Source organism: Phragmites australis, chromosome 1, assembly GCF_958298935.1.
Source record: "Phragmites australis chromosome 1, lpPhrAust1.1, whole genome shotgun sequence".
NCBI lineage: Eukaryota > Viridiplantae > Streptophyta > Magnoliopsida > Poales > Poaceae > Phragmites > Phragmites australis.
Window position 1 is genome coordinate 17,462,616 of NC_084921.1, and position 70,969 is coordinate 17,533,584.

Sequence of the window (70,969 nt, forward strand, 5' to 3'; positions counted from 1 at the left end):
GCACATGGCTGGTATACATGCCTTGCCAAGCTGCAGAGCAATTTTTCCACTTCCAATGCATGCAATCTATACTCCTAAGTATTTCAGAAATGCCTCTTTGCTCTCTAATTGCAAGTAATCTAGCTGTATCATTCTCATTTAGAGATCTCAGGTACTCATTTCTGAATACTTCAATAATAGCTTTGACAAACCTTATAAGGCTCTAGAATAGTACTTTCTCCAACACGAACATACTGATCAGTAGCATCCAATGGTACTCCATAAGCTAACATCATGAATGCTGCGGTAATCTTCTAAAAAGGAGATAACCCAAGACGTCCAACACTCTCTTTTTTTAACAAAATATTCATCATGTTGTTCTACAACTTGGACTATGCGGAGAAACAAAGAACGTGCCATTCTAAACCTAGACGATGAAAGAGAAATGAGCCATACCCAAAAGGATCAATAGAGAAGATGAATAAACAAAACAAAGGACTAATTGCAAACCTGCGTCGTAAGAAAGTTGGACCGTCTGTTGGATCATCTGAGAAGTAGTCGTTTGTATAGTCTCCAATGTCTAGCTTCTCTATTGCGACCAACATACTGACGTCTAGGCACAAAACCACCATGTCATGGAGCATCCATAAGCTAATATTGACAATGTGTTTAGTGTAATGTAGCAAGAATGAGTTTATCGTCATCATCATCTGAAAATGATGACGATGATTCTAACAGAGATCGGTGACTCATTTCGTGTAAAGAAGGAAATACAAGGCGAACGACTTGGTCTAGTAAGCAAGTGAATGGTCATGCATCTATAGAACCGTAAAATATAGCCGTTGGAAAAAAATGGTTAGAACTATTTGGTAGTTACAAAATATTAATAAAATATATGTGAGTGGATAATAGGAAGCTAAATTTAGAGAGTAGGTTGAAATACGCTAAGAAATAGAGAGGATATATATATATATATATATATATATATATATATATATATATATGAAGAAAATAGAGAGGTAAATTTATAGAGTGGGTTGGATATGCTCACAGGAGGTGAGAGCTCCAAGGGCGAAACAGAGGCGGCCAACCACAGGCCAGAACCGTCAAGGGCGCACCGCAAAATTCTGCCTACTCCTGCGGATGCCATTGACCAAACAGGGCTAAAAATAACCTGCGAAAACTGCAATTTACAAGTATCTACGTGGGGATATATAGAGGCCCATCCTTTCAATCCTCTTTGCTTTGGAGGAGAACCTTGCATTTCCAAGCCGAAGGCCTCGTGCCTTCCCTTCCTCCCTACCTCTGTTCTTCCTCCTCCCATGGAGGAAGTAACAGTTTTGCCTGTGGTCACCACCGTGGTGGACGAAAACAATGAGATCCCTAGCGTAAGCGTTGAGGAGGCTAAAGAACAGATCCACGGGGACGTTGCCAGGATCACCGCTGCCGTGAACAACGAGGAGTTGAGCGTAGAATCTACCAATGGCGCCGACGACAAGATGGCCGAGTGCAGCACTCCCATCACGAGGATTGCGTCCTGTCGGCCAGCCGGCAAGAAGCGCAGCGCGTTCGGCCTCTTCAGGGCGATGTTCCTGTCCTTCGGCGGGAGCGGGAGCGGCAGCATGAAGAAGAGGGACGACGCCACGTGCCAGCAGAAGAAGGCCAGCGTGGGCGACGACAACGACAGGCTGCCTGCGGCGTCGTGGAAGACCCTCGTGGACGGCATGCGCCCGCTCCGCCTCCGCGGGCAGGAGCTGGAGTACTACCCGCCGCCGCCGCCGCTGGGGCATGCCGACGTGTACCATGACGTACTCCTCGCTCCGCCGTCTCCGGCGCGGTCCGGCTCTGATGAGGGCGGCATGACCAGCCGCTACGCGTCCGCGCAGGACCTGTACCTGCTGGACAGCGGCGAGGAAGAGTCTGCTCCGGCTGTGGAGGGTGGCGACGGCGGCAGCTGCCCCCACGCGATCGACATGCAGGCGGAGGAGTTCATCGCCAAGTTCTACGAGCAGTTCAGGCTGCAGAAGTCGGAGTCCTTCAACGGGCGCGCCACCGAGTGATCCATCGATCCGCATGCATGCATGTAACCTTCTTGATCTTACATCACATTTGCATTTCTCCGAGATGAAGAGAATTCAATGTGGATCATGAAGAAATTGTTAGCGGAGATAATTCACGCAACCTCTACTTACGTACATTCAAACTAGACCGAGATAGATATAGGCAATCCCTTGATGAAGACGTACGTAAGCAATCTGGAACATCCCGCATCATTGTAGCATGAGCAACACAGACAGTCAGACTAGAGTGAAAGCTAAAGATTTGTTCAAGATGATGATCATAACCCTTTTGTCATCAAGATAGCCGAGAGCAAGGTGATCATGGTCAAACCATGGAAGATGGTGCATGCCTAAAGCACTAACATGAGCATACGCGTGCACAAAGTCAGGTTGATCTATCGGAGGACCTCGACTAGCGGCGACAGCCTAGAGGTGTCAGAGGAAGACGCTAACTCAGAGCAGTAACTAGCATGATGACGAGGACGAGCAACATAGGGTGGAGTCACTGCTTGGAGAGGCGGCAACCCCGATGATGATGGCGTGACCACAAGCGCTGGCGCTGTGTAGCCATGATGGGTGATGCAGCGACGACAGACTCGTTCTCTATGGTGTGACAGGCTCATGCTTATGAACGATGAGCCAGCAATGATAATCTATCACAACGATGGACGGGGCACTCGGAAGACCGTGGATGAGGGTATGTCGACGAGTGTGTACCATTAACAGGTCGGCGACAGTGACGACAACCGCGCAGCCAAGGCGGTGAAGTCCGAATGCGAGGAACATCAACAGGTCGGCAAGGTGATGCAAACCAATCTATGATCGGAAAAAATAGAGAAAACTCAATCTAAAGATGATCAGGTAAAACTCTAATTAGGGGTAGCCGATATATGAATGGGTGACCCGAACACTAAACTACGGATTACGCAGCACCCGATGGAGATCATGCGGATTGATCTCTCCGGAGATGGGGCAGTGGAAGCGATTTAGTGGCTCGGTTGAGGAACGAAACCCTCTGATATTATATTAGTAAAGATAATTCATGTAACTGATTGATTAATTTTCTAAAGTACACGGGTTACATATATATATAGTGGTCGAGACCGGTGTGAACACGATATCTGTCCAACATAGATGATGTATCAAAGCAATCGCATGGATAGTCACGTTCATCACGACTCCTACAATACGGTTTTTCCTTCTGTTTTTTGGCAGGCTCCAGATCTGTCAGCATGTATTTTCTTCCGTCCTTTTCTATTCGCATTGTGCGGTATTTGAGGTACACGTTTGACTATTCCCTTATGCCATTGTATGTGAATATGCACTAGTATTTATGCTTTTACTAAAGAATTTCAAATGATAAGTCTCGTACTAGATTTTCATATAATCAATCTTGAGATATTTCAATGTATCTAACTTTAGAATGTTCGATGACACATGTTGGAACTTAAGTCCCTAGACAAGCAAGGTCTTGTCTGAAGGAGAAGCCGAAGGTTTCAGAGTGTGATATGTGTTTAGAGGGTGAAATAATCTTAATTTTTTCATCACCTCAGTTACAGTACTATCCTATTTATAGCCTGTACTTAACCACTCTACGCTAGGATTTACAGTTTCACCCCCAACTACCACATTCCCAGCATATTTGGGGGTATTATGGTACCACCGAGTACATCTGCATAATTACAACTATACCCTGAGCGACTACGCGGGCTTCGACGCCCACCAAGAACTTTCGTCCAGTCCCGACGCTGTACCGCGGGTCACCCTTCGGTCTCCACCCGAAGGTTCACCAGAATCTTCGCCTATCCTAACCCCCGGAGCCGGGGGTCAACCTTCAGCCTCCAATCGAAGGCACGCCAGGGCCTTCGCCTATGCTGGCAGATGGCGTCGTGGATCGACCTTCGGCCTCCGACTGAAGGAACGCCAGAGCCTTCGCCTATGCTGGCAGATGGCGTCGCGGATCGACCTTCGGCCTCCGACCGAAGGCCCGCCAAAGACTTCGCTTGCACTTCCTGAAACACAACTACAATATTTATCAGTGCTCAACCACCGGCGGACTTCTACTTGCCATTCGATGGGGTACGGGAGATCATCCCCCAACAGTAGCCCCCTACAGGTAAGGTTCATCTTCGAGGGGCTGAGCCTATAAATCGAATGATATAGCTAAACGTCGTCCCCTTCGGCCTGTCAAAAGCCCCGGGGGCTAGGTTAACCTTTTAGCAGATTGCCCCCTCATGTTGTTCATTTTGACTATTGTTATTTTTATTTTTTGTTTGTATTTTTGTGTTGGTATGACTATCCTACCCCTGCACAACCATCGGATCGAGGACGTTAAATGTCGTCGCTGCATGCTGAAACGTCTTTTACGGCTACAGTTCAACTTCCGACACGTCTCGTTTTAACTGCCGTTACTCTCTAGTTTCACCACTATAAATATGCTCCACGCGGTGGTTTAATTTTTATCGTGTGAACTCGCTGAAGCTGTAGCTCTCATATGAAGTCTCTCACAATCTCTTAGCTTCCGAAGTCTCTCGTAGTCTCTTAGCTTCCGAAGCTCAGCGTGATGGCTCCGAAGGTCAAGGCAAACCGCCCAAAGACCTAGTTGATCGGACAATCTAAGGTGGACAACGAGGTACTGGTTGGGCTTGTAAGGGAGGGCTTGATTAGTGATATCTTGAAGGTTAGGCTCCCGGGGAGCCATGAGACGCCGAAGCCCAAAGATGACGAAGCTATCGTCTTCGTCGACTACTTCCGTGCGGGTCTCCTATTTCCATGCGATGAGATGGTCTCGAAAGTTTTGAAATTGTTTGAAGTCTACTTGCATCAGATCACGCCAAACGCTATTGTATGTCTTAGCCTGTTCGCCTGGGCGGCCCGTTCTGAAGGAGCAAAGGTGTCAGCCAGGGCCTTCATCGCCGCCCACCGGCTTCAACATTAGCCGAAGCCGGTCTTCGCCCAGAGCATGCAGAGCGAAGCCCATTATGGATGCTTGAACTTTACTTACCGCGCTAGCCTGACCACGCCAGCCGTGGTATACAAAAATAAGTGGCCGAAGGACTGGACATAGTGGTGGTTCTACCACAAAGTGGACTAGGAAGATTTTCTTGTATCCAAATGCGAAGAAGTGAAGGGGAACCGCATGCCCGATGTGCAATTGAAGGCCTCGCAAAGGCCAGCACTTGAGGCCTTCACCAGATGTGCAAAGTATCTGTCAACTCGCTATCTTGTAGAAGAGTTCATGGTAGCCGGAGTATGGCCCCTCAGCTGGGACTGGAGCATCCCTGAATTTGGAGACAAAGGGCCGAAGGGGCTCTGTCGTCCCCACCCTGCTCTGCAAGGTTTCACAGGTATTGTCTTTTATCATGTTCCTAAGTGCATCTTGGCTGTCATTTGCTTACACTTCTTGCTCTGTGGCAGACCTAACGGTGGCCGAAGTTGAGGCCAAGGCCATGATGCTGCTTGGGAAGTATACCCAGGACGAAGCCCAACTATGCGCTGGGCAAGGTCTTGGTCGACGGCTCAACCGAATTTTTGAGTTTCGAGGTCTTGCCTACAAGGACAGACCGAAAGTGAACGCGCCCTTACTGGGTCAAAGTGAAGAGGGCTCCCCAGTCACCGATATCGGCGGAGAACCATCCGCTGGCAGCCAGAGGAAGCGAAGAAATGCGAACCCCTCGCCGCAAGGGGGCAAAAAGAAGAAAGCACTCGCCCTAAGGAAGAGACCTCGTGAAGTGGCCTTCGATGACCTTCGCGAGGAATTGACCCCCGAGGGCTCACTGGCCCTTCGAGCTGTACCCATTCGACAGGAGCCCCCAGAGGACACACAAGACCCTCGCTCCTCTTCGCTGAAGTCGGCCTTTTGCACGCATGTGGACCTCCCCACACTAATCCTTAGTGATGATGAGGAGGAGCCTTCGGATCCACATACAATCGCTGAGCCAGCGGTACGGGAAACTGAGGTTGAAGGGGCCGAGAATATTGAGGCGGTAGCCGACTCATCATCGTCCTCTTCATCCTCTAGTTCCTCCTCTGACGACAGGTCGTCCGGTGGCCACAGAGCCACAGAGACGGAAGAGGAGACTTCGCCACCCATGCCCCGTCGTGGCGGGAAGGGACTTATGAGTCACGACGGCTTAATCGACGCGAAGGCTATGGAAGTTGAAGCCTTCAAGATTTCATCGTTTGAGCCAAGCTCGGGGGGAGGTCAGTGATGCGAAGAAGATTTTTAGCACCTTCGTTCTACCCGAGCATGAGATTTCCCTCGCGCGAAAGCCTACTGCCGAACTCATCGACACTTCCAACGTGGCCATTGCGAAGGTATTTGTATATATTTTATTATGTTTATTCATTTATTACCACCCTGCATTGTTTTCTTTGTTACTCATTTTCATACCCGCGCGCTATTGCAGGCTATGCTTATCTCGCGCGCTCAGCGCAAGAAAGCAGAGAATTTCGAGGCCCATGCAAGGAATGCAGAGGCGTAGAGGGACATGTTTCAAGCCCGGGCGGAAAAGGCCGAAGGCCAAAAATGTGAATTCACACTCCGAGCGAGGGAGGCTGAGCTACACCTGCAGCAGCTTGAAAAGGAAGTGAGCTCCCTTCGCTCAGGCAAACAGAGTGCTGAGGAAGAGGTCCTATGCCTCAGGAAAAATCTAACGACATCCAAAGCTCAAGTTGCAGAGCTGCAAGCCCTCTGCACCGCTGAAACAGCTAAAATGCAGTGGTTGTGTGAAGAGCTGGGTGAGGCAAAGGCGCTATCCGAAGATGCCCTCACTGTGCTTGGAGAGCTGGAGCTGAAGGCCATTGTAGCCTGTGAGGCCATTAGCAATACCTTTGATAGGGTCAGTGCTTTGGCTCTGCCTCCAACGCTTGATGTTGTCGGGCTGGGTGGACTTATTGGATGGATCAACAAAACCAGTGGAAGCCTTTTGCCTGCGGCCCAGTTGTACGGTGACTTCTGTGCCATGGTCTCATCCCGAAGTTTAGTGCAGTCAATTGAAATGACCGGCTGTGACCATCACATTGCACTTCAAAAATACACCTTTCGCTACCCAACGGATATGTCGACTTCGGCTATGTTGAGGGCATCAAAGGCCATTGCGCGGTCATTCACCACTAATTATTGGTGTAAACACGGCTGCGAGCTCACCCTCTGGGAAGTGGAAATCAACCGCCAGCAAGTACGTGTTTTGTCTTTTTTTTAGAGGGTCGGGATTTTCACCGTCTGCGCATTCATTGAACCTTTTTGCTGTAGGAGAAGGCAAAGGAGGACCCTTTGGCTAAGGCGAGGAACGCAACGGCCAAAGAACCCTGGAAGGTGTGATGAAAAAGTGCGAAGTGTCGTGTTGGGTTTTGAACATTTTGTTATCGACTGAGACATTCTGTAATATATACAATTTTTGTCTGTTGTTAAATGTTTTGACTATCTTCGCTCCCTGTGCAGGTCCTCCCCTCGGACACTGTGCTGGTAGCGAAGATGCTGTTCCCATCACTATGATGCGGGATAATTTTTTCATGTCTTGGTCTTACTGGGACTCCTTCCACCGCCGCCATCCAGCTATTGATTTCGAGAGGTACTGGAGGGCAAAGTGTAGGGCTTATGACGCGATGAATGCTAGATCCAAAGCATTTTGGAAGTCTTTTAGCCCTTCGGTTTTAGATACCCGTAGGGCTGAGTGTGAGTCCCGTCGGATTGCGCGCGGAGACGTTGAGCCTCCGCATATTCTCATCGACCCAAAGCCCGAGCCGGAAGATGATTACGGTGGGTTCCCGTTGCACCAGTTTCAATTTTGTTACCACCGGGGGCCTTCTACGCAAATAGTGCAACATATCGAAGGCGAGAGCACTCCACATGTATCTTCGTCCACCACTTCATCTTCTTACGTTGGATCCAACGTTGCCTTTTCATGCCAGTCAAGGCATAGCCTTTCAATTTGGCTCTAGCCGATGGTATAAGGATTTTTTTGATTCTGATGTTGATGATTTTGCGAAATAAAGGATGTTGAGATGATTACTATGTTTTGTTATTATACTTGTGCTTATCGAGTTGGATCTTCGGCAGCACTGCGCGCGAAGTGTGATCTTGGCAACACCGTCCCCCCCCCCCCCAATTTGAAGCCGTAGGGACCTTCGATAGCAACACAAACGAAGCATCATTCGGAGAATGCCATCCCCTCTGACTTTGAAGCCGTAGGGACCTTCGGCAGCAACGTAAGCGAGGCATCATTCGGAAAACACCGTCCCCCTGACTTTGAAGCTGTAGGGCCCTTTGGCAGTGGGGACTTTATGGCCCGATAGTGCATAACTTAGTTTCGCATTGTAATTGCTATTTTTCTTCCGAAGGTTTGTTTCTCCTTTGGTGTGGGGGCAGTCACTCTTAGCCCCCAACTTAACCGAGAGGTGCGACGCCATCTCCAAGGTCGAGCAGCACTTCGGGTTTTTTTTCTCTCGAAGGTATGTTTCTCCTTCGATGCAGGGGCAGGCATTCTTAGCCCCCGACTTAGCTGAGGTGCCCCCACCTTCTTTTAGGTTGAGTAGCACTTCGGTATATTTTTTTCTTCCGAAGGTTTGTTCCTTCTTTGGTGCGGGGGCAGGCACTCTTAGCCCCCGACTTAGCCGAGAGGTGCGCCACCTTCTTTTAGGTTGAGCAGCACTTCGGGTTTTTTTCTTCTGAAGGTTTATTTCTCCTTAGGTGTGGGAGCAGACACTCTTAGCCCCTGACTTAGTCGAGAGGTGCGCCACCTTCTTTTAGGTCGAGCAGCACTTCAGTTTTTTTTCTTCCGAAGGTTTCTTTCTCCTTCAGTGCGAGGGCAGACACTCTTAGCCCCCAACTTAGCCGAGAGGTGTGCCACCTTCTTTTAGGTCGAGCAGCACTTTGGCATTTTTCTTATTTTTTTAGGATTACAGACATTCATAACTCGATCGTAATTACTTTGCCATAGAGGCGAGGATGCTGTGGAAAGAAATTCTTTAAAATGTGGACAACTTCTAAGAAACCCATGATCGAAGTTTCTCCACGGGTTTATGCTCGTCCGAGGTCGAAGGGTAAGGTGTCTTTCTTTGACATTTCGCACCGCAAGTTTTATGGCGGGTTCTTGGCACGCTTCTCGTCGATTGGTGTGATTCCTTTTTCCGAAGGCCTGCAACACTTCGACGATGAATTATGCATACTCAACAAAAGTACATGCTTTCTTGGGGGTATTTCCATATATATTAGTGTTTACAAAGGTCGCTGCCTCGTTAAAAACCTCACGCCCTAACGAAGGGTTCCCCCCGTGAGGAAAAGAGTACAACACTCGTACACTGTTTTGATTACATGAAAGGAAAACAAAATTACATAAATATTGCATTGGTTCGTGTGCTTCACCCATTGATGCGAAGACTTCCTCGGTTACTACACATAGAACTTGCGAACGTTGTCCGCATTCCAAGTATACGGGAGCTCATCACCCTCTACAGTAGCCAAGTGATAAGAACCAGGCCTTAACGACCTCTTCACCAAAAAGGGGCCATCCCACTTGCTTTGCAGTTTTCCCATGGCTGAAGCATTGTTGAGTCTTCGCAGTACCAAATCTCCAGGGGCAAAGTCCTTTGGGGACACTTTCTTGTCTCTCCACCTTCTAGTCTCCTCCTGGTATTTAGTCAAGTTTTTGGCGGCCTGTATTCTCATTTCCTCCAGCACATCTTTTGATGTCAATTCTTTGCTTTGTGCTGATTCATTTGCGACTCGAAATGATCGATTTTTACACTCCTCTGGAGTAATTGCCTCTTTGCCGAAGAGCAGACAAAATGGTGTGAACCCAGTCGGTCTTGTTACCGTTGTTCTTACAGACCATAAGACCTTCGGCAACTCTTCCACCCATTTTCCTCACAGGAGGCGGGCTGAATCCTATGCAGACGACTTAACCCGTGCCACTGGCTCAGCCTGGTCAGCCGAAGAGCCACGGCAGGCCACCTCGAAGCTCCTTTTCCCATGGACGGCGCCAACTGTTAGAACCTAAGTCCCCAGACAAGGAAGGCCTTCGCCTGGAGGAGAAGCCGAAGGTTTCAGAGTGTGCACGTGTTTAGAGGGTGAAATAATCTTAATTCCTCCATCACCTCAGTTACAGTACTACCCTATTTATAGCCCGTACTCAACCACTCCATGCTAGGATTTACAGTTTCAACCCCCCAACTGCCACATTCCCGGCATATTCGGGGGCATTATGGTACTATCGAGTGCATCTGCATAATTACAACTATACCCTGAGAGACTACGCGGGCTTCAACGCCAACCAGGCACCTTCGGCCATTCCCGGCGCTGTACCGTGGGTCACCCTTCGGTCTCCACCCAAAGGATCACCGAGATCTTCGCCTGTCCTAACCCTCGGCGCCGCGGGTCGACCTTCGGCCTCCGACCAAAGGCACGCCAGAGCCTTCGCCTATGCTGGCAGATGGCGTCGCGGATCGACCTTCGGCCTCCGACCGAAGGCACGCCAGAGCCTTCGCCTATGCTGACAGATAGTGTCGCAAATTGACCTTCGGCCTCGGACTGAAGGCCTGCCAGAGCCTTGCCTGTACTTCCTAAAATACAACTGCAATATTTATCAGTGCACAACCACGGATGGACTTTGACTTGCCATCCGAAAGGGTACGGGGGATCATCCCCGAACAACACAGATCATTAAATGATAGATAAAAGGAATTGTTTAATTTATATCATTTTTTAGTAAATAGAATCACCCATGAGATAAGTGAACTATATTTCTAGACTTTTACCAGTTAAGTAACCGAATTGTTTCCTCAAGTTCGGCCAAATGGTAAAATTTTGAACCGTGCCTCAGTTTGCATTTTGGGTCAAAATAACACCCTCAATTTTGCATTTTGGGTCAAAACACTACTACAGAACATGTTAGTACGGACAACTAAAAATATACAAGTAGATGGTTACATGTCGTCTGCATGAAAGGGTCAGTAATAAACAAGATATTGCAAATGGTTTGACATCCAACTACCATGACAAACAAAGAAGATGCGGATTGGCCACAATCCTGGCATTATAATATAAGGTGCAACGATAGCATATCACTAATTCATCACAGTCCAACCCTTACATAATATTCATTGGTTTCACCTATTGCAATAAAATAAATAAAAATTATTTATTTTTACATCAATTGTGTGCCCCAAGATTTACCTAGTCCATTCATTGTGGTCTCATATTAACATCATTTCTACTCTAATTTCTAACTAAATTTCTAAACCTAAATAAAAATGTTCACTTTAATTTCTAACTATATTAACTAAAATTTCTAACAAAAATTACTAGTTCCGAGAACGAGGGCTCAACGGTGGTGGCAAATACGGCCAACGGTGGGTGGCAAGTACGATGGTGCTGGTATTGGCGTGGATGAGGCAGATGGCGGGTGGCGTTGAGGCGGCCTTGGCATTGACATTGTTGAAGTCAGTGGCATGGATGAGGCTAGGGACGTGGATGACTGCCGTTGTGGATGAGGATAGTGACATGTCATGGAGGGCCATGGTAGATCTAGGCACACGATGTATGAGGTTGGTGGTGGGGCGGCACGGTGAGGAGAATGTGGCCACAACGATGAGTGGTGGATGAGGTCGACATTAGGGCAATGTAGTGGAGGACGTCGGGGCCAGGACAGCATTGTGGAGGATGTCGGAGCCAAGGCAAATTGCTATGGATGATGTTGGGGATAGACATGGTTTGTGAAAATTGGGAGGGAAATTGGGCTATGGGAGATGAATGCATATGATTTTGCTCTAATAATTATCTGCCTTGACCAATATACCATACATTGTTAAACATGAAAACTGTTTGTAATATACATCATTGCAAACGGATTTCTCTGTAGAACCATCTGCAGTATCTTTGAAACTATGATTTTAAAAAACAAACAAAAAGAACATAGAAACATGGAAGTATCTTCACTGACTTATTCTTTACAAAGAAAAAAGAACACTTTTTAGAAAAATATAAGTTTATCATGACACACATATGCAATCATATGATAGGATAATAATTACACATATGATTACAATATAGATCCATTGATCAGATTACACATGTTTGCAATATAACTACATTCTAGAAAAAAAAAACTTCCTATGTTTCTTCTTGAACACATGCAGGATCGCCATCCTTGGTGTAGAAGGATTGCGGTTGGGGATGAGCTAGAGATGGACATCGGGGAGGAGGACGAGGCAATGGTATGGCTCTATTTCATGCTATCAGCTCGGTGGGCGTCGTTTCTTCCTCCTAGGTTGATAGTGTAAGGATGAGAAGAAGAGAGTAACTAGACACCTCGCTCGCATGTGAATACATAGCGTGAAGAGGCGTGCACACACCCTCTTGGCTTCCTAACTCTTCGTATTCCAGACAGTTCGTAACTAGAACCATTTATACTATACATCATCACATACGGTTCCCGGCTAAATTGTAGACGTATTGTTCCTTGCTAATAGATATATGCAGATGGTTGTTTACTATATTGCATGTGGATGCATATGTAACCGCTTGAACGATCAAACAGGAAAGGCAATGAATATTGTTCCCTATCTTTTTAGCTGGTAAGAGGGAGTCAATTGGTCAACGAGGACTTGGACTAGGTATGGTGGTGTATGCCGAATAACTTGGAGTGGGTATGGTGGACTATGTAGCAAAAGTGGACATTCAAGAATGCATCGTCATGTGGTCTGCCACTTATCACTATGAAGAAGTTGGAACCTCTGAAGAAATGGTGATACAAGTGCTGACCAATAAGGCAATGGTTGCCCTTCACGACGAGTTACTCGTACTCGAGGGGTGGCCAATCCTTTGCTTTCCCATTCATGAAGACGATCTCATAAAAATATTGAGTTTGTGCTGGACATGGCCTCTCTTTTTGAGCACCACATGGTAGATTTGGTTCACTCCTTGGACCGAGCTTACTGTTGTGTGATGTTTGAATTGTGAGAGAGAGACGTAGAGGCACTACAATCAGCTCTAACATAAGGTGGAAGTATATGTTCATAGTGGAGTGTTGAACTCCAGGGTGTTTTATAGGGGCAACCCTATGAAACCACATGAGTGGGTGACACTGTTCTACCATTTTCCTCCTGGCGTGCGGGTACCTCATGCCCATGACCAAAATGGAGAATGTTGGTCCGGCTGCACGGGCCATATCTTCCATGCACGAGTGCTACACAGGAGTCACTTTTGGGTAAGCCACAATGGATTTCACACACTAGTGACGTGAATGATACGGGCTCCCCCAAGTATCATCTTTTCGATGAGTTTCGCGAAGTATTTGTGAGGGCCCTCTATAATGACAACTACCCACTGCTATGTGTCTTTTGTTAGGTTTTAATTGGAACTCTATGTTGGAAATGACAATCATTTAAATGTAATAGGGAGTAGCTTATTGTCATCAAACCGTATGACAATTATTTAGCTATATTATGACTATATGTCATGACTTAAGACTTTTATGTTAATGTTTTAGTTTATTGATGAACATGTTGTAAGCTTAATCACTAGTACTTGAATCATGCTTAATAGTACTTGTTAATTAATTGTGTGTTTGCTGAAATTGTGGGGAATTGTCTAAATGTGAGCGACGTAATGACCACATTCATGTCTCACATTGTGCCTGTATATCTATTATGTGGGAATGATTCTTCCATAAGCATACATATTGTTATATTCATCCCCTCCCCCTCCCCCTTGCTGTCTAGAATTACTTTATCTACTCCATCTTCTTATCAAGTCCTCATCATCAATAACTTTGGTTTGATGATAGGATGAGAACTTGTAACAAACCTAAGAATGATGCCCCAGAAGGCTTGGGTGAGCAGGAAGTACCCTCACCATCGATCATGGTGGAGGTGTTGATGAGGATCGAGTAAACTGCCAAGATCAAACTCAACTCCTTCAAGTTCTTATCCAAAACATGGCTCCTTGTGGTGGAGGTGGAGCCAATCGTCATGACGACTACTTCGAATTTCTTCATATTCAACCTCCCACCTTCACTCGCGCTAAGGATCCTCTCGACATGGATTATTAGCTTCACACCATCAAGCAAAATCTCAATCTCATTCGGTGTGAGAATAATGTGAAGGCTCTTTTTGTTGCCCATCAACTTTAAGGCGCGACCGGTGTGTAGTGGATGAAATTTTTCATCATGCAACATGTCTGTCATCACGTCACTTGGGTAGAGTTTTGTGAAGTTTATTGTGCCTTCAACATCCCTAAGGATGTGATGGATATCAAGAAGCAAAAATTCCTTGATATCAAGCAAATGGGCAAGTCTATGATAGACTATGGGCTTGAAGTTAACTATTTAGCTTAATACGTGCCCAAAGAAATAACACCGATAAGAAAAAGGAAGAAAAGTTTATCAATAGGCTCTCAACAAGATGCAAGAGATGCATGCGACCCTAGACTTCATCATTTTAATAAGTTGATGAGCAATGCTATCACAGTGGAATAGATGAAGAACCACAAGGAGGAGAAGAAATGCAAGAGGGCTATACCACTATCGATGGGTGGTTGCTCGCAATGTCCTAGCACGAGATTTCCTCCTCGACTCTGTGAACTGACTTCAACTCCCCACAGCCCATGTGGGTGGTGCATCATCCTCCTTTCCTGTGGCAGCCTTAAAGGCCCTTCAGAAATTGAGGTAATCCACACTACTACAGAACCAACTATAAATAGTGGTTCATCACTACCGGTTATGTAAGAACCAACAATGAAAATGTATCACTACCGGTTCTTAGTCTTCCCCACTCGAACCATGATGAAACCGTTAAAAACTAACACTGATACAGACTATCAGTGCCAATTTTAAATAAGAACCGGCACTGATGGTATCACTGACGGTTTTAAATATGAACCAACACTGAAACTAGCTCAGACCCGAAGTTTCTATGCAATGGAATTTTGGCTCATGCTCTGGCGTCCGCTCGACTCGGTCACGTGCATCCATCTTATCCTCTCTCTCTCACCTCGCATCATCACTCCTCAGTCCTCACTCCCATCTATCTCTCCTCTTCCTCTCTCCTCACCTCGTGGACCACTCCACCACCATCGACCGACAGGCCATGGAGGTGGCCATCCTCGTGCCCCAATAGGCTATATTGTCGCCCACTACACCGGCGAAGAAGGTGCTGGTGGTGATGCCCAAGCCCAGATGGTGTGCCGCCGCTGCAGCAAGGAGGAGGATGCTCGGTGACATCACCAAACTAAGGAGGTGCACGTCAGTCGAGGAGGAGGACGAGTTGACATGCGCGGCGGTAGATGGCTCGGCTCTCTCTTATCTCTTAACGCGTCTCGGTGCCATCACATACCTCGGTGCCTAAGTCCCTATCTCTTATCTCTCTCTCATCCAAGCGTGGTGGTGGCAGTTGAGTGGTGCGATGGCGGCCGAGGGATCTAGATGCGTCGCACGTGCGGTGGCTGAGCGGTGGCCGAGGGATCCAAGAACGGTGGCTGAGCGACGGTGGGATCCAAGCGTCAATGCATGAGTTGTGGTGGCGGCCTTCGAGTCGTCATGTTATCCTATTTTGCAAGTGTGCCCAGCAGTGCCCGGTGGCAACGACGATGGGGGCAGTGGCGAGAGAAGCATCGGAGCCCCTAGATCCCACCGCCGCTCGGCCACTGCACCTGGATCCCTCGACCGCCACTCAGCCACCACACGTGTAACGCACCTGGATCCCTCAACCGCCACCACGCCCGCTCAGCTGCCGCCACCATGCCTGGACGTGAGAGAGAGATATATAAGAGAGAGGGACTTGGGCACCGAGGCACGTGAAGATATAAGAGAGAGTCGGGCCATTCGGCACCCCTCACGTCGACTCGTCCTCCCCCTCGACTGGTGCACACCTCCTCAGGTTGGTGATGTTGCCGAGCGTCCTCCTCTTCGCTGCGGCGATGGCACACCAGCTTTCTCCTTTTTTATTCTTTGGAAATGGTAACATTGCCTGGTGGTCAAGCGGCACTGATAATAGCCGACTATCAATGCCGAGTAAAAAGTGCCGGTTGAAAAACTACAGTGAAACCATTTTTTAACCGGCACTGATCTTCCTTTTTGCAGTAGTGCCAAGAAGTGGTGGAAAATGTTTGTGCTACAATGGTATCTGAGATAAGCACCTTGCTCGAGAATGTTGTATCCCAAGAAAGATGGTATGGTAAATGACACAAGGCAACCAACACCACCTCCCTCATATCAACCACATCAAGGGTCAAAGAACACACAACCTCCGAAGCGTGGTTGTGTCAACTACATCACCACTACACCGACTTTGACATACATGCATTAACGTTGCCGTTGAATCTGTGTATTCGTTTTATTCGACATTGAGCTATTCATCTTCTCTTATCAGTTTTATGTCATTGCAGGTGAAATTGCAGCTTGTCTTTGCTTTGAAAGGAGGCCATGAGAAAAGTAGGGAAGCATCGCCGGTTACCCAGATGTATATGATCCTCCAGTCACATCTGTGTCTCAGTGAAAAGCCACCAAGGTCTAGGAAGGACCAGGACAAGCAGAAACGGAAGCAGAAGGGGAAGTGCCGTAAAGGCAAGAAAAGCTGCCTTGATGACGATGACGTTCATCAAGCGCCTGCTCTCCAGGCCCCTCGGTAAGGATTAGTAACATGTTGTTACGGCCATTTCGTCCTTGAGGATTGTGTAGAACATACTCATGTGGACTTGTATCTGCAGGTTATCGCTGGGTGAATTAGGCGAAGTGGACAGCAGCTTCCTGCACGAGAGTGCTGCTGCTCAGGTGCGTTTCTCCGCCGCGTAGGCATCCTGAGATGGCAAACATATTTTATTTTATTTTTAAAAAGAACTTTATTAAATCTCATTATTATATCAACTCATGTTACGTCAAATTGATATAACTATAAAAAAAATTTACACCTGGCTTCTAACTAAGATCAAACTAAAAAACAGTAACCCCGTATATGAGACACAAAATAAGAAAAAATCTAACAAGAAGAAAATATATCTCCTCACCTGAAGTTATTCTGCTTAGATTTGGGTACAGAGTCTAGACTATTATCTAAATCGGGTAAAGACCTCCTTAGCTGCTCACTCCAACCACATACATGACATAGTAACTATATCGCGATGCTCCTGTCGATGTAGTACAAATCACGAATGGAGCCAATGTGTATAAGTAAAAATAGCATGTAAGGGAGAAACATATTTCTCCTTGTTAAAAATAATGTCACTCCTGTATAGTCACGGAGACCAATAAATCGTGGCCGCCACCGCCAATATATAGCTTTTCAATATTTTATTAAGATCCAAAGGTAATCTCCAAACATGTTTTGAATACTTCACGGTCCGTAAATATTCGATACTACCTGGTCTATTAGCTATGCACAATGTGCAAAAATGATAATAAAAATAGGTGTTTAATTGTCCCAAATTTGTGACAAAAGTAATACTTCTGATCTCGAAGGCAATATCTTTTGGTTAGATTATCCTTTGTTAATAGAACACCCCTATGTAAATATGAAAGTAAGATTTTAATTTTCAGTGGTAGTTTTAATTTCCATATTTAATTATTTTGGATTGGTTCATCCCATTACACCACGGCGTGCACATAGAGCTAATTGTAAACTTTCCAATTTGGTTTAAGCTCCAATTAAACTCGTCTTGGTTTCCAGATGGCAATCATATTGAACTCATATTTTTTTAATGACACTACTAAAGAAAGTGCCTTCACGGCTGGTTCTAAAATCCACTTCATTGTTAGTTTTGGAACCAACAGTGGGCAAGTGGCAGTGATAGTGTGATTATCACTGCTGTTTGCCCACTGTCGGTACAAAAACCAACAATGAAGGGGATTTTGGACTATCATTGTTGGGTCTCCAACCAGCAGTGAAACCACTTCCAGAAATTAAAAAACATGAGCCAGCTTGATTAAGTTCGAGCCAGAGCCGCCACGCGCGGCCGCTTGGCCGCCTTCATCGCGTGAGCTCTACCACCGCCGATGGCACAACAACCAATGATGGTGAACACACACACAAGAAGAAAATGCAGTGGCTTGAAGGCCATGGCCAGAGCACAATTCACGCCATCTCGAAGTCATCATCAACAACTCAGCCGAAGCCCAAGTGCCTACAGTTCCGCCTCAGGTCCTTGTCAGCATCGAGCTCGGCCTCAGCCTTGGCGGCAGCGAAGGGGAGGTACGGTGCACGAGGAATTCGGCGTCCCCAAGGCCGAGATCTTAAGCTGAGGGAGCACGCGCCTTCTCCTCCTCCGCTGCCACAGGCTTGTGAGATCCAAGAGGAACCTGAGGGCAAGTCGTCGTGGGCGGCCGAGCGGAGGGAGAGATGGGGCGGAGGAGGCTCATAGGATGGTGGCGGCTCCTCGAATCGAGGCAAGGAGTCGTGGCGAAGGAAGCCGGCGGGGTAGAGGAGGTCACCATGGTCCAGCCGATATGGTAGAGAGGGGTATGGATCTGGGGTGAGGAGAGAAGAAGACAGAGAGAGGGGACAGAAAAATGAAAGAGAGAGGAGGTGAGGAAGAGAGAGCCGGGAGAGACAGAAAAAATCTAGATTCAGACTGAGGCACCGAGCCAAAATTAGATTGCATAAAATATTTGTGCCCGTACATAGCTTCACTCACTACTATAGAAACTATTTACATAGGCGGTTCGTAATCCGTTTTTACAGACGTTTAGTGTACCCGCCAGTGATCGAAGGCCTATTGAAATGGATGATTTCATAGGCGCAAAATAGACCGTCTGTGAAACTCTATTTTCACAGGCAGTTCACTTAAGGAGCCGTAAATTATCTCCTTTTTTATATTCTCTGAAAATAGCAATACTACAGGGTGGTCAGCTGGTACTGATAATAGCCGACTATCAGTACCGAGTAAAGAGTACCGGTTAAAAAACGGTAGTGAAATTATTTTTCAACCTGCACTGATCTGCCTTTTGCAATAGTGCCAAAAAGTGGTGGAAAATATTTGTGCTATAATAGTGTCCGAGACAAGCACCTTATTCAAGAATGCTGCTATCCTAAGAAAGATGGTATGATAAATGCCACAAGACAACCACCACCACCTCCCGCACATCAACCACATTAAGGTCTTGTTTGTTTCAGATTGTAAAAGCTGGATTGTAATTAAAATCTAAAAATTAAAACAAACAGCTAGATTGTGATCATAATTCAAAAGCTGAAACAAACAGCTGGTTGGAAAAGCTAGACTGTTACAATCTAATATCTAAATTGTAACAATCTAGCAATCCATCTTTCACCAGATTGTAACAATCCACAATCTAACTTTTATAATCCAAATTTTACAATCCAGCTTCTTACAATTTACAATCTATAAACTGTTTTTCACAATCTACAACTCAAATAAACAGCTCTAAGGATCAAAGAACAAACAACCCCCAAAGCGTGTTGTGTCATCTACGTCACCACTATACAGACTTTGACTTACATGCATTAATATTGAATCAGTGTATTCGTTTTATTCGACATTGAGCTATTCATCTTCTCTGATCGGTTTTATGTCATTGCAGGCGAAATTTCAGCTTGTCTTTGCTTTGAAAGGAGGCCATGAGAAAAGTGGGGAAGCATCACCGGTTGCCCAGATGTATATGATCCTCCAGTCACATCTGTGTCTCAGTGGAAAGCCACCAAGGCCTAGGAAGAAAGACCAGAACAAGCAGAAACGGAAGCAGAAGGGGAGGTGCCGTAAAGGCAAGAAAAGCTGCCTTGATGACAATGATGTTCATCATGCGCCTGCTCTCCAGGCCCCTCGGTAAGGATCAGTAACATGTAACTGCCATTTCGTCCTTGGAGGATTGTGTAGAGCATACTCATGTGGACTTGCGAAGTGGACAGCAGCTTCCTGCACGAGAGTGCTGCTGCTCAGGTGCGTTTCTCCGCCGCTGAGGCATCCTGAGATGGCAAACATATTTTATGTTTTTTGAAAATAGAGTTTTATTAAGCCTCATCATTACATCAAATTAATATAAAAAAGTTACTCCTAGCTTCTAACTAAGATCAAACAAAAAACAGTAACCCGGTATATGAGATAGGAAAAATCTAATAAAAAGAAAATATATCTTATCGGCTGAGGTTATTTTGCTTAGGGTTGGATACAAAGTCTAGACTGTTATCTAAATCGGATAAAGACCTCCTTGGCTGCTCACTCTAGTCATGTACATGTCGTAGGAACTATATCACGATGCTCTTGCTGATGTGGTACAAATCACGAATGGAGCCAATATGTATAAGTAAAAATAATATGTAAGAGAGAAACATATTTCTCCTTAAAAATAATGTCACTCCTGTATAGTCATGGAGACCAACAAATCGTGGCCGCCGCCGACAATATATAGCTTTTCAATATTTTATTAAGACCCGAAGGCAATCTCCAAACATGTTTTGAATACTTCACGGTTAGTAAATATTCGATGCTACCTGGACTATTAGCTATGCAGAATGAGCGAAATGATAATAAAAAATAGGTGTTTAATTGTCTCAAATTTGTGACAAAAGTAACACTTCTGATCTCCAAGGCAATATCTTTTGCTTAGGTTATCCTTTGTTAATAGAACACCCCTGTGTAAATATGAAAAGAAGATTTTAATTTTCAATGGTAGTTTTAATTTCCTTGAATTGAGGCAAGGAGTCATGGCAGAGGAAGCCGGCGGGGTAGAGGAGGTCACCGTGGTCCAGTCGGTAGGGTAGAGAGGGTATGGATCTGGGGTGGGGAGAGAAGAAGCCAGAGAGAGGGGACTTAGAAAAACAAGAGAGAGAGGATATGAGGAGGAGAGAGCCAGGAGAGAGAGAAAAATCTAGAGTCAGACTCAAGGCACCGAGCCAAAATCAGATTGGATAAAACATTCGGGTCGATATATAGCTTCACTCGCTACTACAGAAACAACTTACATAGGTGGTTCGTAAACTGTTTTCACAGATATTTAGCGTATCCACTTGTGATCTAAGGAAATAGATTTTCACATGCGGTTCTTTTAAAGAACCGCCTATGAAAATAATTTTCGTAGGCGATTATCTTAAGTACCTGCCTATGGAAACTATTTTCACAAGTGGTTCCTTAAGTGAATCACCTGTGGAAATATATTTTCACAGGCGGCGCACTTTAGCATATGTTGTAGATAAATAGATTTCTACAGGAGGATGACACAAGGACCTGCCTATGATATGTATTTCATTCAAAAATTAATAAAGAGCATACATTATTCCCTCTAGATTTCAACATATTTTCAAAACAGATTTCAACAATATTTGAATCAACACAAAGTCCAATATTTAACAGTAGTACAATAATATTCAGAAGTACAATGTTTTTACATCACAAGTCAATTTATATTACAAGCCAAATATTCAACACAAATATTATTTCCTCTCCCACTCACAAAGTCTCGGATAGCTAACCAATTCACTTCTAAGGTCAAATAATCTGCCACTCTTATGAATGACTTTATGCATGATGAACCGACACATGTCACGTTGGACATTTTAGATATCTTCATCTTTAAGCGAGGTGTGGGTGCATTCAATCATCCGTGCTCGAAAGGAAACACAACTAAAAGAGTTAAAATATTACTGACAATGAAAACAGAACCAAATAAGAATATGCAAGCGCAATAATAACTGACGTCCTTGGGGTTCGTTGTGTACCTCCTGTTTACCCTAAAAACTAGCAAACATAGTATCCATAAAGAACAGTATCAAAACCTTACTTGTGGCACTTCAAATAAAAACGCAACGTATTTGTTAGTTCAACCTCTCCCTAACCACACGTAGCTACCATGTATCTACACATTTGGCAAATACATGAACAGAAAAGTAACTGTTCTCGAAATTATGTCAGCTATTTCCTTAAACGTCACAAATTTTGTATGTGGTTAGTGGTCTGCACTCTGCAGGACCATACCATGCAACCTCAGTCATCTATACAAAAGCTGATCCAAAAGACATATATCAAATTAGCAAACTATGCAATAAAAGGAAAGGTCCCAAGAACATTCATCAGATAGTACAATAATAAATGGAACCGAGTTGGATCAATAGAAAACACCATTTATAAATCGACAAGATTAACAACAGAAAAAGTCATCATAAAATCACTACTATAAATTATTCAAGAATCTACAACTAATATTGCTTACTAAGCTAGAAAACTACAAGTCCATGGATTCTACAACATCATCACATGAAACATGGTTGGCTTATGATTCCAGCAGCAAAGCTTGGGAGCTACGGGACATCCTAATGGCAAAATACCTCAGTGGCACAATGGTCAGGCAACACACAGAGAATGGCGGCAAGATGGCTGGGCATCACGTAGAGAAAGAAAGGTCCACGGGCTCGGCCGAAGCACCGGTTACAATGGCTCGAACGGGAGGGGATGGCTACTCACCACGGCGAACGGAGGAGGGCACCAGGAGTAGGGCCTTGGGCGTCGACGGCGCACGGAGGTGGGAGACTGGAGGGGGGCATCGGGCCTCAGGTGTCGGTGGCGCATGGAGGAGAGAGACCGGAGGGGGGCACTAGGCACCGGGTCCTTGGCGAAGAAGGCAACGGTGGTGTGGCAGTGCTCAGGGACAAGGAGGCCGGGCTCGGGCTTGTGATGGCGTGGATCTGCGTCGGGAGGAGGCCAGGCTTGGGGATGAGGAGGAGGTTGAGCTCAAGCTTGTGGCGGCATGGATCTACATCAGGAGGAGGTCGGGCTCGGGGATGAGGAGGAGGCCGAGCTCGGCTCATGGTGACGTGGATCTGCGTCGAGAGGAGACCCGGCTCGAGGACAAGGAGAAGGTCGAGCTTAGGAATGACTAGGAGGACGGGCTCATGGCGGTGTTGGAGAGGTGGCGCAATGGCTTGGAGGCAGCATGTCAGAGAGGCAGCCTGATAACGCGGAGGAGAGGCAGCCAATGGGGTCTAGGGTTCCAGGAGGCTCGACCGTGCTATATATGAAACTTCATTTTCACAGGCGGTTCACTTAGCAAACCTCCTGGGAAAATGTATTTACACAGGCGGTTGACATAACAAACATTTTCACAGGCGTTTTACTTTATAAACCGCCTATGCAAATGCATTTACTTTTTTTATTTTTATTGTTTCCCTAGAAATATACTTCTATTACAAATTCTATATGCATATATTTAAAACAATCTCATAAATTATATCATATTGTTGTATTGCATAATTTTGTTACATAAGGCACTGCACATACGATCGTTTTAAATATGTTTTTGACAAGTCTATTAGACATTATCATTTTTTGTCACTTTGAGGAATCAATAATGACATTGAAAATTAAGTTACATAACATGAATGTCACATTAGAAAATAAGTTGCATAACATGAAAACCATATTGGAAACTAAGTTACATAACATGGTACTATCTGCATTGAACTGTTGTTCCTATACCATCAAGGTGCATGTAAGGCATCAAAGATCTATCGAGGGTTGCTTTTACAAGTTTGATCTTTTCTGCATCTCCGAAAGACGGCACGTCATCGAACTGATTTTATTCTTCCTCGTCCTCCACATTCTCAACTTTGATAATTATTTGTTTTCTAGCAACAACTATTTGCTTTTTTTCATTCATGGGGTCATTTATATAGAAAACATATGTGACGTGATCAACGAGTACCCACGGGTCAGTTTTGTGGCCTACAATGCTGAGGTCGACAGTTGTGAACCCGTAGTTGTCCACTGTCATGCCATTTATGTGTTTGACCCATTTGCACCAAAAGATGTGGATCTGTAGATTCACTCCATAGTCGAGTTCTCAGGTTTCATCTATGAACCCATAGTAGGTGATCTTTTCCCTTGCTCTTCTTGTCCTTTGCTTTGGTATAAAACGTGTATCCATTAATGTCATATACTTGCCATGACGTAACTAAACTTGATGGACCACAAGCCAACGTTTTCATATTTTTTTATCTACGGATTCACCATCTGGAAGGTTTTGGTTCTTGAACTATGTGGTGAAGTGACGCTTGTGCTCTTTCAAGATCCAATCATCCTAGTGGCTTTGATTTTCTATGCGAAGCTCATTCAAGTATTGCTCGATGTATGGCTCCACTATCTTGAGCTGCTCAATCGTATTGTCAAAATATTTCTTCATCTTGTGGAACTTGTGAGTTTTGAGTAAGAACCATCGGTGTTGCATGTACACTACCTTCTGTGACTATGGAAGGTACACAGACGCAGTTTCATCTAAGCATACTACACATCCTTGATTCCCTTTAACCTATGCCGATAGGAGAAAAGGGTGGGATAATCACTAATGGTAACAAAAATCATGGCTTTCAATGTGAAGTACTCTCATCGGAACTCATCTCACACCTGGACCCCATCGTTCCATAGTTTCACCATATTTTCCATCAATGGTTCCAGAAACACATCTATATCGTTGCTAGGTTGTTTCGGTACTTAGATAAGAATGGACAGCATAAGGTACTTTCACTTCATGCATAGCTAGTTAGGAAGGTTGTAGATGGCCAGGACCACTGGTCAAGTGCTATGTGAGGTGCTCATGTCACCGAAAAGATTCATTCCATTGGTACTTAATGCGAACATTATATATTCCTTGGTTCTTCAGTGAAATATGGATACATATCATCGAACTTTCTCCATTGGCTAGCATCAGTGGGGTGTTGAAGCTTAGTTCCATCCTTCTTGCGCTTATCAAAATGCCAATACATTAGTTCAGAGTCCCTAGGTTCGAGTACAAACACTGCAAACGGAAGATCACTAACAAGTACCACATCACCATGGCAGGACTTCTTCTCTTCTTCTCCGCGTTGGAAGAAGTGTCTTCTTCGTCATGACCAGTAGTACTATTCTTCTTCTTCACGTTGGCAGAAGCATCTTCGTCCTCACAATCATCATTTCTCTTGTACTCACTCGTATTGCACACCGGGCATCTATCCAAGGCTTGGTACTCTTTACGGTAGGGGATACAGTATTTCAGACACACGTGTATTTTTTGCACATCCAACGATAATGGGCAGATAAGCTTCTTTTCGCTTGATAAGTGGTGGTGGGGAAGGAGTTAGACTTCAGAAGCATGTTTGCCAAGAGACTCAACATTTGCCAGAAACTCTTGTCAGACCATCAATTGTTAGCCTTCAACCATAGAAGTTCAAGCACCGAATGAAACACCGTAAACTCCCTATCATAGCCCTTCGATTCCTCATACAAAATTTTCTTTGATGCCTTCTGTAACGTCTCGAAATTATCTAAACCTCTTATGTCGCTTAAAACATATGGTTCTCTATGGTGCAATCTTTCCTCCAAATCGAAATCAGCATCATCCATCATAACATCAGTGTCTTCTTCAACTCCATCATCATCACTGTCCACTTGATCAGAAACGATGTCATCATTTTATTCGCATGTATGTTGTTCATCGTGTTTGGACCAACATGTGTAATCCTCGACAAAACCTCTCAAGATCAAGTGTGATTTGATTATGCTTGATTTGTCCCAGAATTTCTAGTTTTTGCAGTCAGAGCATGGACAATGTATTTCCTTTATCTTCTTAGTCAAAGAATCATTTTCAACGGCTTCAATAAAAGTAGACTCTTTTGACGTATATTTGTCCATGTCTTAGCGCATTGTACATTCATGCTCTATCCATCTTAAACTTCAACTACAAAATTAGATCCATAAATTAATTAATAAAAAAATCATAATAATTTTTTAAAAAAGGAAATTTTGGCTTATTATGATTATAATATGTCTACGCAATTAAATCTATATTAGCGCAAATTTATGACTCAAAATAATATGGTTTCATTACTCTCTCTCCCTCTACATCTCGATCTAGATCTAAATCTAGATGCATAAAAAAAATCATATTCATGATAAAACCTCATACAGACTAACAACATCAAATTTTAGCTATATTTTTGAAATATAATGCTAGAATCTTGTGAATCTACATTGGTCATAAATTTTAGCTAATTCAAGAATTTAAATGGCTAGAATTATGAGCATCTCTAGATTATATCTAGACCCTAATTAAATCTTAAATCTAAATCTAAACTTGAAAAAGATACTAGCTAGAGAGAAAATACTTTTACCTTAGATGGCTCCTCTAAAGAATTCAAAAACAAAACCTTCCCCATCTATTTTCAAAACTCAAGGCCGTCTTTGAGTTGTACTGTTCGGATACAGTGAGCTCTGGCTGAATGGAGCTCCCTACTGGGAGGGACTGTTTAAGAGTATCACAAAAGGTTCACATAAGGAATCACATGTGAAAATTAATTAATTAATTTTCACATATGGTTCCTTATGTTAACCGTCTGAGGAAATAGACAGTATTTCTATAGACGGTTCACATAAGGAATCACCTGTAGAAATAATTTATTTCATATTAACCACCTATAAAAATAGTGTTATTTCCATAAGCGGTTAAAATAGAAACCGTCTATGAAAATTAATTTCATAGACAGCCTGAAACCGCATGAGACTCCATCCTACTACTCAGACGATTTGTCACATAAACTGCCTATATAAATGAACACGGATGTCTTGAAAAATAATTTTTTAGTAATGACTATCGGTCTGTAATATCATTGTCAGTTCCTATTACAGACCGACAATGATAATTATTATCATTGCCAGTTCACACCCATATGAAGCTTCACTACCGGATTTTGCTGTGAAATGACAGTTATAGACCGACGTATAAATCTGTTAAGCATTAGTGTGAATGAATACGATCAATGTACATAAATAAATCCAATCTGAGTTCTGTTGTATTTGTATCTCGTGATAAATGACTCGTCCATCTGGCTGGGTGATTTGTAACTTGGCAGAACATATTGGACTGGTCTGGTATTGCGTATCTGCTATATCATATATATGTTGGGTGAACATTGGTAGTGATCTGATCCGGAGGGGAGTGTTGCATTGCTGCTGTTAGCTCGTATCACTACAAGAAAAATTATTGTATAAAAATAATATATAAAAGATACGTTCAAAACAAGTAGAACACTATTAGTACAAACGATTAGAAACTACAGCCGTCTATATTAATAGTACAGACGATTCAAAAAGACTGTTCTAATTTAGAACCATCTTAATGGTTCTTTTTAGTACAAACGGTTCTAATTTGGAACCGTCTATACTATTACTGTCTATAGTACAGACGGTTATAGTTTAGAACCGTCTGTACTATTAATATAAATGGTTATAGTTTGTAACCATCTGTACTGTAGTATCCTGCTTTGTTGAAACTACTTGTCGTTATTTTCTCAAACGGTTCTAGTTTGAAGCCGTCTGTGTTACCCTTTGTACAGATGGCTCCATATATTCGTCTGTAGAAAAGCGTCCTACTAAATGGATTCTATAGTAGTGTCTTGAGTATCGGAAAGTTAGGGCAATACAGTATCACTATTTCAAAATGGGTTATTACAGATGGATTTTAAATTCTATCACAAATGGTTATGTTTTGTCTCTACACAAGTGTCTGTGATATCGATCTTATTACAGACGGTTATAACTTTATTTTTACAAAGATACATATAAACATATTTTATGTAAAATTATTTGTGAGTAGTAAGGGTCACAAACCAATTTTCTAAAAATCTGTTCGTAAGTATTAAGAGTCATAAACTTTTTTTTGTTAGAACATGTCTATACAAAATGTCATTGATAGATTTTTTTGAAAACTGTTTGTGACCCTTTTCCCTGAGAAGCCAATTTCCTACCTAGCTACCCTAATGATATGAGATACACACTTTATAATTCACAAATTAAACAATATCATATGCATTATTTACATATCATACATTGAGACATTATTCAAAATATTGATCATGCATTATTTAGAAATTCATCATAGGTATTTACATATCACAAAGTTTAAGAACATCATATATTGTTCAGAACATATAAACCTAGCTAGCTATACATAATCCCTAACTAAACACATTTTGCTTCAAGAATAACGAGATGTTTGACATCAATGGACACATCGTCTTCCAAAAAGACGAGATGATTGACAAAATTGATCGATGCTGTCCTCCAGAAGGATGAAATGATTGACATCATCTTAGTGGTGTGCATTTTAGTACAATGTCAATCAAGCATCATCTTTAATGATCATCTCGCTGTCATCCAGATTAGGCTCTATCTTGACTAACCTAGTAATGTGTCAAAACCAAACTACATTGCTGCCAAATCACCAGCCATGGTTAAGCAAAAAATACATGTTCAAATCAGTCTTGCAATTCATGAAAATATCTCCATTGTGATGAACAACAATAGATAAATTTATATATATAAAAATAAAATGTAGAATTCGGTTCACAGCAAAAACATGATCCACATAGGAGCCCTTCACAGTAGCGAAGAACACGAAGTCCACACAACCGAAATCGACACCAAGCATCCGCACCGTGGAAGCAGACATATGGACAACCCCATCCTACCAGTACCTAACAGTAGTGAACAGAGTCATTGCAAATCTGCGGTGGAAACACCACATTACCCTTAGTTATACTGATTGAAGCAAACCCTAACAAATCCTAATAAAATCACGATGAAAACCCTACAATACTCACCTCAGTGCAGGGAAGAGGATTCAACGCCCAAATCTCGCTCATCTGATATGGAAAAAATCCTAACTAGCCGTCGTAGAATGGGCTCCCGGATGCCAACAATAAGAGCGAGGAAGATAAACACTCATCGTCACTTTATATTGAGTGAGCAAGAGGAGATGAGCGGTTATGTGTGTGGGAAGCTAAAGAGATTGGGAGGACAAGCATGTTGTGTGTGTGGGAAGCCAAAGAGTCACGAAAGACAAGCGATCAAATTTAAAATAGTACCTAGGTCTTTAAATACTGAGGGCTTTTAGAAAATTCGTATGTGTCCATCATACAGACACAGACGAATTTGTAAAAACCGTCTGTTATAGACACACCTAAATGGCGGTCTTGTTATAAACATATTTTTCTTAACAACCGTTTAAGCGTATTTTGTCAGTGACGGGTTTTAAAATAGTATTTATGGCACACCGCCTATTTTCATTGATTATGTGGTAGTATATGTAGCCTAGAATGCTTTGCTACCATCATGGATGCCGATTACAAAGTGTCGATGGGGCAATAGGCAATGTGGTTTGCTCTAACCCGTTTGTGTCTGTGCGTTGCTGCTGCTGCCATGATGACGATGATGTTCATCATGTGCTTAGGCCGAGATCTTCAATGGAGGGAGCCCGTGCCTGTAGAAATAAAGCTATTTCCACCCGCGCGCGATATCCAAGAGGAGCCCGAGGCCGAGTCATTATGGGTGGCTGAGCGGAGGGAGCCCACGCCTTCTCCTCCACCACCACCGGCGTGCGAGATCCAAGAAGAGCCCGAGGCCAAGTCATCGTGGTAGCCAAGAGGAGGGAGAGATGGGGTGGAGGAAGCTCATAAGGTGGTTGTGGCTCCTTGAATCGAGGTAAGGAGTCGGGGCAGAGGAGACCGGCGGGGTAGAGGAGGTTGTCGAGGTCCAGCCGGTGGGGTAGAGAGGAGTATGGATCTGGGGTGGGGAGAGAAGACAAAGAGAGGGGACTTATAAAAATGAGAGACAGAGAGGATGTGAGGAGGAGAGATCCGGGAGAGACTATAAAATCTGGAGCCGGACACGAGGCACTAAGCCAAAATTAGATTGCATAAAACATTTGGGTCCGTACATAGCTTCACTGCCAGTCTATAATATCACTGTCGGTTCATATTATAGACCAACAATGATAATTATTTTTATTGCCGGTTCACGCTCATATAAAGCTTCAATGTTGGATTTTGCTGTGAACCGGTAGTGATGGGCCGATATATAAAGTCTGTTATGTATTAGTGTGAATCAAGAAGTGGTTATACGTTTCGTCTCTGCAAAAGTGTCTATGATATAGATCTTTTTACAGATGGTTACAACTCCGTCTATAATAGAAATATATATAGACAAATTTTGTGTAAAATTATATGTGAGTAGTAAAGAGTCATGGATGGTTTTTGTTGAAACCTATCTGTACAAAATGTCATTGACAGATTCTTTTTGAAAACTGTATATGTGATTCTTTCCCCTAGAATCGATTTTGCTTTCTAGCTACCCTTATGATATAACATACACACTTTATGATTCATAAATTAAATAATATCACATGCATTATTTACATATCACATATTGATAAATTATTTAGAACATCGATCACACATTATTCAAAAATTCATCACATGAATTTACATATCACAAAAATTAAGAACATCACACATTGTTCAGTACACATAAACCTAGTTAGCTATACACAATCCCTAACTATGCACATTTTGCTTCAAGAATAACGAGAGGTTTCGCATCAATGGAGACGCCGTCTTCCAGAAAGACAAGATGATTGATATAACTGGTTGACGCCATCCTCCAGAAGGATGAAATGTTGACATCATCTCAGTTGTCTATATTTTAGTACAATGTCAATCCAAGCATCATCTTTAATGATCATCTCGTTGTCATCTGGATCATGCTCTATCGTAACTAACATTAAGCAAGAAATACGCGTTCAAATCAGTCTTACAGTTTATGAAAATGTCTCCATTATGATAAACAACAATGGAGACATTTCTATATATAAAAACATAATGTAGAACGCAATTCATAGTAAAAACATGATCTATGGAAGATCCCTTTACAGTAGCGAATAACACAAAGTCCACACAATCAAAATTGACACCAACCATCCACACCGTGGAAGCAGACATAGGGATAACCCCATCCTGCCAGTACCAGACAACAGTGAACAGAGACATTGCAAATCTGCGATGGAAACACAACATTACCCTCAGCTACACAGATTGAAGCCAACCCTAACAAATCCTAATAAAATCAACCGCAATGGAAACCCTACGATACTCACCTCAGTACAGGGAAGAGGATTCGGCACCCATATATCGCTCATCTGATGTGGAAAAAAAATCCTAACTAACCATTGTAGAATAGGCTCTTCGATGCCAACAAGAAGAGCGATGAAGATAAACACTCATCATCGCTTTATATTGAGTGAGCGATGGGAGATGAGCGGTTGTGTGTGGGGAAGCTAAAGAGATAGGAAAGACGAGCATGTTGTGTGTGTGGGAAGCTAGAGAGCCGAGAGAGACAATCGATCAAATTTAAACGTACCTAAGTCTTTAAGTAACGAGGGTTTTCAAAAAAATCCGTATGTGTCCATCATTCAGACATATATAGATATAGATGGATTTGTAAAAACGTCTATAAATTCAGACACACCCAGACGACGATCTTGTTACAGACATATTTATCTTAATAACTATCTAAAAGTATTTTATCAAGTGAAAGATTTAAAAAACTATAGGACAATTACAAAGAAACCATTACTTCCGATATTATTGCAAGCTTGCTACTAAAAAATTACAAAAATACCATTAAAACTATCATTCAAGTGACATCCTTGCAAAAAATAAAAAATCAGAAAGATATTTGCAAATACGCCAAAAACCATTTATGATATACCGTCTGATTTTATTAATTCTGTAGTAGTATAGGTAGCCCAGAATGCTTTGCTACCATCATGGATGCCGATTACGAGGTGTCGATGGGCAGTAGGCGATGTGGTTTGCTCTAACCCGTCTGCGTCTGTGCGCTGCTGCTGTTACAGCTGCAGGGACCCGGTACAACGACGCCTGAGCTAGGGCGTGTGCAGGTGACCAGTGGTACGACCGGTCAGCTGGTTGATCGTGCAGACTGCAGGGCTTAGTTCGTTCTCTTATCTTCCTCGGAATTACAATTTACAACTCTCGCTTGCTTGCCAATAACTTCCAAAATGGAATTGCGAAAGAAGCGTTTGGGAGTAGCATTCAGGCGAAAAATGGTACTCACTCTTATGTCTATGTGGTCAGTTTGGGTACTTCTCCTACTTATGAAAGAAAGCAGGCAACATCCTTTTTTAAATTTGACAAGGAAAGTAGGCAAGTTGCCAAGCGAAGTAATGGTAGATAGAGGAGTAGGTTGGTTGATGCTAGCAAGAACGGAAGGCGCTAAAGGAACAAACTAACAAACAATAAGCTAGCCAGGGACGCGAGCGACCAATACATGTCCGTTTCCAAGGAATGAACGAATAATACATTCAAGGGAGATGATGTGAAACCAACCTTTTGCTTGGCTTTCTCAGTTGAGTTTCCCTCGGGATGAAAGAGACAAGGAGAGTCTCGTCTCACCTGCATCGCCATGCATTTTCGTCCATCACGCGACGCGAGCGACAACGCAACCTCCCTGCTCAATTCCCTACGCTTGTACTCCAATCAACCTAGCTCCAATCATCATCCAATCCGATCCGATCCAGAAAAGCTAGTGCAAGTGTAGTGGATTAGAGCTAGCCCACTCCCGGTAATTAGCTAGTTTGTTTGTCGTCGTCCGCCACGGCGATGGCCACCGATCTCCTGTCGTCGCCGCTCCTCCCGCAGCGCCCACGGCGAATGAGCCCCGCGGCCGCCTGGGCACTCGCCATCGCGTCCACACTCGTGCTCCTCCTCCTGCTCGTGCCCGCCTTGCGCCCTTCCCGTACCCGCTGCTCCCGATCCTCACTGGACCTCGTCGAGCTCACCCTCGTCGCCGCCGCTCACGACAAGGGCGCGGGTACGCTACTTTCTTTCGATTCGATCGTGTATTTCTTTTTCTTTTTTTGCGAAGAATTCGTGTGTATCATCACGAGAATGGTACTGAGTGCCATGGCTATATGTATGTCATGGATTTTGCATTGAAATCGTATGCATGCTAGCTAAGAATTCGTGTATTTCATTTCCTCTTTTACCAGTGTGCTTGGATGGAAGCCCGCCGGGCTACCACCTGCAGACAGGCTCCGGCACCGGATCCCACAACTGGCTTATCCATCTTCAGGTGATCCGATCCATCGCTTTTCTTTTCTTTTCTCTTCCAGATCGCAAGTATCATTTGAAGACCATCTCTTTGGTGTACCTCGAACACTGTTAGCCATGTATGCATGGTTGCGGCTAAATGGATCAACCATATACCCACTTATACATAACATTCAGGGAGGAGGCTGGTGCGACACCATACAAAGCTGTTCCAACCGCAAAATGGATGCGCTTGGTTCATCCAACTTCATGAAAGCAATGGGCTTCGACGGTATTCTCAGCAACGACCAGCTACAAAATCCTGGTACGTGCATGCGTGCAAATCACAGATAGATCGATGCTCCTTGTGTCTTCTTCACTAATTTCATTTAGCACGCACGTGTTTAGATTTCTACAACTGGAACAGAGTCTACGTAAGGTATTGCGATGGGGCATCATTTGCTGGGGATTCCCAATACGAAGATCAGGTGGATTTCTGATTCTGAATTCTGAATTTCTGAGTCTACGAACGTCGTGCCGTGGGTGCATATCTTCTTCCTCCTATCCTACTGATTCTGATAATTCTGATTGCTGCCAATGAAGCAGAATGGAAACAAGCTGTTCTTCAGAGGCCTGCGCATCTGGGAAGCGGTCCTAGATGAACTCATGGAGAAAGGACTCGCCGATTCCAAACAGGTCGGCATAGTTTGTTTGTGAGGAAAAAATATTGCTTTTCTACTCCGATCAATTCAGAACCATTTGTGTTACTGTTGTACAGATTAATTAAAGAACCATGTCAATACTTCATTTTCCTTTTCAGGCCTTACTTACAGGTTGTTCTGCTGGTGGTCTGGCTACGCTACTGCATTGCGATGGTTTTCGAACACGGTTCCCGCAGGAAGTTTCAGTGAAATGCCTTCCCGATGCTGGGTTCTTTCTTGATGCGTAAGACCCTCAACGTAATATACTCCAGCTCAGTTGCATTCCGTTGCACTTGTACTGAATTGCCAGTTTTCTTCTACTGCAGAAAGGATTTATTGGGGAAAAGGTCCATGTGGTCCGTATACAATGGAGTTGTTCACCTTCAGGTCAGTTCTTTTAGCGTCGGTTCAGACTAGTTCATGCATCTGAAAAATTCTACATGAATATTTGTGCTAAAAGTTCGCTGGAATATTTGCAATTCCTTTTCCAGAATGTTACAAAAGTTCTGCCCAAGGACTGCCTCGCAAACAAGGATCCGGCAGAGGTATTAACTTAGTCTGTAATTCCATCTGCTTAATCAACATGGTAGTACAGAATACCTGTTTCACCACTATATATGTTGGTAAGTTGATACGTGGACATAATTCTGTTCCCAGTGTTACTTTCCTGCCGAACTTATCAAGAGCATCAGCACCCCCACGTTTATTGTAAACTCTGCTTACGATTCCTGGCAGGTAATTTCAGTCTTATTATTTCGACTTTTTTTGTGCTCATACATTTCTTTACAGAGCTCAAAAAAGAAAATCCTGATTTGCTTTAGCTAATTAGATATGCTATCTCTGGCTAGATTCAAAATGTTGTGGCGCCAGATGGATCGGATCCTGATAAGTCATGGCAGAGCTGCAAAGCCGACATTAGAAAGTGCAATTCCACGCAGATGGAAGTTCTGAATGGTCTGGCTGGCTGACTTCTCGATCTGGTGGCTATTCTTAGTTAGGTGTCTATGAAGCATATATGTCCTCGTCCGTTTTGTAGGATTCAAGAAGAAAATGGTGAATGACCTGAAGGCTGCCGACGATAAGATGGACTGGGGGTGGTTCATCGATTCATGCTTCACCCACTGTCAGACAGTATATGGAAGCTCGTGGAAATCACCAATCTCCCCAAGGCTTGGAAATAACAAGGTGAGTGGGATAGCTTCAGTCACTTACTTCACTGATGATTCATGCATCGTACTACTGTATGCTGTTTAGATACTAAATTGTTTTGATATTGGCATTGTACTCTCCCTCTCCTCGTTGTTTCATGGACATGGACTGGAGCAGACTATGTCTCAGACTGTTGGGGATTGGTACTTCGGAACAGGAACAAGGATAAGAGAGGTTGACTGCGACTATCCATGCAACCCCACATGCCCAGCTGCCAACTATTAAATAATTCAGAAAGGAAGATGGATCCAGAATAAAAGAAGAGGCAGGAGAAAAATCACAAAATCCAAGCCAGGTGGAACATTGATAATGGATCTTCAACTGAATTAATGGAGTGGAAATGCTAAGATATCGTTTAACTATGTTTCGGATTTTGTGATGGTAATTCTCTGAGATCATACATACAGGCATAATAATAGTAATCATCTCATGTCATCAGCATCACCATGTAAAAGACAAAAAGGAAAAAAAAAAACTTTGGCCTCCCACTCGAGCAAACTCTTGTACAGTAGTGTATGAGTACCTGCAAGGCCAAATTCAAGAAAATTGTTTTATGTCAGTAATTTAGCTACGCTTCAAAGATTTATCGTTCTAACGTACACGTTATTTATCTAGGTGGTTATGTGTTAATAAGAGAGATAGTATTTTATCGAAATAATAATATAAAAAGTAGGAATGACAACAGAGTCAATCCTTGTCGAGGAATGCTTCTTCATCTGGGTCCCTATTTAGCTATTTAGATGAAGTTTTCTCCCATCTTCATCCCCGCAGGAAATTTTGCAGGGATCAGATCCCCAATTAGAATGTAAAATTGAATAATAGTTGATTATTTTTATATATTAACAATATGTTTATAGTATAAATAAGTAATTTATTGGTGCACACGAAGGTAATTGATATAAGATGGATTAAATATCGTAGGTTAGACAAAAAAATATGAGTAATTTATTATTTTTCGTACGTAATGTAATATTTATAAATTTATATGCTAAGAAAAAGATGTATATACATGTGATATCGGAGACATACCGGGAGCGAAGACGAGAAGTGTCTTCTTATTCCTGTTCCTGTATGAATTCATGAAAATCAATTTTTTTTATATCAATCTCCTATTAAGGGAATTTTCCGCGGGTTATGGAACTCAGCCCCATTACCATCTCTTAAAAAAAAAGGGAACTATTGTGGTCCCCCCACCCCCCCTTCTGTTCCTTCCTCCTCCTCGGCGTTGGCGGCGACTGCAGCAACCGCACCGGGCGGAGGCGACCAACCACCGCTTCCGTCGCCATCGGACTGGATGGTGACAAGTTCGCCACTCCCGAGAATGACTAGAAGCAGCAGCACCACCAATATTGTATTGTATTGTAAGACTTGCGCCTCGGTTTCTTGTTTAAAAAAGATAGGAGGAAGATGAGAGTGTTGCCGACGCCTCGCCGATGCGGGCTCAGATCCAGCAGGCGCTTACCCACCACAGCAGCACCCTATGCCGTCGCTCTCCACCTCCTCCGCGCCGGCGACCCACCAGCTCCGTCTCTGGTGGCGCCGCCTCGGCCGCCGCGGGGCCGCTGGGGCGGCATTCGCCACCGCGCTCCTAGCCGCCGCGCTCTTCCTCACCCTCTCCCGCTACGCCGCGGTCCCTGCGGATTCCACCTCTTCTCCCCCATCCTACGGCCATCGGCTCCCCACCCTCGTCGAGCTCACCCTCGTCGACGGCGCGAAAGACAAGGGCGCCGGTGAGGTGGCCCCACCCTCCCGATTCAATTCAATTCATCTCACGCCGAATTACTTCCAATCCACCCCGATTCGGATTAGATTAGGGTTCTTACTTGTCTAGGGTTTTGCCACGCACAGTGTGCTTGGATGGGACGCCGCCTGGGTACCACTTCCTGCCAGGATTCGGGGACGGATCCGACAAATGGCTCCTCCACCTAGAGGTACCTTATCCTTCCTTGCATACACTTGCAGTAATAAATTTTTCGTTTATCTCTCTCTGGAATTTGATGCTCTTGCGCCTTCAACTGGTCTTGACCATATTTCACGGCTGCTTTTCCGGTCATCTTCAGGGTGGAAGCTGGTGTCGGAGTTTTGAGTCATGTGCTCGACGTAAGAAAACAAACCTCGGTTCCTCTGCCCACATGGATAGGCGTGTAGAGTTCGTCGGCATCCTCAGTGACGATGAATCTCAGAATCCAGGTATTTGCTCTATGCTCCTTGCCCCTCTAGTACCGTGTGGTTATATCTTCCAGGTAATTTAATGACTTTCAATGTAGTCTCAATTACTTCATCTCCAGCAAACAGCACTTACGGCTATGAGTGCATAATGGATGCTCAAGCCTGCTGTGTCATAGTATTCGATCCTTGAAATATTATTTTCTAACTTTTCAATTGTACATCTTAATTAGTCTGCACCATATCTTACTATAATAATGCATCGGTATATTCTTGTTTCAAAACTACACATATGTTGTTCCATCCAGCCCCCTTGTAGTTCATATCTTTATGGCCATTCGTTGGTAATATTTACATAATGAAAAAGATATGTAGGTACACATATAGATATCATTCACAACTCTTTGACAATTTGTTGAAAATTACACATGTTGTTCCATCATGCAGATTTTTACAATTGGAACAAAGTGAAAATAAGGTATTGTGACGGTGCATCATTCTCTGGAAATGTCGAAGATGAAGTCAAGGTATGCATGACCTTATACTGGCTTCTTGTTTCCTGTTTATGCACTTTAATTTCTTCCCAGGTATTTCTACTAATATTTCTGTGATCCTATCCAGAATGGCACAAGTTTCTTCTTCAGAGGCCAGCGTATCTGGGAAGCAGCCATGGCTGAACTTCTGTGGAAGGGGCTAGCCAGGGCTAAACAGGTTTCCCTTACAAATAAAATAGCAGTGGTTGCTGTACTCGGGCTTAGATACACACATTGTTTGGATGTATTCCAAAGTCTCGTGTTGCCACATTGATTATTGACAGACCAGCCTTGTGGCTCAAACAGCACATCAACAGATCATCCCCAGCCCGAAACAATGAACAATACAAAGATAACAATATAAATTTGTCCCATCATAAAATTTAGATGCTTCCCCTTAGTATTTAGCTATAGACAGAACATCTTCTGAAGGCATAAAAAGATTGCTGACTTGCATGATTATCTATCCATTTAAAACTTCAAATTCACGTCTGAATACTGGATATAGTTATGCTACGTACTGCCATATTCAAATCAGTTTGGTCTTTCTTCATCCGTATTCTAGGCAACTATTACCACTGTCACACTGCAACATGCTTTTGAACGAAATGCAATATGAAGTATACCTGACCTCATGGTAAAGAAGATGTTTCTGGCCTAGAATGAATCAACAACCGCTTTGTCTTTTTACTTTTTTCATTGAGCTACTTTTATCTCTTTTCATAGGAGTTATCTCAAAAAATTTGATGCCTTGTGACAATGGGATTTCCTGTCACATTTATTCTCTTATGTATTTTATATTGACTCAGTACCTATGTCCTAGCAAGTTAACAAAGTAAATTGCTAGACCAATAGATTTCTATTATATGTCATTGGTGACCAGTCAACTGTGCAATTATTACTTGACTATGAATTGAATTATTTTGATAACAGTGCGGTGCTAATATTTTCCCCACACGTAGGCTTTTCTTACTGGATGCTCGGCTGGTGGTCTTTCTACGTACATTCACTGTGATGATTTCCGAGCACTTCTACCAAAGACGTCTACTGTCAAGTGCCTCGCAGATGGTGGATTTTTTCTTGATGTGTATGCTACGATCTTTTTTAGCATTTCCGTCCCATACACAAATTCGCTTGCTCTGTGCCACTTAAGGTTGACTCGTTCGTTTTCTGGCTAGTTCAGTTGAAAACTGAGTCGAGTTTGAGCGTATCTAGCTCACTTAATTTTCACTCGGTACAGCTCGAATTATGGTATATAGTAATAGATAGAAACTAAATTACAGTACTTATTACCTTTTATAGTTGCGATTGCAGTTTTCTATCTTCTTATATGCAAGCTAGTTTTTTGTTACAACTATTGCCTTTGTACTTGAGGATGCATAAAGGATGTTCTATTAACAAAATATGCCATCATGGTGGAATTTTGAATGAGTTTTTGACATTCGTGCATTTCCTGCCACAATTATGGCCTAATTATATTGAAAATTTCTTGGCTAACTGATTTATCACTAAAACATTCATTAGTTTAATTTGGTGAGTGACTTGCTCAAGAGTTGAGATTTGGCTCAACTTCATTATAAGCTGAGTATACGCCTATTCGTTAGCTCAGTTTACTCTACTGAAATTGAGCTCGTCTTTTTTTTTTTTTTTTTCAAATGAACAGAGCTGAGTGTATTCCATCTTGCTTGAACTTGACTTGTTTCCAGACCTAGTTCTTTGTTCCTAGAAATGTTTAGCTTTATTTTTGATAGATAAGTGAGTTTACAGTGCTTTCATTTTGACTCCTTGTGATTGGTTCTTTCCCTTATATCACAGAGAAGACATTTCTGGAAGAAGGTATATGCGGAGCTTCTATAATGATGTTACTCGGCTACAGGTCTACCTTCCTCCCCACGACCAACCAACTCAAGCAATTACATTTTATATGGTATTTATTCTCTATTTTTCTTGCAGGATGTGCGTAAAAGGTTCCCTCATTGCAGTTCAGATATGGAACCAGGGCAGGTTGTTTGCTGATTTGTTTTAATTTATGATTTCCCATGTTTAGAATAATCACTCTCTTCAATATTCAAACCACTGCATGCTAATCAGTGCTCCTTAATTTTTACCAGTGCTTTTTTCCACGGGAAGTTGCAAAAAGCATCACCACACCAATGTTTATACTCAATCCGGCATACGATGTTTGGCAGGTGCCATTATCCATATCCATCTTCGTTGTCTGTTAGAGAATAAATATCGACATGATTCTTACTTCTCTTTTCTCCTTTTCCTTTCCAGGTGGAGCATGTCTTGTCTCCAGAAGGATCTGACCCTCAAAGTTTGTGGCAAAACTGCAGAATGGATATTACAAAATGTAGTTCGAAACAGCTTGAAATTCTCCAAGGTTGTAATAGAATCTTATATGGTTATGCCCTCTTCTGGATAGCTTTGTCTCACTTAAAGATCCTCCATCTTGCAAGTCACTGTATCAAGGATTATAAATTTTGCAGGTTTTAGGAAAGCACTGCTTGATGCTATAAGTGAGTTCAAGAATAGAATAGACTGGGGTATGTTCATTGACTCCTGCTTTATACACTGTCAGTCAATGAATGCTTTGACTTGGCATTCCCCATCAGCTGCTAGAATCAACAACAAGGTAACCTCATGTCTCTTTTTTTTCCCCTTCAGTTGAGCTCAAGGGAACTTGTAATATGTTAAAGAAATGTAGATTGACCTGGCTTAATTGGCTCTACAAATATGTCCTGGACTTTGGAGATTTCGGTAGTTGCCATTGTTTTAGATCGATTTTATAATTTTACATTATAAGAGTGATAACATCACAATGGACCACTGTGTCTGTCAGTAAGCTGCATGCATTCTGATTTCTGACTAGTCTCAGCAGAGCATATTTCAGTGGTTTGGCAAGTATTGCCTACCAATATCTTAAATGATCGCTTTGTAGTACATACATATGTTATTTCGGGGCTATAGATGATAAAATATCTTTCTGAGTCTGTTGTATATTTTTTGTGACATTTGGCATATTATTGCAATTTCAATTCTGGTGAACAGACCGTTGCTGAAGCGGTGGGAGACTGGTTCTTCAATCGGAGAGAGGTGAAGGAAATAGACTGCGAATATCCCTGCAACCCGTCATGCTACAATAAGGTTCTTGATGAGCCCTACAAGGAAGACTGACACTGTTGTCTGTTGTAGAATTTTGGTGATTTTAAGTGCAATTCATTCTCCATGAGTTCGTATTTGGTCAATTGAATGTGATCGTTAGCTCAGCTTTGATTCAGACCTGTACTTCAGACCTGTTCAAATATAAGAACATTTATTAGAAAAATACTCTTCTTTCCATGTTTGTCTTCACAAAATGAGTCTTGATATGGTATGTCTATGTAACGACCCAAAATCTTGTACTGAAAAATTTCTCAAGGAATTAATGGAATAAAGAAAATGCATGGAGGAGAGACAAGAAATAAAAGAAAAATCAAACGGGAAAAGAAAAAGAAAAGAAAACCTCTCTTTTTCCTGGGCCCAATCTTCCCCTCCTCTCTCTCTTAGCTCGTTCCCCCATCTGTTTCGCTCGGTTTGACCTGTCTTTCTGCATGTGGGTCCGCTCCTCTCTTGGCCTCTCTCTTGCGTCCTGGCCCAGCTTGCACTTACGCCCTGCTCTCCCTCCCGTCCGGTCCCACAGGTTGGCACCTTCTCCCACCTCCGTCGCCCCTTTCCTTTCCCCCCACGTGATAGTGAATCCGACCTGATCGACAAATCCATGCCCAAAGATGGAAGGTGATCCCCATGCAACTGCGTATTTGGAAACCATGATAGCAGAGAAGGAAAAGGGAGCAAGAATCGCGATGTGATCGAGCTTGGAGACTGGAATTAGCTTGCAGAGATCTCAACGGCCACCGAATCAAACTCGAGCGTGAACCCGCATCTCCAACCTATATAAGGACCCAAGACCCCCCTAGAGCATTGCCAGCCTCTTCGCAGTGTTTCCCCTCACAAATCATAGCTCGAGCACCACTCGAGAGCTCCCTTCGTGAGTTTCCACCGTTGTTGCCAACCCACAACACTAATCCCTGATGTCGACACGCCCGTCAAACGAGCTCACCGAGGTGCCAGGAAGCCTTTCTGCCGCTCGCAGTCAAAATCGGAGTACCGCGGCGAGGTTCTTGCCTTCTCCGACGAGCGCGCCACCGTGAAAGCTGTCGCCAGAGCTCAAGCAGGTTTGATCTCCACCACCCAATCTCGCGCCAATGGTCCAGATTAGAACACCCCCATACCCTTTCACCTCGGCCCAGTCAGCAATACATAATCCCTGTCAGCATCAACACATCAGCGCCATGTGGGCGATCGGATCCTATGTGACAGCCATGCCAGCAAACCCAAGCCTAGTTAGTGCCATGTTAGCTTTTCCTTTTTTTTCTTTTTCTTTTAGGGCCTGTTTGGTGGAGCTCCTCCTAATCCAAATTCTATGTGGGAATTGATTCTCTGGGGAAATGATTATGTGGCTGAAAATAATTCTTTAGGATAAACTCTATGAAGAAAATAATTCTGTGAGGGAAGTGAATCAGGGGAAGTTGATTTTTTCGGCTCGCAGCATCTAATTCATTTCAGGGAATCACTCCCACGGAATCACTCTGGGAGCTGAAAACTGTAAACTACCATTTGGCAGAGCTCCCACTAATTTCACTATAGGAGCTGGTCTGGGAGTTCTACCAAACAGAACCTTAACTCCTCTACTAATATCAGCTTGCGCAATAATTCCCTTTTTAGTAGAAAAATAATTCGTAAAATTGGGAAAATCTTTAATACTTATGTTAATTCATTATATAGGTTTCCCTTTAATAAATATAAATGTTTTTAATTATGAAAATAATTTAGATAAATATAGGATATGTTTTCTATAATGTTATTATTCTAGAAAATGTTTTAATAAAGTAGAATCATTTTTAATGTTAAATAAAGTTTTCTTTGATGTGTAAATAATTATTATAAACTTGAAAATGAGTTTTTCTTTACTAAAATAATTTTGAATAATCTATTTTAATTTTTTTGTGTTTCTTTAATTCTTAAAAATCCTTTTTAATTTCTAAAAATTGCTAGAAAATCCTAAAAAAAATACCCGGAGCGTCAGAAAATTCTAGGAAAATTCCTACACCTTTCTTTCACCCTTCCAAAGCCATATCTCCACCATTGTGACTTCGGTCTAATCGTTTCCTTCACCAATAATATTGACAGTATACATCCGCAAATATAACCAATGTTAAGATCGACGAACTATATTTCTGAGTATCGGAACTAAAAAATTTACCGACACCGATTCATGCCTAACAATAGGTTCTTTAGTAATACCCCTAACCAAACTAACCTACAAATATTATTCTATACAATCTACATTTAATAGCTATCCTGCCATATCGAAATTAATATTGACAGTATACTAGCATTTTCTAAACCCTAAACCCTAGGTCATACCGTTAAACCCTAGGTCATACAGTGTCAATTCCTATATCACACAATGCTACCCTACAATTATTACTCTGTACAATCTACATATTCAAAACTATCATACTACAAATAATATTTTATATTTAATTACTATCCTACTATGTCGTAATTAATATTGACAACATTCTACTAAATACAGCATTTTCTAAACCCTAGATCATATATGTCTAAACCCTACAGTACTACTATACTTATTAACAACAATAAAAGTATACAAGAAATTACCAAAAAATGCTCTTCAAATCCGGGGATCAAATGCAGCAGGGCTTCGCCGCGCTCTCTTCCTCTCCTCCTCTTCTTCTTCAGAGTTTACTCTTTTTTTCGGATTAAAATGAGGATTTCTCCTCAATTTTCAGACTTTTATAGAGAAGGGAGGAGCGGGGGGGGGGGGGGGGTGGGCATGCAGCCTCCTTACCGCCTCCTAAGAGGGCGTCAAGGGCCCTAACCATCCTATCAGGGGACGGTAAGGTGTAGGACGCAGGCGGGAAGGCCGTACCCACCCCTTGAGAGGGAGATTAGGCCTTTTTACCGCTCTTGAGAGGGCGGATGGCCTAACTGCTCTCTGAGAGGGCTGCATATTTTTGTAATTTTTGCGGCGAGAAATATATTTATTTAAATTTTAAATAAAAAATATAAAAATAAAAAACTCCTATGATGCCCGTGCTACGCTGAGCTTCGACGTAGCATGGCTCAACCCAACGCGCACCATTGATCAAGGCCCACCAAAGTCGCGGCCCAAAACGCACAAAGACTTTTTTCCCTTCATTTTTTCACATTTCCTCAGTGTAGCTGGGCCGCACGAGACTACAGGCTGTTTTTCGGCACATGTTGATTTTTTCTGTTCTCTTTCTTTTTTTCTAATTCTTTTGATTAATTTCATATATCTATGGTTTTGTGCATTCAACATTTCGGAAACTTGATTCAATATTTGGCAAAACCTAGATTGCAAATTTTGGACACTAGCTCAAAATTTTATATAAAAATGTTGAAACAATACATTTGAATTTTTTTAATCTAACATTTTGAAAGACCTGATTCAACATTTTCCAACACTGATTTCAATAATTTTTATATAATATTTCAACATTTAAAAAAAAATTGGACTAGTACATTCAAAATATTGAACTAGCACATTCCAAATGTTAGATTTAAAAAAATCAAAAAAGAAAAAATATTCATGTTGTATCTTATTTTATTGTATTAATTTAAAAAAGGATTCAAAAATAGACTTATGGTTTAAGAGAAAAATGAATTTAAAGTTTTGGTTTCAAGGAAATTTTTACGCTGTCCGACCCGCTCAGCGCTACGCACAGCCGTCTGTTTCCGCCACACACGAATCTCCAGGCTGAGCTATGCCGAAGCAAGTCTCGACATGAGAATAACCTTAGCTTCTTTAAGTCTTCCAAGAACCCATCATGGTGAAATTTGGTAGCTTTGTCTCATGTTCAGATGAGACGTAAGTACGGCTGTTTCTTTGGATTCTGAAACTGATGATAAATTGGTTTGGAGGTATATATACACATAATAGATGTCTTTCAGTTCACTCTCTTAAAATTAAGAAAACACGCCTCAATTTCATGGCTTCTCCGTCAACAGCGCCGAGGGATCGGCTTCAGGATGTTGCCGAGCTTAGAGGGAGCAAGGGCGGTGGCGGATGATCCCCTAAGTGGGCAGTGCTGGGGAGGGAGCGAGGGCGATGGCGGATGATCTGTTGGCGGGAGTGCCACCGGAGAGACGAAGCCACGCAAGCGGGATGGAGGTGGAATGACGCCAGCGTAAGACGGAGTGGAGAAAGAGAAAATGAGATGAGCTATAGGTAGTAGATGGTTGTGAGTCATCGGATGGGCATCCAATGGATTAACGGCCGTCGACTGATTTTTTTAAAGTGTAAATGAAGATGGGAGAGCATCCCCTAGGGCCAGGAATAACCTGTTGCCATCGTAGCTCATCTACTTATTGGGCTAAATAGCAACAAAGCAAGGGACCACGCTATGCGAGTTTTTTTTTTCAATTAAAATTTTAAATAAATAGATTTCTTATGAAAAAAATTACAAAACTAGACGTCTGAGGGGGCGGTTAGGCCACCCGCCCTCCCCTGAGAGGGCGGGTACGACTCCTTGCCACCCTCTCAAGGGCGGTAAGGGGGGCTGCCCTCCCGCACCCGTCGGCCTTCACCCCTCTACCCTCCTCTGTAAAAAGGGCTAAAAATAGCTAAAAATCACATTGTATTCAAAAAAAGAAAAAACTCTGAAGAGGGAGGAGAGGAGAGGAGGAGAGCCCGGCGAAGCTCTGCTGTATTTGATCAGCGGATTTGAATATCACTTTTCGGTAAGTCCTTTTTTTCTTTTTTATTGTTGTTAATTAGTGCAATAGTAGTATATGATATAAGTTTTAGACAAATATGATCTAGTGTTTAGAAAATACTATGTTTAGTAGGAAATTGTCAAATTTACTTAGGACATGGTAGGATAGCAGTGAAATATATAATATTATTTGTACTATGTTAGTTTTGAATATGTAGATTTTATAGAATAATAATTGTAGGGTTATATTGTGTGATATAGGAGCTAGTACTGTATGATAATAGGCGAATCTAGGATGTAGCGTTTAGAAAATGGTAGTATATTGTTAATATTAATTCTGATACGGTAGAATAGCTATTAAATGTAGATTGTATAGAGTAATATTTGTAGGTAAGTTTAGGTAGGACTATTATTGAAAATCTATTGTTATGTATGAATCAATGTTGGTAATTTTTTTTTCTGGATTATTGAAAACCCTTTCCACCCTCTGATGGGGTGGTTAGCAGGCCTAACCGTCCTCTCAGGGGCTGCAGGCTTCTAGTTTTACAATTTTTTTTACGAGGAATCTATTTATTTAAATTTTTAATCGAAAAAATATATAAAAAAACTCACGCTATGCCGAGCTTCGACGTAGCACGGCCTAACGCGATGCACACCATTGATCAAGGCCCACCAGAGTCACGGCCCAAAACGCACAGGGAGTTTTTTCCCTTCATTTTTTTCACATTTCCTCAGTCTAGCTGGGCCGCACCAGACTACAGGCCGTTTTTGAGCCCAGGTTGCCTTTTTCCGGTTCTCTTTCTTTTTTCTTCTAATTCTTTTGATTAATTTCATATATCTATGATTTTGTGCATTCAACATTTCGAAAACTTGATTCAATATTTGACAAAAACTAGATTAAAAATTTTGGAACACTAGTTCAAAATTTTATATAAAAATATTGAAACAATATATTTTAAAAAAATCCAACATTTTGAAAGACTTGATTCAATATTTTCCAAAAGTGATTTCAATAATTTTTATATACTATTTCAAAATTTTCACACAAATATATTGGACTAGTACATACAAAATGTTGAACTACTACATTCAAAGTGTTGAACTACTACATTCAAAATGCTGAACGTGTACATTCAAAATGCTGGACATGTACATTTAAAATGCTGAACTAGCACATTCGAAATGTTGCATTTAAAAAATCAAAAAATAAAAAATATGCATGTTGTATCTTATTTTAATGCATTAATTTAAAAAACACGGTGGTTTAAAAGAATTAAAAAATGGCCTTACGGTTTAAGATAAAAATGAGTTTAAAGTTTTGGATTCAAGGAAAATTTTACGCCCCCGCAGCGGCCGTCCGACCCGCTCAGCGCTGCCCACACCCGTCTGTTTCCGCCACGCACGAATCTCCAGGCTGAGCTATGCCGAAGCAAGTCTCGACATGAGCAGCCCAGAGGCCCATGACGTAGCCCAAACATAGCAGCCCACATGACCGGGGTCCCGTCCAAAATTAGGACGATGCATAGCCTTTTGCGCTCCAAACCAGCAAGGACTCGATGGAAGTCATGGAAGAAATCGCACAAGTTATCAACTTGATGTCTTCAAGTACTATGAATTCCATTGGGCCAGGGCTACGAGCGCATGCAGCTAAGAAATCATGTGTTCTAGTACTACTACTTGTTCTAGATCAACAATTCAACTCGGTTCAGTCCAATTCAACTAGCTCCTGTTATTTATTTGTTCCAAGCACGTACATACATGATGCCACAGCTGCTGCGACAACTGACCCTTCCAAATTCCAATAGCACGGTGCACAAACACACAACACATACCCACAGGTCACGGCGCCAAAAGAAGAAGCACCCAAGCCACAGGAAAAGATGAGCAAGCAATGTCACCGGCTTCAGGTGGCCTCGGCGGCGCCGGACATCTTGCTGAGCCTACTCGGCGCCTTACCGTTGCCGGCCGCCCTCCTCGGCGTGCCGCCGCGGCACCGGCCCGGCCCGAACAGGGCCCGCTGCGCCACCGCGCCGGCGTAGAGGTTCGCCCTCGGTGGCTTGCCGTTGCCCTCGGAACTGCCACTGTACGCTGCACCGGCGGTCTGCAAGTTCTTTTGGTGGCCGCCGTGGTCGCCCGAGGCCTCCATCGTTTCTCTCTAGCTTCCTCCTCGCGACCTCACAGATCGTACAGATTATTTAAAGCCTGGGAGTATGCAAGTGATCACAAGACACAGTGAGAGCCTGGGAACGTGAGACGCATCGCAACTGTGTGTGCAGCTGGAATTTATAGTGGCCGGGGATTGAAGCCCCCAGGGGAAAGGAATCTGACCGACCAGACGTGTGGTTTGCTTGGTAGGAGAGAGCTATAAGGTACCGGCCTTTTTTGGCTTTTCACAAACACCAATCTACCATGTATGTGCCAAGTGTTGACATTGACACTTACCGTTAATTCTAAGTTGCTGATTCAGCAAACCGCACCGGACGAAATCGTTTCTTTTTTCATCTGAAGTTGGGCCCATCTCTTAGTCCACTGGTGCTGCATATGTTTTACGAAAATTCGAAGTTCCCCAACAAGTAGGCAAGTTCAAACACAGATTTTGTAGTATATATGTAATTTATTCGGCCACCCACCTAGCAGTGATTGTACAGCGTAGCTGTCCTGAGGTCTACGCATAGCATTCTTTTCTGTGTCCTCAAAAAAAAAGAAAAGAAAAAACCATTCTCCTCTGTCCAGTAAGCAGGGCGGCTGGATTTGACTGAATGATGGATGCTTCTTGGGACCGCTTTATCAGTTGCAACGGAATCCAGCAGCAGAAGCCATACAGCAGGTCCTTTTATCTCCCCATGTTGAATCACTCCGAGAGGTTTATTCTTTGGAGATCTTTGGAGGATAAGAAAGTGTGGCCAGGGGCGGCGCAGGACGGAAGGAATTTCTCTACTTTCTCGGCTTGTAATGAATAGGATCATTCCTTGCCGATAGATAGACGGATAGGAAAAGGCCTCAATGATAAAAAAAGTGCTCGAGGCTTGCTGTGGAGTAGGATCTCCACGAATATTCAAAAGTTGCTATGCGGCTGTGGGCAGTCAGCAGTGGGTTAGAAAGGGGACAATGGAATATGGATTGTTTTTTTAAAGGATGGAATATATATTGTTGCTACGAGACTTGGCGAAGCGAATTCGCACTGGTAGTGGTGAAAGGTATCAGCATGATATTTTGTGCATCAGCCGTGCATGCAAGCCCTCAGACTTCAACTTTTCGTTTCTCTTTAATTATTGGGTTGCTGTGGTACTCAATTTTATTTTGGATTTCACTGTCTAGCAGGGAGAAGGTTAGCTTTGAGCTCACGAATCCGCATGGTTAATGAAATTTTAGTAGAGTAAATTCCTCAAAATGATCGGAGAGCTTGGCAAAACTATCTCGAAGCTACAGACTTGATATGTCTGTGTATCACAGAACTACATATTTAAGAAATTATATAACAAAACAACAAATTTCATGTGCCAATGTATCACAAAAGTACAGATTTAGTGTGTCAATTGTCTAAAAAAATAGATGGTAGCTGGTAAAACCTTTGATTTTGTGATACATTGAAAAAAATCTATAGTTTTTTAAACACAGTTTCTTAAACTGTGACACATTAACACATTAATTATGTATTTTACAATTTCTTAAATTTGTATTTTTTTGTGTGATGGTTTTGTCGATCTATATTTAGTTTTGCAGAAGTTACTCAATATACTATATGCCCTTCATCTTTTAGGCACATGATATAGAAACCTGGCAAGCATGCCTTTGGTCACATTTTCGGCACAATTTCTTTCTGAAATTCTTATTTGCAATAGCACATTGGATTGCTATCCAACAAATAGCTGTGATGAACGCCGGATGAGTTTAGAAAGTTAACAAACATGTAGATGTCCAATTTATGGGTTTTCCCCAAACTTCTGAGTCTGAATTGGAAGTCAAATTTGAAATTAGGAAAAATGAAAAACAAAAATAGGAAAAGGAAATTGGTCGGAAATCGCTAAGAGCCAACTTGGCCGATGAAAGGCCCATAAGGCTAAGCAACCTAGTATGGACCAGGTGTGATGTGTGAAATTCCTGTTTCACGGTTGCACGCGAACAGCCTAACTTGTGTGCAACTGAGCGAGCGGCCCACACAACTCGTGTGCAACCAGCAACTCACGTAAAACCTAAAGTCGCATTCTACAGAAAACTTTTTTTTTATAACTTTTCCTCGATAACTTTTCCTAAAAATTTTGGTAACTTTCCTCGACAACTTTTTCTTGAGAACTTTTCTCAAAACTTTGAGCCAGAAAAGTTTTTGTGGAAAACTTTCCAAAAAAAGACTTTCCAAAAAAGAAAAGTTTTTGAGCTATTTGGAGGAAGCGTAACTAACTCTGCTCACGTTCGCGCGGGATAGCACGCTCCTGTGATGTGATCATCTACTACCTTAGAACAGGTTATTACAGATGGATTTTAAACTCTATCATAGATGGTTATAAGTTTCATCTCTATAAAATGTAGATAATATCAACCTTCTTTTTTTTTTTAAACCGTCTATGTGACCCTTTCCTCCAATAAGCAAATTTGCTTCCTAACTGCCCTCATGATATGACATACACACTTCATGATTCACAAATTAAACAATATCACATGCATTATTTATATATCACACATTGACATATTTTTTAGAACTTCAACACAGACATTTACATATCACAAATGTTAAGAACATCACGCATTGTTTAGAACACATAAACCTAACTAGCTATACATCCTTAGCGACGATGTCTTCCAAAATGAGGAAATGACAGACGTTATTGGTGACGTCGTCTTCCAAAAGGATGAGATGCTTAACATCAGGCGACATCATCTTCCAGAAGGACGAAATGATCGACATTATTGGTCGACGCCATCTTTCAAAAAGATAAAATGATTGACACCATCTCAGCTCCTGCGTTTTAGCACAACGTCAAACCAGGCGTCATCTTCAATGAGTATCTCATTGTCATCCGGATCATGCTTCATCTTGACTATCTCACGCATGAGTCAAAACTGCCAAATTGTCAGCCATGGTTAATCAAGAAATACGCGTTCAAATTAGTCTTGCAGATCATGAAAACATCTTCATTGTGATGAACAACAATAGAGAAATTTCTATCTATAAGAACAAAATGGAGAACATGATTCACATCAAAAATAGATCTATGAAAGGGCCCTTCACAGTAGTGAAGAACGCGAAATCCACCCGACTGAAGTCGACACCAAGCATCCATACCATGTAAGCAGGTATAGGGACAACCCCATCCTACCACCACCTGATAGTAGTGAATTGAGCTATAGCAGATCTGCAATGAAAATAAGGCATTACCCTCAGTTACACAAATTGAAGCAAACCCTAAGAAACTCTAACAAAATCTTGATGGGAACCCTACGATACTCACCTCAGTGCAGTGAAAGGGATTTAGCGCCCAGATCTCACTCCTTCGATGAGGAAAAATCCGTAGCTGTGTGGGTATGTGGAAGATGAACACTTGGATGGCAACGAGTAGAGCGAAGAAGATGAACACTCTCCGTCGCTTTATATGGAGGGGAGACAAGCGGGTTGTGTGTGTGAAAAATCAAAGAGCCAGGAGAGATGAGTGTGTTGTGTGTGTGGGAAGACAAAAGAGCTCGGAGAGACAAGCAGTCAAATTTAAAACAACTCCTAAGTCTTTAACTACAGATGGGTTTTCATAAAATTCATATATGTCTATCATACATATACAAACGGATCTTACAAGAAACTATCTATAACAATATCATTAATGGGTTTTTCTAAACGTCGTCTGTGTTTTGTGTTCGAGTCGGACCTGAGGAGTTTGTGGTTGGATTGGTTTTTAGTTTGGCTTTCCTACGCGCTGCTTAAAGCTTAGGGATGAAAACGGATAGGAATGGTTGGGAAAACCCTCTAACTGTTTTCACTTTCACATTTTCTCTCGAAAACATAATCGAAAATGGGAAGCCAGAAATGGGTACGAACTCAGAAATGTCAGGATATCGAAAATGAGCCAATCCGAACGGGAACACACGGGTATGGATCGAGAACTGATAATTCAATTCGGGAACACCGACCTATAGAACTCTGAAGAACAAGCGCTTCTGATATATGATAGCTTGGCTGTACATGTTGGCTGAGTATACGCACTGACAACAATGGATTCTGCTTCATGTGTTCGAATAATGTGGTTGTGGGCCACTGTGGTTGAAATTTTTGTGAACTCTGGATGCCCATCCTCCATCGGTTTGTTGTACGTGATCAAGTATGGCTGAAATTTGCAGATATTGCAGCATTTGGATACCACAGAAGGGCTATCAGCATAAGCATGAACTTGGATTACATACAGTAGGATATCTCAATAGGCAATAGATGTATGTTTTCTTTGTTGTATTAAGTTAGTTGGATTCATTGTTCACAAATTGAGCTGTACAAAACCAAGAATAAGTTATGAAAAAAGTTCTGAAGTTTATAGACAAGAGAAAACGATTAGATTGCATCGGTGCCGCAAGTCCAGGCTTACCATTGGCACTCCTCTTCCTACGCAGGCCCTTCACCTCATCAGACTCGGTAGAGCTCGAGCTTTCGGAGACCTCATCTGCCTCAGTTCCATTATCTGTCTCTCCGTTAAGCTCTTGAACCTGGCCATTACCAAAGAATCTCACCTTCTTCTTGTTCACAGCCAGACAATCTGCCATGGACGCAGCATTGCAACCACCATTGTACTCGTCAGTGTCCAATGTATCACCCATCGCTATCTGCTCATGCTCTTTGACAAGCACCTTATCAACGAACTCCAAGATCCAAGTGAGCACCCTGCTCACCGCGCCCTTAACCTCACGGATCATCGGGTCCCCTTCCTGATCCAAAACCCAACACAAAACCCAGCACCAACGGCATATGGATCGAACCAATTGAGATCATGGTACGTTGTCCATCACCTGGATCGCGTCGAGCCGGTGGAGAAGGCCCATGGCGGCCTCAGAGACTACAGCGGATCGGCATCCCTTCAACGGTCGGAGAGAGAACCCTAGATCGTTTGTACTGTACCAACTATGACCTATTCAACCTTGATGCCTTGGACGTATCATTATTACGGATCTTCACATTGTAAGTCCCTTGAAACTGGACATTCATTAGTTAATACCACTAAGTCTTGGATGATATTTCTCTTGCCCGTTTTCATCCCTTTTAAAGCTAGGTCCACCACGTGAAAAAAGGGCATAGGTGATGGGTGATAACCATCATGGGTGATGGGTTCTGCATCGTCACCCTGAATACGTTACTAATGACTAATCATAAGTGACGAGTTAGGACCTGTCACCAATAAGGTCATAGATGACGGGTCGTAATAGTGACCCGTCACTGACGTGCATCTCCGATGTGCTAGGGAGAAAGACACAAGTAACTGTGACTTATGTTCAAGACATAAGTGACATGTTAATAGGTTACCCGTCACTTATATTAAAACACAAGTGACGGGTAACCTCTTCACCCGTCACTTATGTATAGGTTACCCTGCAGGATTGTCCTATTTTCTGGCTGCATCCTGGAGCATAGCCTGGATTTGGCAACCGTCTTCTCCCACAAACAACAGCAATGTATCTAAATCCATATCGACAAACACACTTATATAAGAACTCATTTCATCAATGATTGCAAAGGTCACAAAGTTCTAATCAATTCATCACAGAATCGCAAATGCTACAAAGTTCCAATCAATTCATATTACATAAGACCTCACAACCTATGATTTCTATAGTGCAACTCATTGTGTAGGTTGATGACTTCAGGCATTATGAACTCAACAATCCGTTGTCGAATCCCCGGGAATGCACCGTCGTCGAGAAAACAAGCTGAGAAATCTTGCATAATTTGATGCGTAACTAATGTCATGTTATCATGAAATTAAACTAATTACTGAAATTAGTTACGAATAATCTTGCACTGAACTTACATGTGAGGATTTCATATCCTTTGCTTGCATCGTGAGGAGCATGTTCCACGCAAACATAGAATCCACAGGCGTTGCCTAGTGATTGTTGGTGGCACTGCTAATAAATTTTTTATTGTTGGATCAAAAGAAAAAAAACAGCAACAAGGAGCATTTGGTAATCTGTTTGGTAGGATTTACTATGAATCTGGTCTTGTTTGCCAGTCTGCGACCGTCTTTCGCGTTGAAGTCAGAATCAGCTCGAAGATACTTGTCAAAAGCTCTACATAAAGAGCGACCAATTATGGAACATTTGAATATTAGAAAAGTTAAGTATGAAAACTAAGCCAGACAGAACTTTTATAGCGTTGTAATCATGCTCTCCGGGTTTGTCTTTTGGTCCTACTGGTCTTGATAAGTCAAGGTACCACACCATGTTCCACTTGAGGCAAAATGACTAGTAAGATCTAATGACCACCGGTGTTGTGGGCACCCAATAGGTAGTCCATTTTGGAATATTGTTGCATTACTCTGGCCACATAGTCCATAGCGTAGTCACTATGAAGTTGGATGACTAAGATTGCAATGGCCTCAGGGTCAAGAAATTTGACGAGCTCCTTGTTCTTCTTTGTTTCTTTGATTAAGTGTCTACAGATAAGAATATAGTTATCCAAGACTTAGTGCTATTAATTAATAAATGTATAGTTTCAAGGAACTTACAATGTGAAGATCCGTAATAACGATACGTCAAATGCATCAAGGTTGAATAGGTCATATAAGTCATTGAAATCCACAAGGAAGTAACCGTATTTAATTAAGAAGTGTTATCGTTTGTACTATACCAACTATGGATTGAGCTTTGGTATCTCTAGAACTCTGCATGTAGTAATTATACAGGTCAACACATGCTTGTCCCGCCCTTGTTAGGTCATCTACCATCATCAAGAGTTTCCCATATTGGAATTTCATGTTGGCACTAGTCCACACTACTCTAATGTCTGTGGACTTCTTCGCCGGTACAATAGCCTTTGATCTCTCCGGCATGTGCTTCTTAGAGCCTTTCTTCTCGACTCCCTTTTCCTTCTTCTTTGGGCTCTTTGGAGGAGATAGAATTGGAGCTAGAAGCAAGGCTGCCGAATGTGGAGGAGAAGGCAGTGAAGCCAGATGCGGAGGAGAAGGCAGTGAAGCCGGCTTCTCTAGAGGAGAAGAGGGTAGTGAAGCTTCCTTCATTAGAGGAGAAGAATGCAGTGAAGCCAGCTTCTCTGAAGGAGGAGAAGACAGTGAAGCTGCCTTCTTTAGAAGTGAAGGGCGTGACGACGGTGCACTTAAAGCTCATCTAGACTGGGATGCACTGGAGACTACGATGTCGTCTCTCTTCCACTGGATCCTTTGACAAAGAGCTTCACCCAGAGTTGTGACTTCATATTCAGAGGGGAGCTCCAACACGTGATCGGTGGCATTGTTATGTACCATGTCCACCGTAACCATAGCCTAGCCAGCACGTATCGAGACCATATGTAAAATATGGCCATCTCGAAGCACCTGGCCCCTTAATACCTTGATGTAACAACCGTTAGGCCTGATTACAAGGCTGTAGGGCATGGGTCCTTCTACCAGATCAATCGTATCTGGCTCAGTCATAGCGGCTACTGGTTCATCGATCTCCTTGGAGGTGCAGCTACTCTCCCGTGCATTTCCGGGGCTAGCTTCCTTGAGATGGAAATCTCTATTCCATGTACTGCAAGCATTTGCATGATGTTTGCATAAACTTCCTGGGTGATGCCCCGCATCAATGAATCCACGTCCACTGAACCCGACCTCTTCCTCTTCTTGTACATTCTGAGTTCTTCGGGAAAGCCATATTTCCAGCCTTGGGAACTGGATACACCTCGCACTCGACTTGGGTACTCTAGGTTTTCCAGCGTCGTTGAGAGAACATCATGTTCCCTGACCCCGGTGAAAGAGCCTTAACTATCTTCGGCTGCCTTTTCTTTTACTTTTTCTATAAATTGATTAGGTTTCGCTGTTTCTAAATGCGATTTCTCCACTTTCGAACAACTCACCCATTGCACATATATATGACTACGATCGTCCCAGAAATTGCAACCAAGGATTCTCGCGACCTTCTTTGGCTAACTTTTCATCCTTTGTTTGTCATTTTGCCCTTTTTCCCCACGTACCCAATTCCACTGGTCTTGTGGTTGTGCTTGTGCTTGTTCCTAGCCTGAAGCTGCAACTTCTTCTCCTTACTCTCCTTTTTGAACAACTCTGAGCTCTTTATCTGCACAAAAGCATCCTAATCTTTCTCTTTCAAGTGCTTGTAGTTGTCGAAGGGTGCCACCCCTTTAGCCAAGTACCAATTAACAAGCTTGCTCTTAAAGCTTTGGTGAAATTTCACGATTGCTTTCATTGCTGCATTAACCGTGGTGATCATTTGACTCTCACTCATGTTTCCAGGGTACTCTAGATATTCCTTGACGTCATTATCAAACAAGTCCCTTTTCGCTTCGTCACTAAGGTCATCGAACTTAATCGTTATTGGCACCCTCTCCCGAGCAATGAGCCCTACTGTTAGAGCAAGAGTTCGCCTTGCCCGAACAAATACGGCGAGAGTTTCTTCTAAGGAGGAGACTCAAGCTTAGAGACGAAGTTTGAGAGGAAGGAACACCACAAATGTATTGATAGTAGAAAAATAGATCGATCTGGGGGAGTATCACAACATGGTTTAACACTTGGGCACCTTTGTGTACTGTGTGTTGCTTTGAGCGTTCTCCTTGACCTTCCTTTCTAGATGACTACTACCCCCTATTTATAGGGTGGTACGTAGCTTAGGTGGCAGCCTCACCTGTCGGTGGCCTCCTCCTTGCTCGCTACCTTCTCATGGAACATGGACCTCTCGATGTTGTCTCCGTAGTAGGATCCAGGCACAAATTGGGTGTCCATCAACAAAATCATGCTTTTTTTACACCGGCGAATTACGCAGAGAAACATGTCCTATGGTAATTTGTTTTTTATGGACAATGTACTTGTGGTATATGAGGTGGCACATTTTTTGCGGAACCAAAGTAGTCGAAAGGACGGTTATTTGGCTCTCAAACTTGATATGAGAAAAGCATATGATAGAGTTGAATGGGATTTCTTGGAAGCCATGTTGTCACGGCAAGACTTTAATCAAGATCTAGTTGAATTGTTAAAGAAATGTGTATGTACAGTCCGCTATCATATCAAGGTTAATGGCGAGTTATCTGAAGAGATCATGCGTCACAGAGGATTAAGAAAAGGAGATCCCTTGTCCACATATTTGTTTCTTTTTTTTGCACTGAGGGGTTCTCTTCTTTATTACATCATGCTGAAGCCATAATATGATCCAATGAATTAGTATCTGCCAAGGGGTTCTCTTCTCTTTTTCGTAGATGACTCATTGCTATTGAATATTGATGAAGGCCAATGCTGACAATGCATCACGGTTGTGGTACATCTTGGATGTGTATGAGGAGTGTTCGGGCAGAAAATTAATAAAGAGAAATCACCCATCATGTTTAGTAAGAATGTCAGTGAAACAGGTGCTACAATTAAACTCAGAAGCTCCAAATGAGAAGTATTATATGAGCCATTCAAAGTCCAAGGCATTTCGTGAAAGCGAGAGATAATACACGCAATGATTGAATTGATTAACCAGGGGTTACATATATAGGCACGAGCCCTTCCATATCCCAACAACCAGTTTATAGAAATAGATATCCGGGAGAATAGGAAGGTGAGCCTAAAACGGGTAATGCGTGATATACGCCTAAATAAAGGACATGCATATTCATATGTCTAACACTCCCCCGCAGTCGGAACGGCAGTAGAACGGACGTTCAAACTGGACCGAAATTCGATAAAGATGGAGGAAGGCAATCCTTTGGTGAAGATGTCAGCATACTGAAACATGGTAGGCACATGAAGAATCCGTATTGAACCAGCAGCAACCTTGTCCCGAACAAAATGCAGATCGATCTCAATGTGTTTGGTGCGCTGATGCTGTACTAGATTGGTTGAGAGATAGACTACACTCACATTGTCACAGTAGACAAGAGTAGCTCGCTGAACTAGGCAATGGAATTCCTCTAATAGTTGGCGTAACCAGCAAGTTTCAGCCACATCATTAGCAACTGCACAATATTCAGCCTCTGCACTGGAGCGGGAGACAGTATGCTGACGTTTGGAGGACCAGGAAACAAGATTGTTGCCTAGAAATACAACATAACCAGATGTAGAACGGCGAGTATCCGGACAGCCAGCCCAATCAGCATTAGAGTATGCCATAAGATCAGCAATGGAGATACTATGCAACTGGAGCCCATAATCAAGAGTGCTCTTAAGATAGCGAAGAATGCGCTTGACCAATGCATAGTGAGGCTCCCGAGAATCATGCATAAACAGATAAACCTGTTGTACATCATAGGCAATATCGGGTCAAGTGAAAGTGAGATACTGCAAGGCACTAGCGAGACAACGATAATGAGTGGCATCGGCCATAGGCACACCATCTGAGGAGAGCTTGACCTTGGTGTCCACTGGAGTAGAACATGGCTTGCAATCAGTCATGCCAGCACGTTCAAGGATATCCAACATATACTGTTGCTGGGAGAGGAAAAGACCATTATCGTGATGAGTCACCGTGATACCCAGAAATTGGTGAAGAGGACCCAAGTCCTTCATCGAAAACTCACATTGTAATGCATCAATTACTTGCCGCAGCAGAATAGGGGAAGATGCTGTGAGCACAATGTCATCAACATAAAGGAGCAGATAGACTGTGTCGGAACCCCACCGCTAGATGAAGAGAGATGTATCTGAACGTGCACCAACAAAACCAAGTGAAATAATATGAGAGGCGAAGCGACTGTACCAAGCACGTGGAGCCTGCTTCAGACCATATAATGATTTGTTGAGGCGACAGACATAATCAGGGCGAGAGGGATCCACAAATCCAGAGGGCTGCACACAGTATACTGTCTCAGATAACGTGCCATGGAGGAAAGCATTTTTCACATCTAGCTAATGAATAGGCCATTGCTAAGAAAGGGCAATAGTGAGGATTGTCCGTATTGTCGCAGGTTTCACCACGGGACTGAAGGTTTCATCAAAATCAATGCCAGGGCGCAGAGTGAAGCCACGAAGTACCCAACGTGCCTTATAGCGATCAAGGGCACCAGTGGGAAGAAATTTTTGACGATAAACCCACTTTCCTATCACAATGTTCACACCAGGAGGTCGAGGCACAAGATCCCATGTGTTATTGGCCTGAAGAGCAAAAATTTCCTCAGTCATTGTATCACGCCATTAGGATCAGTAAGAGCGCCACGGTAGGTCTTCAATATAGGTGAAAGAGGAGTGGCTTGAAGATTCAAGGGCTCCTTGGGCTGTCGAAAACCAGACATCCCTCGGGTGACCATGGGATGGTCATTAGTCACCGAAGGAATAGGTACTGCGGTGGGAGGCTGAGGTGGCAGAGCCATAGCCGCAGCAGGCACCAGAGATGGGAGTGTTGGTGACATGGTGGGAGATCCTGGCAGGGCCGGTGAGCCAGGAGGTGCCAACAGGGGCCCGTCGGTCGGCGAGCCAGGAGAGACCGGTAGAGGCACAGGGGCCAGTTGACGGTGCACAGGGGAGGTGGGCGCGGTGACACGCACGCATGAAGAGCCACTTGAGGACCCGGCTGCCGGCGCTGCGGCTCGAGCCAGGTCGCTGACAGGTGCGCCGGTCGGCCCGCTGGCAACAGCCCAAGACAAAGTGCCAATGGGGGCAGCGGGATGTGGTGGCGATGTGCAGTCGAAGACGGGCAGGGAGCCGTTTGCCAAGGGGACAGTGCTGGTGCCGCAAGCATCAGCCTGCAGTGAAAAACCGTGTGAAGATCTAGCGGTGAGGGTACCTGCACCAGCACAATCAATAGCACGAGGACCAATAGGCATCGGCACACTATCGAACTCCGACAAGAAATCAAAGTTAGATGAAGGGGGTGGTGAGTATATCTCAGCAAAAGGAAACGACGACTCATAAAAAATAACGTGCCGAGAAAGAATAATGCGATTGGAAGTTAAATCAAGGCACCTAACCTTTGTGATTCGGGGAATAACCAAGAAAGACACATAAGGTGGAACGGGGTGAGAGCTTTTGTGCAGCTGTAGCAGACAAATTGGGGTAGCATTTGCACCCAAAGACATGTAGGTGGGAGTATGTTGGTGGAACACCATATAGTGCATAAAATGGTGTAGTGAAATCTAGTGTTTTTGTAGGGTGATGATTTAGAAGGTAAGTGGCAGTGTGGAGTGCTTCGACCCAAAAAGAAGGAGGGAGGCTTGCCTGAAACAGAAGGGAGCGAATGATATTGTTTGTGGTACGGATGAGGCGTTCACCTTTACCATTTTGTTGAGATGTCTATGGGCACGACATACGGAGGTCTACACCATGTGTGAGGAAGAAGGTGCGGGCAGAAGAATTATCAAATTATCGGCCGTTGTCACATTGAATGCTTTCGATGGTGCGACCGAACTGGGTGGAAACAAAAGAGAAAAAGTTAGAAAGAGTGGGAAACGTGTTCGACTTAAGACGAAGTGGGAACGTCCATAAAAAATGCGAGCAATCATCAAGAACAACAAGATAATACTTGTAACCCGAGACACTAGCGATAGGAGAGGTCTACAAATCATAATGTATTAAATCAAAATTCTGAGTAGCACGGGAACTAGATGAAGAGAAAGGTAAACGAACATGTCGACCAAGCTGACAAGCATGACAAAGGGATGAGTGATGATCATGTTTATTACAAGAAATAGCAGCACTACTGGCTAACTGAGAAAAGGCTTCAAACCGAGATGACCGAGACGACGATGCTAAACGGTGGAGGACTGGGTGTCGGCGATCAGGGCATGTGGAGGAGTGAATGCCAACGTCAGGAAGAGGGGATAAAGCTGCCCGAAGCTATTGCACCTGATGATCACATTCCTGGTTTGAAGGTCCTTCACAGAAAGGCCATATGGGTCAAACTCAACAGAATAGTTATTATCAGTGGTGCAACGACGAACAGAAATCAAATTCTTAATGATATTTGGAGAGACCAAAACATTATGAAGATGTAAAGGACCTTGTGCTGCAGGAAAAGACATGAAACCGGTTGAGGTAACGGGTAGCAATGACACGTTGCCAACAATAATATTAGATGGAGTGGAATAAGAAGGAGGAGAAACTGATGTGAGTATACCGGAGTTTGATGTCATGTGTGAAGAGGCCCCTGAGTCCATGTACCAGTTTGTCGCGGGTGGAGGCGTCAACGTCATCGTGTTGAAGTTGTTGGCGAGGACGGTATGATCCCACTGACCGAAGGCGGGCGGCGGCAAACCCGGCAGCCCTGCTGGCGCATGCGGCACAGGAGACTGCATGACGGGCTATGGTGCGTACTATTGTAGCACGGGAGGTGGGAGCCAGTTGGGCTGGGCCGGCATGCCTGGTAGGGAAGGTGCGCCAAGCACGTCGAACCTGCTAGCATGACCCGCCAGGAAGGCATGCTACTGGGAAGATCCGCGCGGTTGCTAGGGCGCGTTGGGCCGATGACCCAGGGCAGGCGTACGAGACTGGGATGGGCCGGGCCACATTTGAATGGTCCCGGTGTAGGAATAATCCTTGTGCGCCAATTTAGCATTTGCTTTCCTTAGGTGATTAGCTAGAATTAGCAACAGCTGATTGTGTGGCTGTCAATCTTGACGCCTAATTGTAGGCCTTTATTAAGTTTCCTTGTAAACTCTTATTTAAGCAATGGAATAGCATCAGAAAATGGCAGCCAATTCTGCAGCACCAAACAAGATCGTGTTCCAGCGTGTACGCGTGAGTTGTGTGTGTGTTGGCCGTGGTCCTCTCCGACGACGTGCGCGTCGTCTCTCCGGCGAGGTTCCAGCAAGTGGCATCAGAGCAAGGTTGCGAGCCTAGGCGATGGCTGGTGACGGGAAGGGCGATGGCAAGTCCAGCGCCAAGGGCGACAAGGCCGAAGCCTCCGGTGAGGGCGTAGTGATCCAGCGGGTGATTCGTGAGGTGGGAGGCGGGACTAGCTACCCCGTCCTCACCAAGGCCAATTACTCTGATTGGGCGCTCTTGATGAAGGTGAAGCTCAAGGCCCGGGCGCTGTGGAACGTCATCGAGAAAGGCGGCGCCGATGCGCAAGAGGAGATGATGGCGCTCGACGCCTTGTGAGGCGCGGTGCCACCGGAGATGGTGCCGACGCTCGCCAAGAAGGAGACGGCAAAGGAAGCCTGGGACGCGATCGCGACCATGAGGGTCGGGGCCGACCGCGTGAAGAAGGCGACGGCGCAGCTGCTGCGCCGAAAATTCGACCTCGCCACGTTCAACGACGGTGAGACCGTCGAAGATTTTGGGCTGCGCCTGGAAGGCATGGCGGCGCATCTCATCACGCTAGGTGAGGAAGTGAAGGACGCGGACATCGTCGCGAAGATACTTCGCAGCGTGCCGCCTCGCTTCAAGCAGATCGCGATCGCCATCAAGACGCTGCTGGACGTGTCGACGATGACGGTCGCCGAGCTGACGGGCCAGCTCAAGGAGGCGGAGGAGTCATTCGAGGAAGCGCCAGCGTCCCTGCAGCATGAGGGCAAGCTGTACCTCACGGAGGAGGAGTGGGACGCGCGGCGGAAAAGGCGCGAGGCGGAGTACGGCGGCGGCGCGAGCAGTGGCTCGGCGCGTCGCGGCGGTGGCGGCGGCAGACGCGGGCACGGCCGTGGGCGCGCTGGCGGCTCGTCGAATGGGCCGGCAAATTCGAACAAGCCCAAGGGCGACGAGTGCCACTGATGCGGCAAGACGGGCCATTGGGCCCGGGATTGCCGGTCGAAACCCAAGAGGGAGCAGGCCCATGCGGTCCAAGATGAGGAGGAGGCCTCACTCTGTTTTGCGAGCTGCTCCACCATTCTTCCCTCACCAACGCCACCGCAATCATCAGCGACCCAGCCGACGCCACCGGCGGTCGCGTCGCTCGTCGGGGCCGATTCAGCGCCGCTGGGAGCACTGCATCGCCATGGAGATGGCGGATCTGGGCAGATGCCGCCTGTGGCCCAGATCGAGATCCGCAAAGAGAAGGTCTTCGCGCAGCTCGGAGAAGAAGAGGAGCGGGAGGCGGAAACGTGGGTCCTGGACTCCGGGGCAACCAACCATATGTCCGGGTCCAGGGCCGCCTTCTCGAAGCTGGATCCGGAGGTGCGTGGCACCGTGCGCTTCGGTGATGACTCGATGGCGCGGATCGAGGGGCGGGGCACCATCGTCTTCGAGTGCAAGAACGGCGAGCTCCGGTCGTTTGCCGGGGTCTACTTCATTCCCCGGCTGACGACGAACATCGTGAGCCTGGGCCAGCTCGACGAGGTCCGCTTCAAGATCGAGATCGACGCCGGTGTGATGAGGATTCGGGAGCCCGGCGGTCAGCTGCTGGCTAGGGTGACGCGCGAGGCGAATCGCCTGTACCTGCTCCGAATCAGGATAGCACAGCCGATGTGCTTGGCGGCGCGCGGGCGCGGCGACGAGGTGGCGTGGCGCTGGCACGAGCGTTTCGGCCATGTCAACATGGCGGCGCTCCGGAAGCTGGCTCGGGAGGAGCTGGTGCGCGTCTTGCCGAAAATTGGGAAGATGGACCAGCTGTGCGAGGCCTGCCTGGCGGGGAAGCAGAGGCGCACCCCATTTCTGGCAAAAGTAGAGTACCGCGCAAGGAGGCGGCTGGAGCTCGTGCACGGTGATCTGTGCGGGCCGATCACGCCGGTGACCCCAAGCGGCAACAAGTACTTCTTGTTGCTCATCGACGACCTCAGCCGTTTCATGTGGGTAGCCGCGATTCCTTCAAAGGATCGTGCCGCGGCTGCCATCAAGGAGCTCCAAGCTCGGGCAGAGGGACAATCCGGCTTGAAGCTGGGAGGGCTTCGGACTGATCGTGGTGGTGAATTCACCTCGATCGAGTTCGCGGAGTACTGCGCGGGAGAAGGGATACATCGCCAACACACCGCGCCATATAGCCCACAGCAGAACGGAGTGGTCGAGCGGCGGAACGGGACAGTGGTGGCGACGGCGAGGAGCATGCTCAAGGCGAAAGGGCTGCCGGGGTGGTTCTGGGGTGAGGCCGTGACCACCGCGGTGTACATCCTCAACCGATGCCCGACGAAGAGCGTGGACGACATGACGCCGTTCGAGGCATGGCATGGGAAGAAGCCGGCGGTGCACCACCTGAGGACATTCGGCTGCATCGTCTACGTCCGGAACACGTCGCCGCACTTGAAGAAGTTGGAGGATCGTGGTCGCAAGATGATCTTCATCGGCTACGAGCGCGGCTCCAAGGCGTACCGCGCGTACGACCCCGTCACGAAGCGCGTCCACGTGACGCGCGACGTGGTGTTCGACGAGGGAGCCCAGTGGGACTGGGGCTCGGATGAGGTCGGCGGCGAGACGATTGGCGACAACGACGTGTTCACGGTGGAGTACTCCATCTCCACCCAGGGACCTCCAGTGGCCGAGGGCATCGAGGAGGTACCTGGAGCTGCGGCCGAGGAAGGCGAGCTGACGCCGCCAGCATCGCCTCATGCCGGCGGAGGCGCGATACCAGCAGGACACGGCGAGGTGGAGTTCTCCTCACCACCGAGTGAGGCCGACGAGCTGCTGGACGCCGACCACGACGACGACGCCCCACTACGGTTCCGGAGGATCGACAACATCATCGGCCCGGCCTCGCCGCTCGGCTTCGCGCCGCGGGCGCTGGTCGCGGAGGAGCTCAACGCCGTGAGCTCTAACGAACCTGCGTCGTTCGCAGAGGCGGAGCGCAGCCCCAGCTGGAGGAAGGCGATGATGGAGGAGATGGAGTCCATCGAGGACAACAAGACCTGGGCGCTCGCGGACCTCCCGCCGGGTCGGCGCGTGATCGGCCTGAAATGGGTCTTCAAGGTGAAGCGCGACGAGCACGGGGCGGTGTCCAAGCACAAGGCGCGCCTCGTGGTGAAGGGGTACGCGCAGCGGCACGGCATCGACTACGACGAAGTGTTCGCGCCGGTGACGCGGCTCGACTCGGTGCGCCTGCTCATCGCCCTCGCGGCGCACGAGGGGTGGGAGGTGCACCATATGGACATCAAATCGGCGTTCCTGAACGGTGACCTAGAGGAAGAGGTCTACGTCGAGCAGCCGACCGGGTTCGTGGTCGCCGGCAAGGAGCACAAGGTGCTCAAGCTGCAGAAGGCCCTGTACAGGTTGCATCAAGCACCGCGCGCATGGAATGCGAAGCTGGACGACACGCTGCTGTCTTTCGGTTTCAGGAGGAACCCGTCGGAACACGCCATCTACCTCAGGCAGAACGACGGCAAGCAGCTGGTGATCGGGGTCTATGTCGACGACCTTGTGATCACCGGCTCGAACAGCGGCGACATCAAGTCATTCAAGGAGCAGATGGTGGCCGCGTTCAAGATGAGTGACCTCGGCCTGCTTCACTACTACCTCGGCATTGAGGTGAAGCAGGGCGCGAGGGGGATCTCGCTGAGCCAGGGCGCCTACGCCGGCAAGATCCTGGAGAAGAGCGGCATGGCAGGGTGCAATCCAAGTCACGTGCCCATGGAACCGCGCTTGAAGTTGAGCAAGCTCAGCACAGAGCCGCCAGTCGATGCGACGGTGTACAGGAGCATCGTCGGGAGCTTAAGGTACTTGGTCAATACCCGCCCTGATTTGGCATTTGCGGTTGGGTATGTGAGCCGGTTCCTGGAAGATCCATGCGAGGATCACCTCGCAGCTGTGAAGCGCATCTTGCGCTATGTGGCCGGGACCCAAGGATGGGGTCTCTGGTTCAGCAGGAGGGAGAAGGAGAAGCCTTATCTGACAGGTTTCAGCGACAGTGATTTTGCCGGGGATGTTGATGCGAGCAAAAGCACAACCGGCGTGATGTTCTTCCTCAGCGGCAGTCCGATCACCTGGCAATCCATGAAGCAGAAGGTGGTGGCAAAATCCAGCTGTGAGGCAGAGTATATAGCAGCTGCTAACGCTGCTAGTCAAGCATTGTGGCTCGCTCGTGTGTTGTCTGAGATGCAGGGAACAGCAACAAGAGCGCCAATGCTGAGGGTGGACAACAAGTCTGCCATTGCTTTGATCAAGAATCCAGTTCTCCATGGACAGAGTAAACACATTCGAGTGAAATATCACTTCGTCCGGGAGACTGCAGAGGAAGGTCTGATCAATGTGGAGTTCATCAGAAGCGAAGATCAACTGAGCGACATTCTGACGAAAGCGCTTGGAAAGACCAAGTTTCATGAGCTACGCGAGAAGATCGGCCTCATCAACATCAACGGTGAGCACAAGGCTTAGGAGGAGATTGTAGGAATAATCCTTGTGCGCCAATTTAGCATTTGCTTTCCTTAGGTGATTAGCTAGAATTAGCAACAGCTGATTGTGTGGCTGTCAATCTTGACGCCTAATTGTAGGCCTTTATTAAGTTTCCTTGTAAACTCTTATTTAAGCAATGGAATAGCATCAGAAAATGGCAGCCAATTCTGCAGCACCAAACAAGATCGTGTTCCAGCGTGTACGCGTGAGTTGTGTGTGTATTGGCCGTGGTCCTCTCCGACGACGTGCGCGTCGTCTCTCCGGCGAGGTTCCAGCACCCGGTCCACGGGTTGTAGAAGGATGGCCAGCCCGAAGGAGGTCTGTTGGAGGTGTTATCGTTGCGACGCTGACGACGATCGCGCCGAGAGCCGCCAGTGCCGCCATTGCCGGAGGAAGGAGCAGCACCGGTATTTTCGGAGGAAGGAGCCACCGGAGATGAAGCTCGATCTGTGGCAGCGATAAGGGCAGTAGACATGGAGCCCGTCTTTGAAGTCATGGTGATCTCCTCTAGAAGGAGGTCGTTGCGGACCTCGATGAAGGAGGGGAATAGCTTCTGGCGCTTGAGGAGAGCAGCCATGTAGCCGAACTTTTCATTGAGGCCGCGCAGGACGGAAAGGTCGAGGGTCCGATCTTGGACCGGCTCACCTAGATCGCCAAGAGCATCAGCCATGGCTTTCAATTTCCGGCAGTACTCCGTGACAGAGAGATTGCCCTGGACGAAATTGCGGAACTCGGCATCGAGGATGAGAGCCCGTGTCTCCTTGTTGCTGAGGAATTGGTCCTCGATGGTGAGCCAAACAAGGTGCGCGGTGGTGCCGGGCGTCATGACGTCGTCGAGGAGGTCGGTGCTGATGGTGGCATACATCCAGGAGCGCACGGTGCAATCCATGTGTGTCCAATCGGGATCGGCAGGAGGGTTGCCAGCATGAAGAATATGGTCATCGAGGGCATACTTGCCCAATGTGGTGACGAAGAGCCCCCGCCACTTGCTGTACTGGGTGGACGCCCGATCAAGAACAATTGGCACCAAGGCGCGAAAGTTCTGGATGGCGACGGCTTGCGCATGCAGGGCGGCGGAGACGACCTCGGCGTTGGTGAGGGCGAGCACGCGGGTCTCTGCGCTAGCAGCTTCCTCGTCACGGGGCACACGGGTGGCCTCGTCGTCCAGGTGTGCACGCTCGCGAGCCTCCGCCGGCTCTTCCAGGCGTGCACGGGCGGTCGCCTCGGCCAGGCGCTCCTCTACGGTCTCCGGATTGTGCATGGCAGAGGGGCAGCCAAAGAGTGGCTAGCGGCGACGGTAGGGGGAACCGGTGGCTAGGGCTAGTGTTTGGAGCGGAAACGTGATGGTTGCGGGAGCAACGGCATCGGATACCATGAAAGCGATAGATAATACACGTAATGATTGAATTGATTAACTAGGGGTTACATATATAGGCACGGGCCCTTCCATATCCCAACAACCGGTTTATAGAAATAGATATCCGGAGAATAGGAATGTGAGCCTAAAACGGATAATGGCGTGATATACGCCTAAATAAAGGACATGTATATTCATATGTCTAACATTCCGGTTTATCGAGGAATGGATTTAGAACCGTATCCAGGGATGGAAGGAGAAGCTTAATTCTAAGGCCGATAAAGAAATTTTAAATAAACTGTGGCACAAACGATTCCGACATGTGCAATTGCATGCTTCGATCTAAAGAACAGCTTTTGCGATCAAGTAGTTCGATGATATGCCGTTATTGATGGAGTCAACAGGAGAAGGATAAAATGCACCGGTTATCTTGGGCGAAATTGATGCAGCCAAAAAAGAATGGTGGTTTGGGCTTTCGGGACCTGCAGACATTCAATGTGGCAATGCTAGAAAAACAGGGCTGGAGCCTAATCGAATCACCTTATTCCTTATGTGCACATGTATTACACGCAAAATATTATCCCCACGGCAACGTTCTTCAAGAGCAAGGTCTGCAGTGTTTTGAAGGGGATCAATCATCTTAAAAAAGGGATCATCTGCGCGTTGGAAATGGGGAGATGGTTAACATATGGAGTGATCCATGCCTCCCGTTTCCTCCACCAAAAATCCCCAAATCCCTAAAATCCCTCCTGAATCCTCTTCGCCCACCCTTTCCATCGCCCAGATCCAGCCATCCTTAGCGCAAAGACCCCTTTTTTTCCCCTACTACCATCCATCCTCAGCCAGCCCCCATCTCTACCTTTGCAGTTCCATCCACATCCTGCTCGTTTCGGCCTTTTGATCACCAGTTTCAAGGAAAGGCTCCTCAAGGAGGCGGATCTACCCCCTATCCCCGATCTGATGGCGTGCAGATGTGCGGAGCTGATTTACCGCGTTGTCGCAGTTACGCCGATATGGCTAAACACCGGAGCTCCCTCCTTGGCGCTTCCGGTCATGGCTTCCAGGTGCCCTCTCGTCCAGAGAGCAATGGGGGTGCTCCTGCACGCCTGAACAACGAGGCTAGGGATGGGGTCGTCTTGTTAAATCCCTTCTTCCCGATACATGGTTTCTGCTCTGGTTCGGCGGACGCGCAACAAATCAATGCTGAGATGCAATCCAACATTAGAGGAGTGAGTGCTCCTCCCTCGAGCCTAGCTACAGCGCCAATCAGGTCTGAGTTGTCCACTCCGCCGCGAGGAAAGGCATTTACAGCGGATCGACTAGCTCACCAACTTCGCAACGGCAAGGGGGAGCAGTTCACTCAATGCAGGCAGAAGCACGAAGGGGCAAGGCGCCCCTCAGGCTCCCAGACCTCACTCCAAAAGTCCCAGATCTCATCTCAGCATAGCCAGAAGCTTCTTGATGACATGGTTGCGAGTTCGCAGCACTGTGGTACGGTGATGTCAGAGCGTTGGGCTCGAGATTCAGTATTCGCTACGGAGGATTGGAGTTGGTGAAGCCGAAGTACTGGTGGCGGAAGGTACCTGCGCATTCATGGCCCTCCTCTGCTAGCGTTTCCACCATTACGCCGAAACAACGTCTCAAATCGACAGTGTACTTAAGAAGACTGCAAGGAAAGTGCTTCAATTACCTGGCTCCGGATCACAAGGTTGCTGACTGTGGAGACCCAACAAAGTGTTGGCACTGCAACCATTTTGGCCATCGCTCCAGTGAGTGCAGTTTGAAGCATCACAAGCCACACCACCAACCCTCCACTCCCCGTCTCCACTCAAATCAGCCTCTGCAACCTTTGCAAAACCATCGGCAACAACCAGCAGTTCGCAGTACTCCAGCTGACACTCCCTCCCTCTCGCCTGTCCGTCGATCCCCCTCCCCCCACCTCTGTTGCTGCGATGGCTTGTTTCCCTGGTGACCCAGCAGCTCGACCACTGAAGAGTTTACAGCAGTTGCGGCCACAGGCAACATCGAGCGAAGGAAGGAGTTGCTCCTAGATAGGGCTGCTGTTTGCTGGCTGGAGGGAGCCCGGCCATAGACAAACCCTTACATCCTGTCCGATGCGTTGATGATGGAATTTGGTGTCGTGGTCCACGAGTGCCAATTGGTTAAGCACCAACCGGAGGACTTCCTGATCATCTTTGGCAGTAGACAGACCAGAGACGCTGTCGTCAATGCTCATCGGCTGCCCTACCGCGGTCGTGAGTTTCGCTTCATGGCGTGAAATGAAAGAAGATTTGCTGAATCGACCAGCTAGGGGTTCCATGTTCGCTTGAGAATCAAGGGTCTTCCAGCTCAATCATGGTTTGAGGAGGTTGCGGCACTAGTCATTGGGAGACATTGCGCTATACACTATGTTGAGGAGTAGTCAGGAGGAGAGAGCGCATGCGTACCTATGACCTTTGCGTACCTATGACCTTTGGGCCTGGTGCAGCAACCCTGAACTCATCCCAAATATTGTCTGGATGACCATTCCTGAGGCTGACCGTGAGCTGCCACCTATCTCCATTCCTCTGCCTCAAGTTGAAATCGTTATGACAGACCTTCAGATGTCAAAAGAGGGCAATCTTACAGACTCTTCATCCATTTGGAAATCATCCAAGACTTGGCTTTTCTCACCGACAAACCCTCGATCCTCGCCATAGCAATAGGAGATGGGAGTGCATCTTGGATTGGCAGTACGTGATTCCGGATGGTGGTGTGCAGGCTAACCACATCCCCCACCGGCCCTGACACCGTGACGAGGGTGGCCGCCGGGACCGTGATGGATATGTAGATGAAGATCGACATCGCCACAGCCCATGCGGACACCTCAGCCCTATCGTGATGAGGGCAGCGCTGTCCAGGGTAGGGTGCAGCGTGGACGTTACGAGCACCGCAGGGATGGCGCTGTACTGCCACTGTCTTCTTCACCGCCGAGAAGTCCAGTTAGTCATCAACACCAGGGCGTCCAGAAGCGGATGTGGCGCAAGAAGGTTTCCTTCGTGTCGCCGATCGCCACGATCTGCACACCACGTCGCCAGTCACTTCTTACTCACCCAGAAGGTGATGTGCTGCTGCTTCATCCCCGCTCCAACACGGTGTCAAGCTCGGCTCTCCCTGTCTATGATCCCATGCTTGATTAATTGGCATCTAGCTCCTTTTTGACATCTCAGCTTTTCAACCCTCCCAAGGCAGGCTTCCCCACCCCTGCGGTCATTGACGAGATCTTGGCGGATGCTGGTGGGACGTCCAACATCTCCATCATTCAAGGAGTGGAGGAAGAGGAACATGAGGAGCAACAAATCTGCGTGTCGTTTCCGAGTTCGCATCTAGTGGAACTTCAACAACCACCCATCATGGCGACGCGCGAGGCCCACGAGCTCATGGCCGAGACTGAACTGGAAGGCACGAGCTCACAATTGATCTCCTCTATTAGGGAGACGGAGAATGACGCCATGACAACACTGGAGGTGGCCCGACACGTCAACTCTAAGGTACAACCTTTGCAAGAATTTGTTGATTCAATAACAATGGCACCTCCTCCACCCCTGTTCTCGGAGCCCATAAATTCAAGTCCTACTTTGCGTGAAAAGGCACAACACACACCGATTACGCCAAGATGCAGTGTCATAGTTGCAAACAATTTTTCACAAGGCAAAACAACTAAACAGCTTGCACAAGAGGTTTTGGCCAAGGAGCTGGTTGAACTCTCACCACCCAATACGACTAACAAGAGTTCAATTGATCGTTACTTGCAGCACTTCGAGCAGCCTCTGAGCAAGGAAGCGATGGAGGTCATCTCCATGTTGGTGGACAAGGGGAGTCATCTGAAGTTTAACAAATCCAAGAAGGTGGCTCCCTCGGAGATGGCCACGGCTTGATGGGAAGGTCATCAGCAGAAACAAGTAGCTTCGTTTTGG

At 45.2% G+C, this 70,969-nt stretch overlaps 6 protein-coding genes across 8 annotated transcripts in view; 4 read left to right on the forward strand and 2 right to left on the reverse strand.

Moving 5' to 3' along the window:
• The first annotated feature begins 1,259 nt into the window (after positions 1 to 1,259).
• Positions 1,260 to 2,149, forward strand: LOC133888158 (uncharacterized). Its single transcript, XM_062328308.1, has one exon. The coding sequence runs from the start codon at positions 1,302 to 1,304 to the stop codon at positions 2,037 to 2,039; it is 738 nt and encodes a 245-aa protein (XP_062184292.1). The 5' UTR covers positions 1,260 to 1,301; the 3' UTR covers positions 2,040 to 2,149.
• A 30,038-nt stretch (positions 2,150 to 32,187) lies between these two features.
• LOC133911726 (pectin acetylesterase 5-like) lies at positions 32,188 to 35,344 on the forward strand. 2 transcript variants are annotated; one of them, XM_062354101.1, is made up of 12 exons: positions 32,188 to 32,670; positions 32,849 to 32,931; positions 33,087 to 33,213; positions 33,297 to 33,376; positions 33,492 to 33,584; positions 33,709 to 33,833; positions 33,916 to 33,976; positions 34,081 to 34,134; positions 34,247 to 34,324; positions 34,438 to 34,543; positions 34,626 to 34,774; positions 34,916 to 35,344. In XM_062354101.1, the coding sequence occupies exons 1-12, from the start codon at positions 32,460 to 32,462 to the stop codon at positions 35,021 to 35,023; spliced, it is 1,275 nt and encodes a 424-aa protein (XP_062210085.1). In that variant the 5' UTR covers positions 32,188 to 32,459; the 3' UTR covers positions 35,024 to 35,344. The 2 variants fall into 2 exon arrangements, with proteins under 2 accessions (XP_062210085.1, XP_062210093.1); XM_062354109.1 differs by having other exon boundaries at positions 32,189 to 32,670; positions 33,495 to 33,584.
• Positions 35,345 to 35,994: 650 nt separating this feature from the next.
• On the forward strand, positions 35,995 to 40,837 carry LOC133911713 (pectin acetylesterase 5-like). 2 transcript variants are annotated; one of them, XR_009908695.1, is made up of 12 exons: positions 35,995 to 36,528; positions 36,647 to 36,729; positions 36,859 to 36,988; positions 37,412 to 37,491; positions 37,586 to 37,675; positions 38,460 to 38,565; positions 39,313 to 39,373; positions 39,451 to 39,501; positions 39,609 to 39,686; positions 39,775 to 39,880; positions 39,987 to 40,132; positions 40,549 to 40,837. XR_009908695.1 is itself a non-coding variant. In XM_062354086.1 (12 exons), the coding sequence occupies exons 1-12, from the start codon at positions 36,279 to 36,281 to the stop codon at positions 40,672 to 40,674; spliced, it is 1,326 nt and encodes a 441-aa protein (XP_062210070.1). In that variant the 5' UTR covers positions 35,998 to 36,278; the 3' UTR covers positions 40,675 to 40,837. The 2 variants fall into 2 exon arrangements, 1 of the variants encoding a protein (XP_062210070.1); XM_062354086.1 differs by having other exon boundaries at positions 35,998 to 36,528; positions 38,460 to 38,584.
• Positions 40,838 to 58,587: 17,750 nt separating this feature from the next.
• On the reverse strand, positions 58,588 to 59,232 carry LOC133883153 (actin-binding protein wsp1-like). Its single transcript, XM_062322378.1, has one exon. It carries the CDS (start codon positions 59,230 to 59,232, stop codon positions 58,588 to 58,590), a length of 645 nt encoding a protein of 214 aa, XP_062178362.1.
• Positions 59,233 to 65,744: 6,512 nt separating this feature from the next.
• LOC133883168 (uncharacterized) lies at positions 65,745 to 66,917 on the reverse strand. The gene has a single exon (XM_062322401.1). The coding sequence runs from the start codon at positions 66,915 to 66,917 to the stop codon at positions 65,745 to 65,747; it is 1,173 nt and encodes a 390-aa protein (XP_062178385.1).
• Positions 66,918 to 67,611: 694 nt separating this feature from the next.
• LOC133911737 (uncharacterized) overlaps positions 67,612 to 70,969 on the forward strand; it is a 3,556-nt gene continuing 198 nt past the window's right edge. Inside the window, exons 1-3 of the mRNA XM_062354121.1 lie at positions 67,612 to 70,112; positions 70,245 to 70,543; positions 70,808 to 70,969. The exon at positions 70,808 to 70,969 is cut by the window's right edge and continues 198 nt beyond it. Coding sequence (XP_062210105.1) covers positions 69,869 to 70,112; positions 70,245 to 70,543; positions 70,808 to 70,930 — 666 coding nt within the window. The 5' untranslated portion in view covers positions 67,612 to 69,868 and the 3' untranslated portion in view covers positions 70,931 to 70,969. The remainder of the gene's footprint in view (positions 70,113 to 70,244; positions 70,544 to 70,807) is intronic.

Excerpts from the sequence above, each read along its gene's own strand:
- LOC133888158 (XM_062328308.1), top strand. The coding sequence starts at position 1,302 with ATGGAGGAAGTAACAGTTTTGCCTGTGGTCACCACCGTGGTGGACGAA.
- LOC133911726 (XM_062354101.1), top strand. The coding sequence starts at position 32,460 with ATGGCCACCGATCTCCTGTCGTCGCCGCTCCTCCCGCAGCGCCCACGG. Across the intron at positions 34,135-34,246 it reads CAAACAAGGATCCGGCAGAG|TGTTACTTTCCTGCCGAACT; the intron begins GTATTAACTTAG and ends TTCTGTTCCCAG. Across the intron at positions 34,775-34,915 it reads CAAGGCTTGGAAATAACAAG|ACTATGTCTCAGACTGTTGG; the intron begins GTGAGTGGGATA and ends GGACTGGAGCAG.
- LOC133911713 (XM_062354086.1), top strand. The coding sequence starts at position 36,279 with ATGCCGTCGCTCTCCACCTCCTCCGCGCCGGCGACCCACCAGCTCCGT. Across the intron at positions 37,492-37,585 it reads ATGTCGAAGATGAAGTCAAG|AATGGCACAAGTTTCTTCTT; the intron begins GTATGCATGACC and ends GATCCTATCCAG. Across the intron at positions 39,687-39,774 it reads CGGCATACGATGTTTGGCAG|GTGGAGCATGTCTTGTCTCC; the intron begins GTGCCATTATCC and ends TTTCCTTTCCAG.
- LOC133883153 (XM_062322378.1), bottom strand. The coding sequence starts at position 59,232 with ATGCCTATTGGTCCTCGTGCTATTGATTGTGCTGGTGCAGGTACCCTC.
- LOC133883168 (XM_062322401.1), bottom strand. The coding sequence starts at position 66,917 with ATGCACAATCCGGAGACCGTAGAGGAGCGCCTGGCCGAGGCGACCGCC.